The following is a 72,089-nucleotide window of genomic DNA, read 5'->3' on the forward strand; positions in this document are numbered from 1 at the left end:
TTATTTTAATTTGCATCTCTTGACTGATTAGTGACTTTGAGCATTTTTTTCATATGTTTCTTGATGTTTCTTGGCCTTCTGTATGTCGATTTTCAAAAAGTGTCTATTTAGATCCTTTTCCCATTTTTTATTGGATTATCTTCCTTTTGTTTGAGTTTTCTATAAATTTTGGAGATAAAACCCTTATTAGATGTAACATTGGCAAATATGTTCTCTCATGAAGTGGGATTCCTTATTATTTTTGTTGATGGTTTTTTTTGTTGTTGTTGTTGTGCAGAAGCTTTTTATTTTGATGTAGTCCCATTTGTTTATTTTGTCCTTAGTTTCCATTATCCTAGAACAGTGGTTCTCAACCCTTCTAATGCTGTGACCCTTTAATAGAGTTCTTCATGTTGTGGTGACCCTCAATGATAAAATTATTTTTGTTGCTACTTCATAACTATAATTTTTCTACTGTTATGAGTTGTAATATAAATATCTGTGTTTTTCAATGCTCTTAGGTGACCCTGCTAGGGGTTCTCAACCTGTGGGTCGTGACCCACAGGTTGAGAACCACTGCTGTAGAGCCTAAGACCATGGGAAAACACAATAGATATTTACATTAAGATTCATAACAGTAGCAAAATTACAGTTATGAAGTAGCAACGAAAATAATTTTGTGGTTGGGGGTCACCACAACATGAGGAACTGTATTAAAGGGTCACAGCATTAGAAAGGTTGAGAACCACTGTCCTAGAAGATGTGTTGGTAAACATATTCCTATGACATATGTCTGATATTTTGCTGCTTGTGGATTCCTCTAGTATTTTTATGGTTTCCCATCATACATTTAAATCGTTTAACCATTTTGAGTTTATTTTTGTGTATGGTGTAAGTTTGTGGTCTAGTTTCATTTTATTGCATGTATCTGTCCAATTTTCCCAACACCATTTATTGAAGATACTGTCTTGACTCCATTGTATGCTCTTGCCTCCTTTCTCAAATATTAATTAAGCATAATGGCTTGGGTCAATTTCTGGGTTCTCTGTTCTGTTTTATATGTCTACTAAAGGCCGGGTGCATGAAATTTTTGCATGGGAGGTGGGTCCCTCAGCCTGACCTGCACCCTCTCCAATCTGGAAGCCCTCAGGGTAACCTTCTCCAATCTGGGAGTTTTTGTCTGTCTTTGCAATTATATGAGCAAATTATCTTAGACCCCAACCCAGTTTTATTTGGTGCTCACAGAAAAATGGAGGTCTTTTTTTTTCCCTTTGCTCCATTGGTGGAGATTTCCTAGAAGTCGCATGACATCTTCCTTTTAATTTTTCCATGAAAACTCTGACTTTACTTATTTCTCTCACCTTTGCTTTCCCTCTATCCCCTACCCACAACAGTAACTTGCTCCAGGATCACTTTGCTTTAGTGTCTAGGAGATCCAGCAACACTTTTGCCACCATAACTACGATTCCCAACATTGCTGATGCTCCCCATGCTCTGCTTTTCTGCTACTGGTCCACGGGCTGCAGAAACCAAAAGTACTTGGAATGCCAGCTGCCCCCAGGCCAGGGTTAACAGGACTGGAGACTCCAGTGGCATCCCTGGGACCCTGGCCATTCAGCACCAGTGTGTGCAAACGCTGGCCACAGGCTTGGAGCAGGCGGGGTCCCAGGGAGGCCAGCCGCATTGCCCCAGCTACGTGGCGGGCAGGCAGGTGTCCCACACAGTCCCTGCCTCTCGGTGCCTGTGCACATAGGCCCGAAGCAACCAGGGTGCGGGAATGCCCATTGAGTCACCATGGCGAAGTAGCGGGCGTCCCGCCCCGACCCTGGCAGCTCACCACCTGTGAGTGTGTGCGCTGCCCACAGACCCTCCATCTGTCGGGTTAATTTGCATACTCACTTCTGATTGGCTGTGGGTGTCACTGAGGTATGGTCAATTTACATATTTATCTATTATTAATATTAATTCTTGTGCCAGAACCAGGCCATTTTGAGAACAGTGGCTTTCTAATACAGCTTGATATCTGTCACTGTGATCCCTCCAATTTTTTTTGCTCTTTCTCATGATTGCTGTGGCTATTCAGGGATTTTCTCATTGCATTTAAATTTTTGGAGAGTTTGTTCTAGTTCTGTGAAATATGCTGTTGGTATTTTAATGGGGACAGCATTGAGTCTATAGATTGCTTTGTGTAGTATGGACATTTTAATGATGTTGATTCTACCAATCCAGGAATAATGTATATTCTTCCACTTATTAATATCTTCCTATATCAATTTTTTCAATGTCCTGTAGTTTTCTGAGTACAGGTCTTTTTCCTCCTTGGTTAAGTTTATTCCAAGGTATCTTAATTTTTTGGTTGCAATGGTAAATGTCATTGATTTTTTGTTTCTCTTTCTGTGAGTTCATTATTGGTGTATAAAAATGCCATAGATTTCTGGGTGTTAATTTTGTATCCTGCTACATTGCCTAATTCATTACTTAAAATCTAGTAGTTTTTTATTGGAGTCTTTAGGATTTCCTATATACAATATCATGTCATCTGTGAATAATGACAGTTTTAGTATTTCTTTTCAGTTTGTATGCATTTTATTTCTTCTTCTTGTCTGATGGCTCTGGCTAGCACTTCCAATAATATGCCAAACAGAAGTGGTAAAAGTCTGCATCCCTATCTTGGTACAGTTTTTAGGGGAAATGGTTTAATTTTTTATTTTATTTATTTTTTTATTGTTTAAAGTATTACATATAGCAGTACATATATCTCCTCCCCCCGCATTGTCTTTCCCCCAGCCTCCCCTACCCCCTGTCACATGCCCTCATCCCAGCCCCCTCTTTGTGTCTTATGTCCATTGGTTGTGCTTACATGCATGCATACAAGTCTTTAGGTTAATCTCTTTCCCCCCTACCCAACATTCCCCAGTCTTCCCGCTATAATTTGAAAGTCTGTTTGATGCTTTACTGCCTCTGTAACTATCTTTTTGTTCATCAGGTTATAATGTTCTTTATTTTCCATAAATGAGTGAGACCACGTGGTATTTTTCTTTCATTGCCAGGGTTATTTCACTTAGTATAATGCTCTCCAGTTCCATCCATGCTCCTGCAAATGGTAATAATTCCTTCCCTCTCAAGACTGCTTTTGCTGTGTCCCATAATTTTTGGATTGTTGTGTTTTCATTGTTGTTTGTTGCCATGATCTTTTTTATTTCTTCTTTGATCTCTCTGGTAACCCAGTCATTGTTTAATAGCATGCTATTTAGTCTCCATGTGTCTGATTTTTTGGGATTGTTTTTATTGTAGTTGATTTACAGTTTTATGCCATTGTGATCTGAGAAGATGCTTGATACAATTTCTATCTTCTTGAATTCGAAGAGACTTTGCCTGTGACCCAATATGTGGTCTATCTTTGAAAAATACCCATGTGCACTTGAGAAGAATGTATATTCTGTGGCTTTGGGGTGAAGTGTTCTGAAGATTTCAATTAATTCCATCTGGTCTAGTGAGTCATTTAGGATTGATGTTTCTTTGCTGATTTTTTGTTCAGAGGATTGGTTCAATGATAGTGGGGTATTAAAGTCCCCTACTGTGATTGTATTTCTGTCAATCTCTCCCTTGATATTCTCCTGGAGGTTTTTTATGTATTTGAGTGCTTCTGTATTGGGTGTGTATATGTTTACCAGAGTTATTTCTTTTTGTTGGATTGCTCCCTTTAGTATTAAGAACTGGCCTTCCTTATCTCTTTTTATGTCTTTCATTTTGAGATCTAATTTGTCAGATATAAGTATTGCTACCCCAGCTTCTTTTTCATTTCCATTCACCTGAAAAACCTTTTTCCATCCCTTCATCATCAGTCTGTGTGCATCTTTTTTTCTGAGTTGGATTTCCTATAGACAGCAGATATATGGGTCATGTTTTCTTATCCACTCAGTTAACCTGTTTTTTCATTGGGGCATTTAATCCATTTACATTTAAAGTTATTATGTAAGCTCCTGATTTCACCCTCAATTTTGATTGATAGCCTTGCTGTCAGAATTCTGGGTACAGAATTCTTGGATTCAGACCCTTCCTTTGCATGACTTTGTATATTTCATTCCATTCCCTTCTTGTCTGATGAGTTTCTGTTGACAAATCAGTCACTAGTCTGATGGGGGACCCTTTGTAGATAACTTTCTGTCTCTCTCTGGCTGCTTTTAAGATTCTTACTTTTTTGTTGGTGTTTGCCAATTTAACTATAATGTGCCTTGGTGTCAGTCTTTTGGGGTTCATTTTGTTTGGGACTCTGTGAGCTTCTGGGATTTGTGTGGGTTTTTACTTACCTATATCAGGGCAGTTTTCTGTCATTATTTCTTCAAACATGTTTTCTATCCCCTGCTCAGTTTCTTCTCTTTCTGGTACCCCTATTATGTGGATATTGTTTCATTTCATGTTTTCCCAAAGTTCCCTTAGGCTCTCCTCATGCTTTTTTTTCCCCCTCGAACCTGCTCTGCTTGGGTATTTTTTCCTACCTTGTCTTCTAGCTCACTGATGTGGTCCTCTGCTTCTTCTAGTCTACTGTTGATGCTTTCTATTCAGTTCTTTATAGCAGTGATTTCATTTTTCATTTCTTCTTATTTCTTCTTAATTTCCTCTTGGTTCTTACACATATTGTTGAATTTCTCATTCCTTCTTTTCATCCATCTTATGACCATTTCTCTGAATTCTTTCTCTGACCGGTTGCTTGCCTCCATTTTGTTTACTTCTTTTTCTGGTGATGCCTGCTTTTCTTTCATACACGGGATGTTTCTTTGTCTCCCCGTGATCTCTCTTCTATGGGTGTCTGGTTATGTAGTTCCCTCTCTCCTGCATTGATTTAAAGGCACAGAATACAACACAACAAGGCGCAAAGCCCAAGGCACTGAAAGCAAATTTTTTCAAGATACTAATAACCCCAAATAAAGGTGACCACCAGAGAAAAGAAAATTAGAGGATCAGAAATAAAGAAAAAGAGAAAAATAAAGGAATGCAAATATGACATTGGGAAAAGGAAACAAAAAGAAAGAGAATAAGAATGAAGAGGAGAAAAAACTATTTATATGGGGAGAAAACTCCAATAAAACAGCCACTTATCCCAACAAATGCCAGCAACAAATACCAAGAGATGAATGCAAACTACAAACAACAACTGATATCAAGTGAGGCAAGGGAAAGCAGAAGCAAAAAACAAACAAAAACAAAACAAAACAAAAAAAGTGAAACAATCTCATAAGCATTAAAAAAACCAATATAATCAACAATCAAGCAAACAACAACAAAAGGACAGAGAGGAAAAAGTTGGATAATGAAGAAAGAGAAGAGAGAGGTGTGTATGGACTTGGAGCAGGGGATTGGAAATTAGATATATAAGGAGGGTAAAATTTTAACAAGGGGTAAAAAGAAGGAATAGGGAAAATCTAAAGCAGGAATAAGGTAAGAGAAACAGGACAACAAAAGGGGAGAAGTGAGGAAGAGAGTATTGTCATAAAGGTAAAGTTGAGATAGAGTAAAATGTTGCTAAAGGAAAGATGAAAATAGAATGTAGAACATCCCAAAGTAAAATAGAGAGAATATAAAATGACACTTTTTTAAAAAAATGTAAAATAGTGGTAGTAATAATTCAGATTAAAAATAAAAATGTAATAATTAAAAGTGTAAAATAAAGTGAGGAAAAAAGAAAAAAAAATAGTTTCTTAAGTAAAAGATGAAAAAAATATAAAAATAAAAATGTGCAGTTGTGAAGGTCATTCATTTCCTCTACTGTTCTATTTTGCATGCCTGTTTCCTAGTCAGGACAGTATTGAAGTTCCCTGTGTTCCACTGCTCCTCAGTGCTGTAGGCCACAGTCCTGATTTTCAAGCAGGCAGTACATCTTTTTTTCTTATACTCCTTTATTTGTGTTTACACAAGTGTCAATTTGTGATTCTACCCCTGGGTGGCAGTGTTTCTGGATTGACCTCCAGGTCTATAGGTCCTCTCTAGTTAGTGTTTAGATTTTGTTTTTCCTGTGGCACTTAATACCAGTTTGGGGGAATGGGCTTCCCCAGAGCTGGTTCTCTGATCATTATTCCCCACTCTGATGCCCAGGTTCCACAAAAACAACTTTCCCCTCTAGTCCCTTAGAGTGTCCCCAATTGGGTGATTCTATGTATTGAGCTTAGTAATCAAAAGCAAGGATTTAAAGAGAAAACAAAAGAGAGAAAGAGAGCCAGAGTAAGTGTGCAAACTCTGGTGCTGCAGTGCAAGTCTGTGCAGTTTTTTTCCCCTTGGGTCTAAGCAGCTGGCACAATTTAAAAATTTTTAGGCTGTCTTTCTGCACCCAGTTCAGCTATGGGTTGCTTTGTAGAGTTCCCTTCTTTTAGCAGCCCTGTGCAGATCCCCTTCCCCATTCCTAGATCACGCCAGTCCCAAGGGCCATGAATTTTTCTGGGCGCAGACTTATCCGGGTCCTCCAGCTCCCGCAATACGCATTTCTCTCTCCTGCCCAGACCACAGACCTCACTTTATCCCAGGCAAAATCTGACCTTTCTGTGAGGAGGTGCATAGCTCCTCTGAGTCCGCATGTTCGCGCCACTTGGGGACTGGTGTTCTTGGGTTCGCAGCTGTTCGCTGGGTGCCATAGTTGTCGCTTCCTGGGATTTTTAGGCTTTCCATAACGTCCACTCTCCCCTTCAACATGGCGTGTTCTCCACGTCAGAGCCGGTCACTCAGGGAGAGATCCCAGCAGCATTGGAGGCTGTCCGGTCAGGGGAACCCTGTCTGGCAATTCCCCACCGCCCCTTGGAGTATAGCTGTCCCTCAACTCACCAACAAACACTCCCTGGGTGACCACACACTCTCCCTTTGTGCTCTCACTCACGCACTATCTTGTAGTTTGCCTTCCAGTCGGCAGCCATCTTCCTTCTCTCCAGGGCAAATGGTTTTTGTTTTTGCACATTGAGTATAAAGTTGGCTATAGGTTTGTCATGTAAGGTTATATTATGTTGCAGAATGATTCCTTTGTTCCCACTTTGCTAAGAGTTTTTATCCAATAAAAGGTGTTGGATTTTGTCAAATGTTTTTTTCTGCATCAGTTGATATGATCATGTGGTTTTTCCTTTCAATTTGTTTATGTGATGTATCATGTTTATTGATTTGTGGATATTGTACTAGCCTTGCATCCCTGTAATAAATACCCCTTGGTCATGGTGTATGATTTTTTGATGTCTTAGTGGATGTGATTTGCTAATATTTTGTTGAGGATTTTAGCATCTATGTTCATCAGGGATATTGGCCTGTAATTCTCTTTCTTTGTAGCATCTTCTTGCGGTTTTGGGATTAGGTTAATGGTGGTTTCATTGAAGGAGCTTGGAAGTGTTCCTTCCTCTTGAATTTTTTTGGATTATTCTGAAGAGGGTAGGTTTTACTTCTTCCTTGAATGTTTAATCTGGAAGCCATCCAGACCATAGCTTTTGTTTGCTGGAAGTTTTGTGATCACTGCTTCAACTTCCTTTGTAGTTGTCGGCCTATTCAGATTTTCTGATTCTTCCTGATTGAATTTTGGAAGATTGTATTTTTCTGTGAATATGTCCATTTTGTCTAGGTTGTACAGTTTGTTGATATATAGTTTTTCATGGTATTTTTGTACAATCTTTGTATTTCTGTGGGATCGGATGTTACTTCACCTCTTTCATTTCTGATTTTTTTTATTTGGATCCTCTCTGCTTCTTGGTGAACCTGGTTACAGGTTCATTAACCTTGTTTATCTTTTCAAATAAACAGCTCTTGGTTCTATTAATCTTTTGTATTTTTTGTTGGTCTCTACATAATTTATTTCCCTTCTGCTCTTTATTATTTCCTTCCTTCTACTTATTAAGGGATTTTCTTATTGTTCTCATTCTAATTTTTAAAGTTGTAGAGTTAGATAATTTATTACCAGTTTTTCTTGCTTTTTGGGGTAGGACTGTAGAGCTATAAACTTACCTTTCAGATCTACTTTCCCTGTGTCCCATAGATTTTGGATTGTTGGTTTTTCATTGTTATATACTTCCAGGATGTTTTATATTTCTTCTTTGACCTCTTTGGTAACCCCATCATTGTTTTTTTTTTTTTAATATATTTTATTGATATTTTACAGAGAGGAAGGGAGAGGGATAGAGAGCTAGAAACATCGATGAGAGAGAAACATCGATCAGCTGCCTCCTGCACACCTCCCACTGGGGATGTGGCTGCAACCAAGGTACATGCCCTTGACCAGAATCGAATCCGGGACCCTTCAGTCCGCAGGCCGACGCTCTATCCACTGAGCCAAACCGGTTTTGGCACCCCATCATTGTTTAATAGCATGCTATTTAGCCTTCAATTGTTTGGTTTTTTTATTGTAGTTGTTTTGTAATTTTTATGCCATTGTCATGTGAGAAGATGCTTGAAATGTTTTCAATCTTCTTGAATTTGGAGAGACTCGGTTTGTGTCCTAATATGTGACCTAACTTTGAAAATGTCCCATGTGTACTTGAGAATAATGGATATTCCATTGCTTTCAGGTGAAATATTCTGAAGTTGTCAATTAGTTCCATCTGATCTAGTGAGTCATTTAGGATTACTGTTTATTTGTTGATTTTTTGTCTAGAAGATATATCCAGTGATGTCAATTGGGTATTAACGTCACCTACTATGATTGCTTTGTTGTCAATCTCTCCCTTGGTATCTTCCAGAAGATTTTTTATGCATTTAGGTGCTCTTTTTTGAATATATATATATATATATATATATATATATATATAATTTTAACCAGAGTTATATTCTTTTTTTTGTATGGATCCATTTAGTATTATGAACTGGCCTTCCTTATCTCTTGTCACAGCCTTCAGTTTGAGGTCTGTTTTGTCTCATTTCAGTATTCAGCTTTTTTTTTTTTTTTTTAATTTCTCTTTGCCTGCACTTTTTTCCATCCCTTCACTTTCAGTCTGTGTGAGTCCCTTTTTCTGAGGTGGGTTTCTTGTAGACAGCATATATATGGGTCATGTTTTGTTATTCATTCAGCCACTAGATGTCTTTTGATTGGAGCATTAAGTCCATTTATGTTTAAAGTTATTATTGAAAGGTACTTTTTTGTAGCCATTTTTATTTTTTGTGCCTGTGTTCCTTCTTACTTTTTTATTCCTTCTTTTTACACCAGTCTCTTTTGCATTTCTTCCATTGCTGGCTTGGTGATGATAAACCCCCTTAGCCTTTTTTTGTCTGCGAAGCTCCTTATTTCCCCTTCAGTTTTTGAATGATAGCCTTGCTGGATAGAGTATTCTTGGATTCAGTCCCTTGCTTTGCATCACTTTGTAAATTTCCTTTCATTCTTTTCTGGCCTGATGTGTTTCTGTTGAGAAATCATTTGATAATCTAATGGGAGATCCCTTGTATGTAACTTTCTGACTCTCTCTTGCAGCCTTTAAGATTCTCTCTTTGTCCTGAACATTTGATATTATAATTATGGGGTGTTTCGGTCTGGGTGATGGCTCCTCAGTTGGGCACTAGTTGAAGCAGTATTGGCTCCTCTGGCTGGTTGGGGCAGGCTGCTTGTATAGCTGCTGCTCCTCGGATGGGGGTGGGTGCTGTGTGCAGTTGCTGCTCCTTGGACAGGGTTGGGATGCTCACACAATTGCTGCTCCTTGTATTGGGATGGACTGCTTGCGAGGCTGCTGCTCCTCATATGGGGTCAGGCTGCTCGTGTGGCTGATGCTCTTTGGATGGGGGTGGGGTGCTCACATAGTTGCTGCTCCACGGATGGGGGATGGTTGCCTGGAGGACTGATGTTCCTCAGACAGGGGTGGGTAGCTCATACAGCTGCTGCCTCTACGATGGGGGCATGATTCTTGTGGGGCTGCTGCTCTTTGGACAAGGGTGGGCTGCTGGCGGGGCTGCTGATCCTTGGACAAGGGTGGGCTGCTCACATGACTGCTGCTCCTCGGATAGGGGCAGGCCACATTAGGTTGCTGATCCTCAAACTGGATGGGCTGGTCATGGGGCTGCTGCTCCTCAGGTGGGATGGGCTGCTCATGTGGTTGGTGCTCATGTGCCCTGGCCTAAAGCATTGGCTCGGCCAGAGGGGAACATGCTTCAGAACTCACAGGAGCCCATGGCTGGGGTGGCTGAAATCTTGGCTTCCATGGAACCGCAGCTGAGACAGCAGGTCCCTGGTGGGGGTGGCTGTAGAGTCTCGGGTATTATATGAGGGCACCCTGGGTGGAGGTGAGACTGGGCTCCCAGTCACAGCAGCTCTCCTCTTCAATAAGGCACAGCCTCTGCAGAAGAGCTGGCCACTCCAGGACTGTTTGCAATGGTAGCAGAGGCTGCCTGGTTAGGTGAGCCCGGTCAGCCTGCCCCAAAGGTACTGCAGGATCTAACTGTGCAACACACACACACACACACACACACACACACACACACACACCACACGTCTACACACTCCTCTTTTGCTCCCTCCCTCACTCACAATCTCTCCCTCACTGCTGCCTTCCTCCTGCCTCTGTTGTTGGGTCTGGACTGTTATTGACCCGTTCATGGATGTAGTCTCCTCTCCGGGTTTCTGGTTATGTGGCTCACTCTACTACATTGGCTAAACAGTATAAAATTCACCTCCATAAGACATGACACAAAGGGAAGAAAACACGAATGTGCTCATGACACCAATAACCCCAATATAAGTTATCACCAGAGTAAAGAGAATTAGGGGAGAGAAAAGAGAGCACAAATGATATTGAAGAGATAAAAAATGGTATGAGAGAAAAGAAAAAGGAAGAAAAGGAAAAAAATATATATGGGGAGAAAACACCAGAGAACAAACAGATAAACCAAACCATACAAACACCAAATACCCAGTAAAGAGGGTGGGGACAGAATCTTATATACAAAAAGTAATGTTAAGGAATTGGATGAATATGGGGAGGACCTCAGTTCAGTATAGAGGAATCAGAAAGAGGATGAGTGGATAACAAGAAAGAGAAAGAGAAGGAAATAAAAATAGTAATAATAATTAATTAAAAATAATAGGGTTAAATAAAAATAGTTGATGAAAAATAATGCAAAAAGAAATATATATAAATAAAAATGTAAATGTTCATTTGTTCAAAATCTTAAATCTCCAAAAGTTCTTCACTGATTGCTTTGAAATTTTGACACAATGTTTCATTTAAATAAGCGCATGTTTTTATGTACCTTATACCTACTATTATATCGATGTCACACCTGTGACAGGTAAAAACCTGCTTTTTTTGAAAAACAGCTCCATCTGTTGGATGTAAAAGCAAAACACGCTATACTAAATATTTTACGATTCCATTTCAATGTTTCCAATTGCATTGTTAAATTGAATTTTCATAGATTTCGATTTATTTTCATTTAGATTTAATTATTTCGTGTGACATTGTGTTGGAATTGAGCTGTGTCGTTTACCATAGCGTTCATTTCATGAGTATAGTTCAATCTGCTTTAGTTCATCCAAATAATGCCTAGCAGAAGATCAAACCTAGGTCGTCGTACTCGTGGAGCGGAAGCAGTGCAACGAGTAATTGCAAATCAAACTGAGGAAGAACGGGCATCAGCGAACGAGTGAAACAGACAAATAATGGCTCAAATACGTGCGGAGGAAGCAGCAGAGCGACGTGCAGCCAGACTTGAGGATGCACGGTTGCGAGCACGGCAATGGCATTCTGCAACTTCAGATCTGCTTCGTTCTCAACAGAATGAACATGACAGGCTGAGAGTGGCTGAAAGACGTCAATGATGAACAGCAGATCAGTGTCAAGCAGGACTCTGTGCTCAGCAATCATGCTATTACAATCGCCTTGCATTCCAGTACAACCCAGCTGATGATTATAGTTTGAGCCAGCATGTTCTCATTGGCACTATGACTGAAGTGTGTCCTTGTTGCAAGGCTCTGAAATTTAATGGAGAAACGAAATGAATGTGTTGCGCTGCCAGAAAAATTAAACTACCTCAACTTGGAGAACCGCCAGAGCCATTAAAAACTTTGTTTGCCGCATATACCGCGGAATCAAAGCATTTCCTATCTAATATCAGGAAATACACATCAATTGCTGGAAATTGGGAATGGAAAGGTGCCAGTTGATCTGACCTCAGGACGAATTTCATTGCCTCATTCATAACTTCTGAAATTTAGTGACATCAAAAGAATTGGTTGAAAAAGTATTTCCCAATATTCAAACCAATTATAAGAACCACGATTGGCTGAGTGAATGAGCTATTCTTGCGGCCAAGAACAAAGACGTCTATGAACTTAACAATATTATTCAGTCTAACATTCAAAGCGAGGCAGTCACATACAAGTCCGTCAACACTGTTGTGGAAGCAGATGAAGCGGTTAATTATCCAACAGAATTTTTGGATTCACTCGATCTGCCAGGGATGCCACCGCATGTACTGCAATTGAAAATCGGCGTGCCAGTTATCATGTTGCGAAATATCAACCAGCCAAAGCTTTGCAACGGCACGCAGCTTGCAGTAAAAAAATTAATGAGCAACGTCGTAGAAGCAACAATCTTGACAGGACCTTTCAAAGGTGAAGATGTCCTCATTCCTCACATTCCTATGATTCCAACGGATATGCCATTTCAATTTAAGAGATTGCAATTGCCAATTTGATTGGCATTTGCACTCACCATCAACAAAGCTGAGGGCCAATCTTTAGAATTGTGCGGTTTAGATCTAGACATGGATTGCTTCTCACATGGACAATTATATGTTGCGTGTTCTAGAGTCAGCAAACCAGACAATCTCTATATCTGCACAGACAATGGAACAACAAAAAATATTGTATACCCACAAGCATTGTGAAATTAAACATATTAGAAACGCGCGCGTTCTCTTTTCTTTCTTTTCCATTTAATCAGACTGAGCCACAGCAACAAGTGGCCGGGTACAGCTAGTAGAAAATAAAGAAACAAAGGAAAAAAAATAAAGAAAAAATAAAAACAAGATAACACAATAATTAAAATAAAATAAAATAAAATAAAATAAAATAGAAAAAGTGAGTGACTTTCCTTTCTGCCAATTTTTAATTCCCCGTGAAGGCTGGTTTAAGATCCCACTCTTCTGTACTGTCTGCCATTTCTCAGTTTCCTGTTGCTAGGACTGAAGGCTCTCTTTAGGCCATTCCCTGAGGGCTCTCAGGAACTATTCAGATTTATTTTGTATCCTTTATGCCACTCAGGGTGTATTATGGGTGTGGCTGTACTGGTTGGCTAGAGACTGCAGAGAGGGGCTATCTCTTCAGGAGAAAATGGCTGCCTAGGTCCAGCACATTAGGTATGACTCAGCATCACACTTATTTCCACCTCTCCCCAACCTCTCCTCTCCCCAACCTCTCCCCAGAATTCACAAATCCACACTTCCACCTTGACCTTAGCCACAGGTGAGTGTCTGTATTTGAAAGGTCCTATTAATTATGTTCAGCAAAAAAACAAAAAAACAAAAAGAAACAAACAAAAAAACAAAACACAAAAAACAAAAAACAAACAAACAAAAAAAAACAAAGACCAAAAAGAGGAAAAGAGCTGTGCCACTGTGAGCCCCTATCCCCCCAGCATGGTGAAGCCTGGGCAGCCATCCAGGCTGCCCTGTCTGGGCTCAGTCTCTCATGGCTGTGGACACAGATCTAATATCCCCTGCACCAAGCAGTCATGCAGTCCTCCTTTCCACAGGCAGACTCTGTGCCTGTCCCAAGGGATGCAGCCTTGGTGCCGTGTGGTTTCCCTCTTACCCTCTGGGCTTGGAGGTCTTGCAGTTCTCCCCAGCCCAGATCCCTGATTTTACCATTCTCCAGGTGTCCTCTGCCCTTCATGGCTGTGAATTGTCTCATCAGCTGGGTCTACTTCGCAAATTTGGGGTGGATGTTATTTGATTTAGTTGCTTATTCTATCTTCTCCAGGACAAGGCTTGGGACATGTCCATCTATTCCATCTTCATTTTGTCTCCCCTAGACCTCTTTCTTCTGATTGGAGCATTTAATCCATTTACATTTACAGTTATTATGGACTAGTGGCCCGGTGCACAAAATTCGTGCACATTGAAAGGAAATTAATTAGAGGAAATATTTTAATATTGCTATTTGCCCTTTCTCTATAATAAAAGTGTGACAGATAAAAGGAAATGAGTATAATGTATATGAAGATAATACATAATTTATTAATAAACAATAACAAAATGATATAACAACAAACTCATGATATAAAAACAACATTGATGCAAATAATGACTGATAAAGTGATTAAACTTATTCTAATATCTCCCTGTGCACCACATTAAGAGTGAAAATACTTTCAGAGTGCTTGGCTAATTTCCCTTGGGATAAAGTATTTACAACTTTAACTTTAATGTCATATGCTCTTCAAACTCGAGAGAAAGCAACATATAACTAACCATGTGTGAAAATGGGTTCAGGTAGGAATATTCCTACTCTGTCTAGAGTTTGTCCTTGTGATTTATTAGTAGTCATTGCAAATGCTGGCATCACAGGAAACTGTTGTCTAATTAATTTAAATTGGATGCCAGTGTCAGATAGGGACAAATCAATTCTTGGAATCAGAACAACCTCTCCCTCTGCAGATCCTGCTAATACTTTAGCTTTGATAATGATAGGTTGTAATCTTTTGATAATAAATCTAGTACCATTACAAAGACCCCCTTTCCTATTAAGATTTCAGAATAGCATGATGATTGCACTCATTTTCAATTTTAATTTGTGATATGGCATTCCTGAAGGGTAATACTATTAAGAAATTTGATGGGAAAATTTTCCTTTTCAGCATCATCTGTAGAGTCAATGGAATCATCACTCAAATATCTGTGAAAATCTCCATCAAGTATATCCAAAATTTCTTCATTAAATTTTTGAACATGGTCATTTTTTGGACAAAGAATCAAACGTTTATATATATTTGTAATATTATCTATAGATATACTATCTCCAAAGGTAGCTTCAATAATAGATCTGTTACAAATCATTTCATGGGGGATTTCAATAATATCTATTCCTAAATTAAAACTGCTATCAAGTTTGCCATCTCCAAGTTTTACTAACCATTCACTATAAGTAGAATCATCTGATCTCATATTTGTTTTAAGAGACACCTTTCTGAAACATCCCCAAACATCACATTACTTTAAACTCGTTTGTACTATGGCCAATCGCATAGCATGCGGTACAATACTGAGACATTGTTGAAAATCCCCTCTGAGAAGGAGAACTTTCCCACAAAATGCAACATTCAAATTCATTATTTCTCTTAGTAATCTGTCTATGGTGTTTACAGCATGATGGGATGCCATGGTGTACTCATCAATAACAAGAAGTTGGGCCTTTTTAATGGTTTTAGCAACTTTGCTCTTTGTATCGAGTCTAGAAATTGAAGTTTCATTTAATGGAATTGGGAATTTATATTGGGAATGAAAGGTTCTTCCACCAAGAAGTAAATTTTCAGCAATTCCTGTAGATGCTGTGGGTAAAAAAGTACCACCATGACCTCTAATATAATGCATTAAAACTTCATACAGATATGTTTTTCCACTACCACCTGGACTATCCAAGAAAAAGCACTTGGGGTGTACAGTTTGATCTTCGATGGCTGAAGTTATAGTCTGAAAGGCTGCCAACTGTTCATCATTCAGAGAATTTATCAAAACCTCTGCTTGTTGTTGCTCGTATGATTCATCACATGTATTTGCATTCATTAATAAAGGATAGTCTGGAAGTTTGAAATGTGAACATTTCATTCCATGCAATGTGAATACCTCCTGAATTTCATAAAGGGTATGTATTTCACAGTTTACACAGGCACCTTCTCTTCGGTGTAATTTCCAACAGAAATCTTCAATAAAATGAGATTTATTCTCATCCTATAATTTGTCTGCAGCAGAAGGACATCCAAACACACATATGTATGCAAAAAGTTGCCATAGTTGTTTGGGCATATTAAGGATGAATGCATCGTCAATCGTATCTTTCCAGATAGTATCATCAAGTAATAATCCTCGGTGTTTAGCAGCTTCATGAAATGTATCATAAGTTACAGCTCCTACAGTTTGCAGATCCTCAACACTTATCGCATCCTTTACATGCAGAAGCAAAAGTCTAAGGTAATATCGTTTTGGTTCTCTAAAGATCACAGTGAACAGTCTACCTATTACTTTATTCCTACCCTTTTGGCGTTTTGTCCACAAAGAATTATTAAACACATAATGCTGTGGAATCTCCCAATAATAATAATTATGTGCATCAGAGTCTTCTCTATTCAATAAGAACCAAGCCATCAAAGTTGAGTTATGTCTTGTAGCCCTATCTAAAACTTCAGAAAAATCATTGGCGTGAAAATACAAATTTTGATCATTTGGCAATTGAATAGCTAATCTTGTGATTGCATGAGATTGGTCATGCATTCGCATTCAAAAAAGTCTCCAAACAGCCTCAGGAGTGCTCACATACCTGGAGTCAATGAAGTCCTGTACTTTGTCATGATTGATAATATTTTTTTCAGAAATTTGAATATTTGCACAATCATGCCCTTTATATAAGTATTTAAATAGATATTTGACACTTCTAATTGATGCACAGACTTAAACATTTATATGACAGTTATATTTGAGGCACAAATATGGGTTATAAGGGACAATCCAAGTATCATCGACAATTTTATTTCCAATAGAAATGGTACTACCAGATATTAGTTTGTATTTGAGATATCCATCAATATTTCCAATGGTCGCATTTTAAAATTCTTTTGGGTATCCCTTTGAACATTTTCCATTTTCCATACATGGACTATTTGGATTTTGTATTCCACGTGGTCCATGTACCATATTTGATTTTACAATTTGAAGAAGTCGAGGACACTGGTCCTCATCTGGAATTTCTGTCTTAAGTATATAGTCAATGCCATTTTCTGAATGTAATTTGGACTCACTATCTAATATCAATAATATGTGAGCGTGAGGCAGTCCACATTTCTGAAATTCAATGATATGAATCTTAGCTATTACTTTGCCAAATAAATGGAATTTACATATATCATTTTAAAGAGTATTCAGCTTAATATTAAAAACTCTTGCTACCAAGTCAGGTCTGTTTTCAAGTTTTTGCCAGTACTGTAAATTATTTGTAATATCTGCCCATTTGGGGTTGCATGTCATGGTTATAATAAATAAATCGGGCTTGCCATACTTCGTTACAATTGCCATAGCATCCTGATATCGCTGCTGCATATTTCTGAGACTAACCTCAAAAGATGATGGAAGTATTATAATTTTACCAATTGGCACATTGTCATTTTCAGATCTAGATTTGAGATAATCCATCAAACTACTATATTTTTCAACTCTCAACTTAGATTGGTTTGCTTTAATGAAATTTATCCAATTAGCTTCCATTTTTGAATATGAACCCACAATAAACTATTGAGTTAATTTTCCTGGATTTAAAATAGGATTGAACGTGTCCCTCAAGAGAGATGAAATCCATAATACTGCATTTGTGGGACTGGTGTCCTTACATTTCGTCTAGTATTATTGTCGGTTACACTGTTGTCTCTGAGTCTTAATGCAACATCTGTTCCCCAGCCTTTTTCACCATGTGGAAAAAGAATAGGATATATCATTGCATCTAATGTAGGAAACAGGATACTGATTTGTTTCATTTTAGTGGCACTTGGATTATTGGGATCTGGTTTACAATGAATGAGCAAGTCCCTTTCAAAAGGAGGTTCTCCATCTTCATTTCTGAATATGACAGCAACCTCAGTTACACAGGGAGAATTATAACTGCCTGGGTCACTGTTATGATAGTATTTGATTTTCATAGTTACTTCTGTGGGAGCAATACCTTTTGCTGTTGCTTCAGATTGGGCTTCCTTTTCTACCTCATGTAACATTTTGTACGATTTTGTTAATTCATTTATTTCATGCATGAGGTTGTTGATGTTGATCATGAGTCTTTCTGAGCGGCCCTGGTTTTCTAGCATTGCTAATCTTTTACTTGTAGCTTCGGCTGTATCCAAAATATAGATTTGAGCAAACTTCCAAGAAACACCATCCGAAGGATGTAAAGTTCCAGTACGGTGACCAACTTGTTCATGTATTCTAAAACAGTATGGCCCATACCCTGATGGCGATGCAATATTTGCACCCATGGAAGCAAAAGCAAAAGAACTATTTATAGATGGAATATTTTCCATGAAATTTTTACTATCAGAATCTTCGTTTGTCATTAATCTTTTTAAATATGCTGGATAATCTGGAAAATGTATATCATTTGAACAGACTTTCCCTTTGCTATAACATCGAGTAAATTTCCCATCGGATGGTTTTTCATCAGAGAAATTTAGTGATAGTCAAAATTCACATATAACAGTCATTCCACCACAATTATGTTCGAGAATTTCATTCTCATGTACTCCATTTTTGCTAAGAAGGCAGTTCCTACAAGTATTGGTAGTACTTGTTGATGACTATTCTCTAGACATATTTTGTCTTTGCCACTGCCTTCTTTCAACTTCAAAGGCATGTTGGTTTTTAGACATATTCTGTCAATGATGCCGGTATTTTTTTGGCTTCAGAGAGACATTTTCCCAATAGCTGCTCTTTAGATACATTCTGTCACAGGCGCCACCATCTTTCAAGATCAGACGTTCGTTGCTCTTCAGACATTTTCTGTAGATAACGTCAGCATCTTTCTGCTGCAGAGCTACGTTGTGTCAACAGTTTTTCTTTGGACATAGTCCCACCTCTCTACTGCCACAGTCTGAGATACAGGTGAATGAGAGTCCTGGCTGTCAGGCCATTTGAGAGCCGTGTGACCAATGGCTGATTCTGTGGGGGTGGGACTTCCTCCTACCTATTGTCAGTTTCCACAGCTTGGATGAGGAAGATGGGGCTCCAGAGGGAGCGATGCCCTCTAAGCCACCAGCTTTCTCGCTCTGCTGGACCCCAAGGGCGGGCGTTGGCAGGGGCTGCCTGTCCTGCCTGCCTGGGTCCCCAATTAGGGCCCGGACCCCACAGGTGGCATCTGGAGCCACCCTCCCCGCCTGCATATGCAAATTTACCCTCCATCTTTATTTGTTGGTTTAATTTGCATATCACTTCTGATTGGCTGGTGGGCATAGCGGAGGTACAGTTAATTAGCTTCTTTCTCTTTTATTAGTGTAGATAGGTGCTTGTTTGTAGCCATTTTTATTCTTTATGCCTATGTTCCTTCTTCCTGTAACAACACTCCCTTTAGCATTTCTTGCATTATTGGCTTGGTGGTAATAAACTCCCTTGGCCTTTTTTTGTCTGTGAAGCTCCTGATTTCACCTTCAATTTTGAATGATAGCCTTGCTGGTTAGAATATTCTTGGATTCAGTCCCTTACTTGGCATCACTGTATACTTTATTCCATTCCCGTTGGACCTAATGTGTTTCTGTTGATAAATCAGATCATAGTCTAATGGGAGATCCCTTGTAGGTAACATTCTGTCTCTCTCTTGCAGCCCTTAAGATACTTTCTTTGTCATTAACATTTGCCATTGTAATTACGTGTCTATGTGTAGGTCTTTTGGGGTTTATCTTGTTTTGGACTCTCTGTGCTTCTGTGACTTTTTTCATACCCTAGTCATGGGAAGTTTTCTGTCATTATTTTTTCAAATAGGTTTTTTATTCTTTGCTATTTTTCTTGATCTTCTTGCACCCCTGTTTTGTGGATGTTGCTTCATTTTTTGTTGTCCCAAAGCTTTCTTAAACTCTCCTCCTACTTTTTTAATTTTTTTCTCCAATTGCTGTTCAGATTGGGTGTGTTTTACATCTTCTAACTCAATGATTTGTTCCTCCACTTCTTCTAGTAGAAACTTTCCATTGTGTTTTTTTATTGCCACTATATCATTCTTCATTTCCTCTTGATTCTTACATATGTTGTTGATTTTCCCATCCAGCCAGTTTTGAAACTTTATGACCCTTCTGAATTCTTTCTCTGTCATATTGCTCGTCTCCATTTTATTTAGTTCTTTTTCTGGCTATTCCTTCTTTTCTTTCCTTTGGAGTTTGTTTGTGTACCCATTTTTGCCATCTCCTTCTGGCCCTGGGCACCCTGCTTGGTGTTTGTGAAGTTGAAGACCCTATCAGGCCAATGTTTTCTTGAAATCATTAGCCCAGAGGCTGGGTTTGCCCTGAGTCTCATGCCTTTATTAACTCTGCTCTGAGTTGTATCCACTTCTCCCACAGTTCTGGTCCCTCGGTCATCTGCTTCAGATGCCTGAGGTGGTGTGAGTGTGTGCACAGTTCCTCTGGTGTGCGACTCCCTGTGAGGACCCAGACCCTTCTACCATGCAGTTCTCTGTGTGACACTGGTACCCATGGCAGGGTGGCACTGTAGGTACCTCTGGTAATGCACTTGCAGTGTGGTCCTGAGGCCCCTGGCTGGGAACACCCGATTGCTCCAGGTTGCCCTAGCAGCACTCTCCTGTGGCTCAGAATAGGGTACACACTGGGCCATGGTGAAGTGCATTTGCTCTGGGTTGCACATTCAGAACTCTCCTGTGGCCTGGAGTTGAGTGCATGCTGGGTTATTTCTGGTCTCCACAGCAGCAAGCCCTTGGGCCCATGGTGGAGCATATGCAGCTTGCTCTGGTCACACAATCCTTGCTTTCCTGTGGCCCAGAGTGAGGCACACACTGGGTTGCTCCAGGTCACCCTAGGAGGATTGTCCTGGGACCTGAGGTGGAGTGGATGTCACTTGCTCTGGGCTGCACATTCAGAGCTCTCTTGTGGGCCTGATTGAGGTATATGCTGGGGATCTCTGGGTTGCCGCTCCTGGGGCTTTGGATGAAGCAGGTGCAGGTTGCTTTGGGTTGCACAGTCCATGCTTCCCTGTGGCCCAGAGTGGGTCGACCACTAGGTTGCTTCGGATTGCCATAGCAGTGGGTTCAGCTGCTAGCAGTTGAGCAGGTGCCTTGTGGCTCTGGGTAAGACTGGAAGCACCAATATGGGGCCTGGGGTGGGGTTGGTACACAGGGGTCCCCCTGGCTTTCACTTACTGTGGGTTCCTGAAGTTGGATCCTGGGACACTGGGTCCTGGCAGGCTAGTGAGGATGCCTTTTGCAGGAATCATTCTGGTGAGTGCTCACTGCAGACATCTGGGAGCCTGCCCAGAGGTACTGTGCCACTCACTGACAGGGCATGGTGGTGGTTCCATGTGGGTTATGGCTGGCAAATGGCTTTCTCTAGGAGTCCTCTGCCCTTCCTTATTGAAAATTGTCTCCTCAGCTGTGTCTAATTTGTTAATTCTGGGTGGATGTTCTCTGATTTAGTTGCTTTTCTGGCCAGGCCCCAAGAGGAGGTGCCATACTTTCTTTTATATAAAACATATATTATGTCTGTTGCACAAACCTTCTGAACATTCTCCTAAAATAATGGTTAATAAAGTGTTCTGGACTATTGTAGAGAGTAATTGTGACCTGATGTTGTTGGTACCTTTTAATGAATCATATCAAAGCAGTTCTTTTTTCAGGTAAAGCACATAGAAAAATTACTGAATAATGGCTATTTCTTCATTATCTTTTTATTTTTATTTTATCCTTTTCTTTTAGGACAAAAGTAGAAACCATATTGTTAAAATATCAATTATATTACTCAAATAGAATATACATATAAAAAGACTCAAAAGAAGCAAGATCTGATAGAATTTTCTTATTTTGTTTACATTGAAACTTTCATTTAATTGTCTCTTATTCAGGATTAAACCTTTGTTTTTCTCTTATAGCTCAATTGCCTAAGCTGTTTTACTATATGGCAGAAACCTTTTTTGTGTGCACATTTTTCCTTCTAATTAACCATTGATTTATGTGGATTTTCAATTTATAGTTTGAAACTTGAAACAATAGATTTTACACGTGTCTGGTTGCATTGGGGGTTAATAAATTTAATCACTCAGTTATAATTCAGCTTTATCAGTGTTTAAATTTCTATGGTATTTTCTCCTGGTGTTTATCTGCCTCTTCCCACTTAAGAATAATATCAATTTTATCTTTGTTCCACGTATGATTCAACAGAACTAAAATTTAGGCAAGGACAAATAACCATATTGACATAACAATTTGTGCTATTCTTTAAGAATATTTATTCATAAAGGAAAATGTATAACACTTCTGCCTTTTATTTCTAGCTTGCTTGTAGTTCCTCATTTATTTTCCACAACTTTGTTTGAAAGCAGAACATACAGATATTAAATGTTTATTGTAAACATCACTGAATTTAAAATTTTAATGTTTTCCATTTCTTTGTGTATTATTTGTAAGATGTAATCTATATATATATAAAAGGCTAATATGCTAAGTGTGGGACCATCCGACTGGTCACTATGACATGCACTGACCACCAGGGGGCAGACCCTCAATGCAGGAACTGCTGTGACAGGCACTGCGGACCTGGTGCCCACAAAGCAACACTCGGTTTTCCCCAAGTGGGACATAGGCCCCACTACCACCCCAGAGCAACAGCCCACAAAATTGCAGCCAATGCTGCCAAGAACCCACATAACAAAATGGGGCCCACAGCCCAGCCCAACCCAGAAACAGTCGTTGTGGGCACCAGGTAATGATGTCACGTACCAATGCCTGGCTTCCAGTCCCTAGAGCAGCCTTGGGCAAACTACGGCCCGCGGGCTGGATCCGGCTGTTCTATCCGGTTCTCTTGCTCTCCCCTCTGCTCCTTTGCTTTGAATTTATATTAGTTCACACAAACACTCCATCCATGCTTTTGTTCCGGCCCTCCGGTCCAGTTTAAGAACCCATTGTGGCCCTCGAGTCAAAAAGTTTGCCCACCCCTGCCCTAGAGTCAGGACTTTTAACAATAAATGGCACTATGGACCTGGTGCCCACAAAGCAATACTCAGTTACCCCCAAGTGGAATACAGGCCTTGCCACCACCCTACAGTGACATCCCACCAAATTAAAGCCAACGCTGCCAAGACTCCATGGTGCAAAATGCCACCCACAGCCCAGCCCAGCCCAGAAATAGTGGCTGTGGGTGCCGGTAATGACGTCACATTTTTGTTGACATTCTGAAGCTGAAATTGTTGACAGAATATGTCTGAAGACCAACTATTGCCACAATGTACCTCTGAGGCTGAAAGAAAGCAGAGTCTTCAACAGAATATGTCTGAAGAACAGTCATCGAGAAGTACCACCAATACTGATAGGAACTGCCTTTATAGTGAAAATGAGGTAAATGAGGATGCAATTATTGAACACAGTTGTGGTGGAATGACTGTTACATGACAATTTTGCTTATTTCTAAATTTCTCTGATGAAAAACTATCTGATGAAAAATTTACTCGATGTTGTAGCAAAGGCAAAGTTTCTCCAAATGATATAAATCTTCACACAAAATCATTATTATGGGTTTCATCTCTCCATCCAGGACACGTTCAATCCTATTTTAAATGCAAGAAAATTAACTCATCAGTATATTGTCAATTCATATTTAAAAATGGAAGCCAATCAGATAAATTTCACTAAAGCAAACCAATCTAAGTTGAGAGTTGAAAAATATAGCGGTTTGATGGATTATCTCACATCTAGATCTGAAAATGACAATGCACCGATTGATAAAATGATAATACTTCCATCATCTTTTGAGGTTAGTCCCAGAAATATGCAGCAGCGATATCAGGATGCTATGGCAATTGTAATGAAGCATGGTAAGCCCAATTCATTCATAACCATGACATGAAACTCCAAAAGGGCTGATGTTACAAACATTTTACAATGCTGGCAAAAAGTTGAAAACAGACCTGACTTGGTAGCCAGGATTTTAATATTAAGCTGAATGCTCTTTTAAATGACACATGTAAATTTGATTTATTTGACAAAGTTACAGCAAAAATTCATGTCATCAAATTTCAGAAACACAAACTGACTTATGCTCACATATCATTGATATTAGATAGTGAATCCAAATCATGAACAGAAGATGACATTGACCATATAGTTAAGGCATAAATTCTGGCTGAAGACCAGTGTCCTCAACTTTTTCAAATTGTAAAATCAAATATGGTACATGGACCACGTGGAATACAAAATCCAGATAGTCCATGTATGGAAAATGGAAAATGTTCAAAGGGATATCTGAAAGAATTTCAAAATCCAACCATCTACACTAATAAAAGAGAAAGATGCAAATTGACTGTACCTCTGCAACACCTACCAGCTAAACAGGAGTGAGTGTGCAAATTAACCTGACAAAGATGGAGGGTTAATTTGCATACACAGGCACCCAGTGGCCTGGATCCCGGGAACAGACTCAGGACCCAGGCCGCTCAGAGCCTGTAGGCCCACATGTAGGCCCTGAGAGGCCGGGGTCCCAGAACACCCCTGGCCACTCCTGGCCTACAGGCCTTGGCGCCAAATGGCCAGGGGGCAGGGCAGCAAAGGCTTGAGCAGGATCTGAGCGAAGCGGGGGTGCGGGGGGGCCCTGCCCAAGCCATGGTAGAGGATTGAGCAGAGCTGGGAGGCCCTGCCCAAACCATGGCAGAGGCTTGAGCAGAGCTGGGCTGGGGGAAAGGGCTGCCCAAGCTGTGGTGGAGGGTTGAGCAGGCCCAGAGACGGGGGTTGTGCCAGCCTTGGCTTGCCAGCAGTCCTGCCTCTGTGTGTGACCTGCAGAGGAAACACCTTTTCTGACCACTTATTGGCTAAGCTCCCTATATGCCACTGGTAATGTTCTTGGTAACTTGGGTAATAAGAATCCAAAAAGGTGATCTAGGGTTTTTCCACCACACTCCCAGAGGAAAAAAAACAAAGGTCTGCTGCTGGAGGGCTAAGAAATGTCATATCCTGCCCTACCCAGTTTGGCTCAGTGGATAATGCCTTGGCATGCCAACCACAGGGTCTGGGTTCGATTCCGATCAAGGGCATGTACCTAGGTTGCAGGTTCCTCCCTGGCCGGGGCCCAGGTCAGAGCTCATGCAGGAGGCAACCAATCAAAGTGTCCCTCTCACATTGATGTTTCTCTCTGTCTCTCCCTCTCTCTTCCACACTCTCTAAAAATCAATGGAAACATATCCTCAGGTGAGGAGAAAGAAAGAAAGAAAGAAAGAAAGAAAGAAAGAAAGAAAGAAAGAAAGAAAGAAAGAAAGAAAGAAAGAAAGAAAGAAAGAAAGAAAGAAAGAAATGTCATATCCTATGAAAGACACATCTTGAAAATGCCTAAAAAAATTCTCATTTTTTCATGGTGAAGGGACTGGAGTCCATGTTGATGAAAACAACTTGGCGGTTGCAGTGGCCAGCAATGGCTGTAGCAGCGGGGTGATGGGGCTGGCTGGCACCTTCCCCTGATCAACCTGGTCGCCTCCCATCAGTAGGACATCCCATGAGGGTTGCCAGTCTGTGAGAGGGGGCAGGCTGGGATGAGTGACTCCCCCGCCCAGTGCACAAATTTTGTAGTTGTAAATATTGATGGATATCCCAAATATAAACAAAGATCTGGTAGCACCATGTCTATTGGAAATAAAGTTGTCAATAACACTTGGATTGCCCCTTATAACTGTATTTGTGCCTTAAATATAACAAGCATATAAACGTTGAAGTCTGCGCATTGATTAAAAGTGACAAATATTTATTTAAATACGTCTATAAGGGGCACTATTGTGAAATATTCAAATTTCTGAAAAAAAATATTATCAATCATGAGGAAGTACAGGACTTCATTGACTCCAGGTATGTGAGTATTCCTGAGGCTGTTTGGAACTTTGCAATGTGACTGCATGACCAATCTCATGCAATCACAAAATTAGCTATTCATTTGCCAAATGATCAGAATTTGTGTTTTCATACCCATGATTTTGCTGAGGTTATAGATAGGGCTAAAAGACATAACTCAACTTTGATGGCTTGGTTCTTATTGAATAGAGAAGATTCCAATGTGTGTAATTATTATTATTGAGAGAATCCACAACATTATGTGTTTAATAATTCTTTGTGGAGAAAATGCTAAAAGGGTGGGAATAAGGTATTAGGTAGACTGTACACTGTGAGCTTTAGAGAACCAGGATTATATTACCTTGGACTTTTGCTTCAGTATGTAAAAGGTGCAATAAGTTTTGCTGACCTGCAAACTCTAGGAGGTGTGATTTATAATACATTTCATGAAGCCGCTAAACACCGAGGATTATTACCTGACGACCCTATCTGGAAAGATATGATTGACGATGCAATCATCTTTAATATGCCCAAACAACTATGGCATACATATGTGTGTTTGGATGTCCTTCTGATGCAGACAAATTATGGTATGAGAATAAATCTCATTTTATTGAAGATTTTTTGTTGGAAATTACACCGAAGAGAAGGTGCCTGTGTGAACTGTGAAATACATGCCCTTAACAAAATTCAAGGAGTATTTACATTGCATGGAATGAAATGTTCAAATTTCAAACTTCTGGACTATCCTTTATTAACAAATACAGATACATGTGATGAACAGACAGAGGTTTTGGTAAATTCTCTGAACAATAAATAGTTGGCAGCCTTTCAGACTGTAACTTCAGCCATCGAAGATCAAACTGTACACCCCAAATGGTTTTTCTTGGATGTATTAAAACTTCATACAGATATGTTTTTCTTAGTGGAAAAACATATCTGTATAAAGTTTTAATACATTATATTAGAGGTCATGGTGGTACTGTTTTAACCCATAGCATCTATAAGAATTGCTGCAAATTTACTTCTCAGTGGAAGAACTTTTCATTCCCAATATAAATTCCCAATTCCATTAAATGAAACTTCAATTTCTAGACTTGATACAAAGAGTGAAGTTGCTAAAACCATTAAAAAGGCCCAACTTCTTGTTATTGATGAATGCACCATGGCATCCAGTCATGCTATAAATGCCATGGATATATTACTAAGAGGAATAATGAATTTGAATGTTGCATTTTGTGGGAAAGTTTTCCTTCTCAGAGGGGATTTTCAACAATGTCTCAGTGTTATGCCCCATGCTATATGATTGGTCATAGTACAAATGAGTTTAAAGTACTGTAGTGTTTGGGGATGTTTCAGACAGTTATTTCTTAAAACAAATATGAGATCTAGTTGCTTATAGAGAACTAGAGGCCTGGTGCACAAAATTCATGCATGGAGGGTGTCCCTCAACCCAGCCTGCACTCTCTCAAATCTGGGCCCCTTTGGGGGATGCCTGATTGCCAGGATCAGGCCTAAACTGGCAGTTGGACATCCCCCAAGGGGTCCCAGACATCCCTCTCACAATCTGGGACTGCTGGCTTCTAACTGCTTGCCTACCTGCCATCCTGATCGCCCCCTAACCGATCACCTGCTGGCCTGATTGACACCTAACTGCTCCCCTGCTGGCCTAATCACCCCAAACTGCCCGCCCCTTCTGATCTGATGGCCCCCAACTGCCCTACCCTGCTGTCCTGATCGCCCACTACTGCCGCCTTCTGCCGACCATCTTTTTATGACCATCTTGTGGTGGCCAGCTTGTGACAACGTGGGGCAGGCCATCTTGTGATGACGTCACTCGATGCCACCTAGGTTTTTTTTTATTGACTTTTTACAGAGAGGAAGGGAGAGGGATAGAGAGTTAGAAACTTCAATGAGAGAGAAACATCGATCAGCTGTCTCCTGCACCCCTCTTACTGGGGATGTGCCCGCAACCAAGGTACATGCCCTTGACCAGAATCAAACCTGGGACCCCTCAGTCCACAGGCCTATGCTCTATCCACTGAGCCAAACCAGTCAGGGCTAGGCTTTTATTACATAGGAAGGTTAGTAAAACTTGGAGATGGCAAACTGGATAGTAGTTTTCATTTAGAATGGATATTATTGAAATCCCCCAGGAAATGATTTGCAATGGATCTATTATTGAAGCTACCTTTGGAAATAGTATATCTATAGATAATATTAAAAATATATCTAAACACGCAATTCTTTGTCCAAAAAAATAAGCACATTCATAAATTAAATGAAGACATTTTAGATATACTCAATGGAGATTTTCACATCTATCTGAGTGATGATTCCATCGATTCAATGGATGATACTCAAAAAGAAAAATTTCCCATTGAATTTCTTAATAGTATTACTCCTTCAGGAATGCCATATCATAAATTAAAATTGAAAGTGGGTGCAATCATCATACTATTGATAAATCTTAATAGTAAATGGGATCTTTGTAATGGCATTAGATTTATTATCACAAGATTGTGACCTAACATAACCAAAACTGAAGTATTAACAGGATCTGTGGAAGGAGAGGTTGTTCTGATTCCAAGAATTGATTTGTCCCTGTCTGACACTGGCCTCCCATTTAAATTAATTCAAAGACAGTTTCCCGTGATGCCAGCATTTGTGAGGACTGTTAGTAAATCACAAGGACAAACTCTATACAGAGTAGGAATATTCCTACCTGAACCCGTTTTTGGACATGGTCAGTTATATGTTGCTTTCTCTTGAGTTCAAAGAGCATGTGATGTTAAAGTTAAAGTTTTAAATACTTCATCACAAGGGAAATTAATCAAGCACTCTGAAAGTGTTTTTACTCTTAATGTGGCATACATGGAGATATTAGAATAAGTTAATTCAATGTATCAGTCATTGTTTGAATCAATGTTGTTTTTTATATCATGTTTTTGTTGTTTTTATATCATGTTTTTGTTGTTTATCATGTTATTTTTTATTTGTTAATAAATGTATATATTGTTTTCATATACATTTTACTAATTTTCTTTCATCTCTGACACTTGTATTATAGAGAAAGTGCAAATAGCAATATTAAAATATTTATTCTAATTAATTCCCTTTCAATATGCATGAATTTGTGCACTGGGCCACTATTATGTTTATATTTGCCTGATAGATTGATTGCTTTAAAATGAATTTTAACGAATTGTATAGACACATACAATTTGTCACCTTTATCATGTATAGGACATCATTTTTATTTAAGGATTGCAGTATGTTTGAAGTGGCAGGAAAAGTATGGCAGAGGAGTGTAAAAGAAGAATGTTAAGATGTTTCATTAAACTTGCTTAATATAGACTCTGAAAAGATTTTAATTTAGGTTTTTAAAATATAGAATGACAGACAATTTACTCTGATGCAATAGTGATCATATTCATTAGCAGCTGAAAACATCCTCCCAAATAAAATATTCTCATGTTGGGTTATTGTTTTGGTATTATCTTAATTTCTTTTGTGTGTGCAAAGAATTAAGGGAAGGTGAATAATAATGAAAGCATAGTGTGCACAATGATTTATGTAGCTGCTTAGAACCATATTCTTCTTCTTGTTTCATCAGAAATTATCAATTTCTCAGGACTTGTTTTGCAACATAAACCTTTTATATTTCAGGTAGTGCTTACCAGGTTTCACCTCTTCAGTGTGTGCACTTGAACATGTGTCTTCGTGTGTTTATTTGTATGTATTTGTGTGCATATGAGAGAGAGACAGAATTAATCAAATAAGAATAAAGAACAAAAAAGGTTATTTGCTTCTAAATTTCAGCAATCTGCCTTCTGAAAAACTTCTGGATTGAGCGGACAATAGCTATGCATGGAAAGAAATTCATTCATTGACTATCTACAATATGTTAAGCACTTGAAATAATAGATATATGAAAAAAATCTGTCTTCATTAAACATATATTCTTGTGGGAGAGGCAATAAATAATCTTATCTAATAAGAAGGGAATATGCAAATAGACCATCAAGCCATAACAAGATGGCTGTGCCCAGAGTGGAGGCAGGGATCCTGTAACACAAGGTGGCTGCACCCACAGCAGAGGCTGAGTTCCCATAACGAGCCTTAATGAGCAATCAGCAGGGACCTGAAGCTGCGTGGCGCTGGGCCAGGGTAGGGGACCTGAGGCCATGCCCCCCACCCCAGCACTGGGCCAGGGGACCTGTGGCTGTGCCCCCTGCCCAGAGGGGCTTTATGGGGGTGGGGCCGGCCGGGTCTGGATCTAGCCCAATGGGAGTGGGATTGGCCGGGTTTAGTTCTCACGTGATTTTGAGGTGCACATGGGTGGGTAGGGACTTGACTCTGGTTCCCATGGCACACCCCAGACTCTGACAGGAGAATGATTTTCATATATATTTTACTAATTTTCTTTCATCTCTGACACTTCTATTATAGAGAAAAGGCAAAGCAATATTAAAATATTTCCTCTAATTAACTCCCTTTTAATGTGCACAAATTTCATGCACTGGGTCACACATATATAATAAAGAATAAAAATGTAGTATGTTACAAATACATGCCTTGTTATGGTGAAAAACTCAGAAGTGAATGCAGTCTTCCAGGCAATATGAATGGGCCTTATTGAAAAGGTAACATTGAGCAAATACTTAAAAAGGTGGATGTGTAATCCTTGCAGATATTGTGGGGAGAAGAGAGTTCTAGGCAGAAGGAATGACTGGAACAAATTCCCTGAAGTGAGAGTAGGCATGGTATATCCAAAACAGCAATGGTATAGCTAAACTTAATATATAAAAAGCCAGGGTCCGTCATGACTGAAACAACCAAATAGATGACCAAACCGCAGCTTGCATAGGGCAACAAGGCCGGCAGGGGTTTAGTGAGGGATGACCAAACAACTGAATAGCAGGCTGCATAGGGCAACCCAGGCTGGCAAGGGATGCAGTTTGGGATGACAAGGCTGGCAGGAGGGCAGTTGGGGGTGGCAGGGGAGCAGTTGGGGGTGACCAGGACAGCAGGGGGGGCAGTGCAGAGCAACCAGGCCTGCAGGGGGGGGGCAGTTAGGGATGACCAGGCTGGCAGAGGGGGATAGTTGGGGGCAACCAGGCTGGCAGGGGTGCAGTTAGAGGTGATCAGGCCAGCAAGCAGAGGCAGTTAGGGGTGATAAGGCTGGCAGAGGGGGCAGTTAGATGCGATCAGGCAGGCATTCAGGTGAGCAATTAGCAGCCAGCAGTTGGACATCCCCCGAGGGGTCCTGGATTAGAGAGGGTGCAGGCTGGGCTGAGGGGACCCCCTCCTCCCATGCACGAATTTCATGCACTTGGCCTCTAGTCTATAATAATAAAAGTGTAATATGCTAATTAGTCTGGAAAGCCTTCCAGGACTGTTGCTGCAAGGGCCAGGGCAGCGGCCAGGGCTGCTGCTGTGAGGGCCAGGCCGACAGCCAGGGTGGCAGTCGGGGCTGCAGCTGCAAGGGCTACTGCCCCGGCCCTCAGAGCCCCTTGTACAAATTTTGTGCATTGGGTCTCTAGTAGAGAATAAAATAAGAGAAGCCTTGTAGGAGTTGAGGTCCCAGGATTTCATAGGGGAGGAAAGTAGATTAGATTTTGTAATCTATTATAAGAAATTTGGAATTTTTTTTTGAATGGAGGAGAACCACTGGCAGATTCTGAGAAGAAAAGTTATAGGGCCCCTCATTAATATTTTGAAAGTAGCACTCCGTTTGCAGTATTGGGAACAATGACAGGATGATAGACTATTGTAGTAAATCAGTTGAACGATGATGGTGGTTTGTACCATGGTGATAGCAAAGGTTATGGTGGAAAGTAAGAAGGTTCTGAAATGCTTTAAAAAGAGCATAGAGTTTTCTAATGGATTTGATATAGAATGTGAATAAAGAGACATTTTAAAGGTCTCAAGGTATGAAAGGGTGGACTTTCCATCAACTAAAACCGGAATGATTGTGGGAGGAAAGCAAGTTTTAGAGGAAAGTTTGGAAGTTTATTTTTGGACACAGCAAGATGTCTATAAGATATCCAAGTGGAGATGCCCAGTAGGCAATTGGATATATGAGTGTGGATATTTAAATTAGGTAATTGGTGGCATAGAGATGAATACATATGTAAAATCTAACAGTCTGAATGAGACCATAGAGAATGAGAGTATAGACTGAAGAGGATGAATGACTGAGCTCTGGAACAAAATTAAGAGATAGAGGTAAAAAAAAATAACCAATGTCCAGGTAAAAACTAGAAACCACTTAAGTATTTTTAATAGATCTATAATATGGAAATGATATTATATATATATTTGAAAGAATGAAAAAAGGAGGAAGGCACTCTTTCCCAAAGATTAGGTACTGCAGAAAGACATTAAAGCCTCCACAATAGCAAGAGCTTGTCTGAGCCACAGTACCCACTGAAGCTGCATCAGAAATGTCATCATCTGTTCGATATTACCCTAAAGGCACCATACTAACAACAACTCTCACTGCCCAAACTCCAGAACTATTGGAAAACCCTACCATAGCATTCAGTCATCCAGAGTCACCCATTGCTATCACTAACTCATCTACATTTGGAACTCTGTCACAACTGCTGGAAAGAACTCTGCTGTTGCAAGACTCTGCAGTCAATTACCGACCACTGACAAAATAGAATGGTTTCTACCTGCTGATTTTCTTACCTGGTGCTGGGTCTCAATTAGCAGAAGACAGCCAGAACATACTTGGCAAGAGAGTATGTGGAATGTAACTTGCAGGCTTCGGCCTGATGGTACAAAGAAAAGGACAGAAGAGAGAAGTGTATGATAGGACTGAGTGTCAACTACTAATATCTGGAACTGCCAACCCTTTGATTACTCAGCATCCATACACTATCTTACCATGTTAAACTTCTAAATAGAAACAATAATGCAACACCAATTTCTACTAACATGTTTCAGGTAGCCCTCATATAAATGATGACACTTTTATTCTCACCACCACCTCAAAAGTAGAAAAATAATCTTATAGGCTATTGTAACTCTTTTGGAGAATGTGCATTCCTCTTCTAGTTCAGTCACAATTTTATCCACAACACTATTTAAAATAAGAAGCAGAAAAGGAGAAAAATAAAATAGTTATACACACACACACACACACACACACAGTGAGGAAAATAATTGAGCACAAGGTGGCCTTTGATATTTATGATATCCTGCTTCCATTAACCATTTTATTAACCTCATCTGGCCTGAATTTTCTGTGTTAGGATGACCTAACAACCTAATGTTTGTTTATCAAGGTCTTTATTTACATCTAGTCTTCTATTTATTTTTATCATTCATTATTGAAATACAAAGGGAGATTCCAAATAATCCTTGGGTTCTACACATAGAGATATCTCTCCCCTTAATAACTGTCACCTATAACAACAGAGTATAGTATCCTCTTTTATGGTTTATGGCATGAGGATTCCCAAAAAATCAGCTATCACAACTTCCAGCTCCAAAAATCATATCTTGTCCCTTATTAAAATTATTTCTCCCACCCTAGCTGGTTTGCTCAGTGGTTAGAGCATCTACCTGTGGACTGAAGGTCCCTGGGCTTGATTCCTGTCAGGGCACATACCTTGGTTGCAAGCTTAATTCCCAGCCCTGGTCATCAGGAGTGTGCAGGAGACAACCAATCAATGTGTCTCTTTTACATTGATGTTTCTCTCTCACCCTCAGTGTATCTCTTTTACATTTATGTTTCTCTCTCTATGTCTCTCCCCTTCCTTTCACTCTCTCTAAAAATCAATGGGAAAATATCCTTGGGATTAACAAAACAAACAAACAAGCAAAATTATTTCTTCCTTTTGAACTAAGACTTTTAAAGCCAAAGTTTTCAGACAGAAATTAGAAAATTTGCAAGTGAGATATTAAGGTTGTAAGAGAGAAAAAAAGACATTCAGACTTCCATTTTTTAATTACTAGACCTATATATACTGGATTTTCAAGATTGTTGGTTTAAAGCATATATTAACTTTTGTAAGATGTGCAATATTTTATTTTTCAGCTGTAAACCAGTCTTCAAAAAAAGTATTCCATTGTTCTACAAGGTCACCTGCTTCTCTAGTAGAGTATGTTATAAACAAAGAGGGGGGATATCATGAGTGTGAAGCCATTGCTTTTTTTACTAAATGAGTTCTTTAGTCAGGAACGACATTATCTGGAATACCATGATGTAGAATAATAAGGCCTTTCATAAGTACTTGGATGGCAGTGTTAGAAAAAGTAGAGCAGATAGAAAAAGAAAACAATTAGGTTGATTAAATATGCATATTTGTGAAGACTCCTCCCCCAAATAGAAGTATTTAAAATGTAATCACTTTGCCATTAGATTGCCAAGTATCCCCCCAGAATTCAGGTGTCATATCTGAAATTCAGCTTTGGCCTTTATTAATGGCTTTTTGGCTCCTCACCAAACAAGTTACCAAACAAGTCTTATGGAATTGGGATATGTGTTACTAAGCCCATTCATAGCTTCCTTTTATGCAGCAAAGTTTATTCTGTACATGAATTAATTCATCATATTCTGGATTACTAAGGAAACAAAGTTCAACTGACATCCACAGAATGATTCATTGTTTCAACCTGAAGAGTATTCTCTACAGTGGTTATTCTTTTGTGAATAAAATCATGAGAAACAAATACCAACAAACTTGTCCACATGTTTTCTCCCTCATTGTTAATCTTTCCATCTTGTTTTTTTTTTTTTTTTTTTAAAGTGAACCCAATTGGTTAAGCATGGGGAAACTCACGGCAGATGGCTGCTGACGCTTGCCCAGGGCTGGCCGCTGTGAGCGCAGAGGCTCAGACAAAGAGGGCCGGGCGAGGTTCAGTCAGCCTCACAGCCGGCAGTGGCAGCAGCAGCAGCGTGATGTGGGCATCCCCTTCCCCTGATCGCAGGGTTGCCTCCCTCAGAGAGAGGCCAGAGGCAGCAGCAGTGAGGGGGTGATGGGGTTGGTGCCTTCCCCTGATTGGCCGTTCTCCTCCCACAGAGGACATCCTCTGAGGGCTTCTGGACTGTGAGAAGGGGCAGGCCTGGCTGAGGGACACCCCCAGTGCATGAATTTCATGCACTGGGCCTCTAGTAGTAAATAATATACTAACTATGTATGGTGTCAGATGGGTATGAGATTTTTTGGGATGATCAGTTAGTAAGATATAATGTCTATTCACTGGTTTATACACATGAAACAAATATAATATTGTATGTCAACTGTAGTTAAAAATAAAAAAATAAGGTAAAAAGTAAAAAACAACAATAAATTAAATAAAAATAAAATAAAAAATCTTATCCATTTATGCTACTGCATCTGTGTGGAGGGGTATTGTCTTTAATTCTAAAATGAAAACTACTTAAAAATGTTGATTATGTAAATGTGAATTTTAGAAAAAGAGATTGTAAGAGGTATAAGTAGAAAGTGAGATGTTAATTTAAAGCACCTTTATAAATTCTTCTTTTATGGTAGTAAATTACAGGAACCAAATGATAATGGTCCATGGTTCTCCATGCTCAATGAGGTTTCCTTGTTCAGGGACCTATAGTCAGAAATACAACAAATGCTTCCATGAAAAGCCTTCTCTGTCACCTGTAGTGATGGTTTTAATGAGGTTTAATATCAGAAAAATCTAAAATATAAAATTTTTATACACAGCATAAACAAACACATACATATAACACATACAAAATGATTACATATTAAATTAAATTGTTTCATTTTTATCTTTATTTTATTTCATTTTTCTATCACCATTTATTTCCCCTACACATTCCTCCACCTCCATTCCATCCCCCATCCAGAACCGCTGTCCATGTCTATAAGTTATTTCTCTTATTTTGAATTTAAAAAAAGGCAGGTGAGGGAAAGTCCCTCAACACCACTCAGGTCATGGTCAGGAATTGGTGATAGAAAGCAGACAGACAGTTGTGGTGATGAATTGTTGGGGGAGGTCGAGGGGTTGAGAAAAAAATAAGTTGTTTCTTATCAGGAAAACTTTTCCTTCCTAACTTTGCTACAACATGAGGAAAATTTACTAGTCATAGAATAAATCTCTATGCATTAACACATCCAAAATTGAAAAAAAAAATTAAAGCATCTTGCTTTTCAATGGAATATCTGCACTATTACAATTAATCTATACTAATAAAAGGGTAATATGCTAATTAGACTGGGAGACCTTTGGAACATTCTCCCAGACAAAGTCATGGTGCCTGGTCCGAGGCAGAGGTGGTTAGGGGTGATCAGGCCATGAGGGGAGGGCAGATGGGGGTGATCAGGGTGAATGGGGCGGGGGAGTTGTGCATGAGCAAGTTGGCAGGGGGGGCAGTTGAGGGTGAGCAGGACAGCAGAGGGGGAAGTTGGGGGCGAGCAGACTGGCAGGGGGGGCAGTTGAGAGCAATAAGGCCAACAGGGGGCCAGTTAGGGGCGATCAGGCTGGGAGGGGAGGGCAGTTGGGGTGATCAGGATGGCTGGGGGGGGGCATTAAGGTGCAAGCAGGCTGGTGGGGGGCAATGGGGGTGATCAGGCCAGTAGGGGGGCAGTTGGGGGCTATCAGGCCAGCGGGGCCAGTTGGGGGCAAGCAGGCCGGCAGGGGATGGCTGTTGGGGGCAAGCAGGCTGGCAGGGGGGCACAAGTGGGGGCAATCAGGCCAGTGGGGTGGCAGTTTGGGGCGTTCAGGTTGGCAGGCAGAGTGGTTAGTGGTGATCAGGCAGGCAGGCAGGTGAGTGGTTAGGAACCAGCGGTTCTGGATTGTGAGAGGGATGTCTGACTGCAGGTTTAGTCCCAATCCCACAGTCAGACATCCTCCAGGGGGTCTTGGACTGGAGAGGGTGCAGGCAGGGCTGAGGGACCCCCCCCCCCCCCATACACGAATTTTGGTCACTGGGCCACTAGTGTTTTATAAGTAGAAAAAAGTATATATTTTAAATGCATGTAGTACAATAATTTTTTTTAGTGGAAAAATACACTATCCCAGCATATTACTCTCTGTTCCTTGTACAGAAGATGACCTATGTGTGGATGACACCTAATGCTGTCCATTTTCATTCACAGTGGGTGGAAACAGTTATCCTCTCCCTGGTATTCTTCGGGTGGTCCAGCTAGACTGTGCCATCACTGGTGGAGCTCTGAATATAATGTAAAGTCATCTCTCACATTGAACTGAGGTCAGGGAGGATTCTGAGTGTATGAGACATACTTAAAGTGCTTTGCACACACCAGGCTATAGAATCCATTTACAAATGTATTTTCATTGTACTTCTAGTCAGTGATAGAATTAACTCTCACAATTCGGGACTGCTGGCTCCCAACCGTTCGCCTGCCTGCCTGCCTGATTGCCCCTAACCGCTTCTGTTTGCTCTTTGATGCAGAGTTAAGAGGAAACCTCTTAATACTACTGACCTTTATTATGCACCCACAAAGTATCTGTATTTTTTTTAGAAAAGATACCAAGTATTTTCTAGTAATTTTGATTTGCTTACTTTAAAATAGACTATATATATATTTAAATGGTAATTCTCACCATGAAAATAGAATAATCTAAATTTTCTAATTAAATTTTTGAATGAATGGGAAGGCACAAATTTAGAAAAGACAGAGATCATATCATGTAAACCTCATCTTCTTCACTGGTACTATTCTAAACTTATCTCTATAGAGTACAGGATAGAGTGAAGTGCTAATGGAGGAGGCAAATGGAAATAAGCAACACAAAATATAATGTAAATAAGATTTTGAGAAAAAAATGTAAGATTATATTAATGGCTCCTACATTGGAAAGTCTTTGATTCAAGATTCAGGATACTGTTATCAGGATATTTTTCTCCATCTCTCTGCTCCACTTCCTCAATACATATTTTCCTCATTAGGAGTAACTCCAACTGTATTCCTTCAGGTTAATGTAAAGAGTAAAAAAGAACACCTTTCTCTTCAACCTAAATCATGCATTACCTCTGATTGGCTCTTATTGAGTCATGCAGCTATCCATGAACTATTTATTATGGCAGCAAAGCATTATGAGTGTGGCAGGTAGTGCTTCCCCAAAATGAATTCAGGATATGTTACCAAAACAAGAAGAAATCAATGGCTGGCAAACAAACATATAACAAATGTTCTTTACATCAAGAACAACTTTGATGGGTCCAAAATTAAAGGATGACATTACAAGTTCATAAATTGTGAGTTCAAAGGAAAGAAGATTCAAGTGTGTTTGAAAAATAGATGACAGATCATATTAGCTTGAAAACATAGAGGTTTATATAAACTATAAGAAAATTAGGTCTGAGCTACAAAAATTTGGTGAGCCACTAAGTTTGGGTTTTGATTCTATAATCTATGGGAAATCAAAACTAAGGATTTGAGGAACCAAAATGTTATTTTTCCTATCTCAGTGTATCTGCTATCTCATATGTACTCAATAAATAATATATTTTATAAAAATTAATGTGATAATAATTTACACTATGAATTTAAGTGATGGAATAATATAGTTATAATTTTGTTGAAATATCAGTAATAAAATTCAAAGAACCCATCAAATTCTGATAAGTCAAAGGTTCAATTTATACTGAATTAAAGTGTTCCAAGTTGGTTCAAAACTGTTAAGAGAGTTTTTTTTAATATTTAGACTAGAGGCCTGGTGCATGAAATTCGTGCACTGGGAGGGGTTGTCCCTCATCCCAACTTGCACCCTCTCCAATCTGGGACCTCTCAGGGGATTTCCAACTGCCGGTTTAGGCCTGATCCCTGTGGAGCTAAACTGGCAGTCAGACAATCCTCTCACAATCTGGGACTACTGGATCCCAACCACTCAGCTGCCTGCCTGCCTGCCTGATTGCCCCTAATCGTCTTTGTTTGCCAGCCTGATCACCCCCTAACCACTCCCCTGCCAGCCTGATAAACGCTTAACTGCTCCCCTGCCAGCCCGATCGCCCCTAACTGCATGCCCTGCTGGTCAGGTCAACCCTAACAGCCCTCCCCTGCCAGCCTGGATGCCCCTGACTGCCCTCCCCTGCAGGCCTGGTCCCCCCAACTGCCCACCTCTGGAGGCCTGGTTGCCCCCAACTAACCTCCACTGCAGGCCCAATCACCCCCAACTCCCCTGCCCTGCTGGCCTGATCACCCAAAACTGCCGGCCCCTGCAGGCCATCTTGTGGCAGCCATCTTGTGTCAACAATGGGGCAGCCATCTTGAGACTACATGGGGGCAACCATCTTGTAACCATATGGGGGTGCCCATCTTGTGACAACATGGGCACAGCCATCTTGTGAACACATGGGGGCGACCATCTTGTGACCACTTGGGGGCAGCCATTTTGCTACAACATGGGCGTGGCCATCATGTGACCACATGGGGGCAGCCATCTTGTGTGAGGGTCAATTTGCATATTGCTTCTTTTTTTCAACATTTTTATTGATTCAGGTATTACATATGTGTCCAAATTCCCCCATTGCCCCCCCACCCCACTCCCATACATGCGCTCAACCCTCAGTGTCTTGCATCCATTGGTTATGCTTATATGCATGTATACAAGTCCTTCGGTTGATCTCTTACCTCCCCACCACCCTCCCCAGCCTTCCCGCCATAATTTGACAGTCTGTTCGATGCTTCTCTGCCTCTGTATCTACCTTGTTCATCAGGTTATAATGTTCTTTATTATCCATAAATGAGTGAGATCATGTGGTATTTTTCTTAAAATGACTGGCTTATTTCACTTAGCATAATGCTCATCAGTTCCATCCATGCTGCTGCAAATGGTAAGAATTCCTTCTTTTTTTACCAGAGCATAGTATTCCATTATGTAGATGTACCATAGTTTTCTAACCCACTCATCAGCTGATGGGCACTTAGGCTGTTTCCAAATCTTAGCTATTGTAAATGGTGTTGCTATGAACATAGCGGTGCATATATCCTTTCTGATTGGTGTTTCTAATTTCTTGGGATGTATTCCTAGAAGTGGAATCACTGGGTCAAATGGGAGTTCCATTTTTAGTTTTTTGAGGAAACTCCATACTGTTCTCCATAGTGGCTGCACCAGTCTGCATTCCCACCAGCAGTGCATGAGGGTTCCTTTTCCTCCGCATCCTAGCCAGCACTTGTTATTTGTTGATTTGTTGATGATTGCCATTCTGACAGGTGTGAATTGGTACCTCATTGTCGTTTTGATTTGCATCTCTTGGATGATTAGTGACTTTGAGCATTTTTTCATTGCTTATTGGACTTCCTTATGTACTCTTTCAAAAAGTATCTATTTAGGTCAGTTGCCCATTTTTTGATTGGGTTGTTTATCTTTCTTGTGTTAAGTTGCATGAGTTCCCTGTAAACGTTGGTGATTAAACCCTTATTGGAGATAACACTGGCAAATATTTTCTCCAATGCACTGGGCTTTCTTGTTGTTTTGTTGATGGTTTCTTTTGCTGTGCAGAAGCTTTTTATTTTCATTTAGTCCCATTTGTTTATTTTCTCTTTAGTTTCTATTGCCCTTGGAGCTGTTTCAGTGAAGATATTGCTTCAGCATATGTCTGAGATTTTGCTGCCTATGGATTCCTCTAATATTTTTATGGTTTCCCATTTTACATTCAAGTCTTTTAGCCATTTTGAGTTTATTTTTGTGTATGGTGTAAGATGGTGTTCTATTTTCATTTTTTGCATGTATCTGTCCAATTTTCCCAACACCATTTATTGAAGAGACTCCCTTGACTCCATTGTATGCTCTTGCCTCATTTGTCAAATATTAATTGAGCATAGTGGTTTGGGTCAATTTCTGGGTTATCTATTCTATTCCATTGGTCTATATGTCTGTTCTTATGCCAGTACCAGGCAGTTTTGAGAACCTTGGCTTTGTAATACAGCTTGAAATCTGGTATTGAGATCCCTCTTACATTGCTCTTCCTTCTCAGGATTGCTGCAGCTATTTGAGGTCATTTTTTATTCCAGATGAATTTTTGGAGTGTTTGTTCTAGATCTGTGAAATATGCAGTTGGTATTTTAATGGGGAGTGCATTAAATCTATAAACTACTTTGGGTGATATGGATATTTAAATAATGTTGATTCTACCAACGCATGAACACTGTATGTTCTTCCATCTATTTATGTCTTCCTCTATCTTTTTCAACATACTATAGTTTTCTGAGCAGAGGTCATTTACCTCCTTAGTTAATTTTATTCCTAGTTATCTTATTTTTTTTTTTTGGTGCTATGGTAAATGTTATTGTTTTCTTAGTCTCTCTTTCTGTAAGTTCACTGTTGGTGTATAGAAATGCCATAGATTTCTTGGTGTCAATTTTGTATCCTGCTACATTACCAAATTCATTTACTAAGTCTAATAATTTTTTGATGGAGTCTTTAGGTTTTTCTATGTACAGTATCACGTCATCTGTGAAAAATGACAATTTTACTTCTTCTTTTCCAATTTGGATGTCTTTTATTTCTTCTTCTGATCACTTTGGCTAGCACTTCTAGTACTATGTTGAACAGGAGTGGTGAAACTGGGCATCCCTGTCTTGTTCCTGTTCTTAGTGGAAATGGATTTAATTTTGCTTCTTGAGCAGAATATTGGCTGTAGGTTTGTAATATAAGGCTTTTATTATGTTGAGGTATGATCCCTGTATTCCTTCTGTGCTGGGCATTTTTATCAGGAAACAGTGTTGGATTTTGTCCAATACCTTTTCTGCATCAGTTGATATGAGATTATGTGGTTTTTGTCTCTCAGTTTGTTTATGTGATGTATCACATTTATTGATTTGCAAATATTGTACCGGCCTTGCATTCCTTGAGTAAATCCCACTTGTTCATGGTGTATGATCTTTCTCATGTAATGCTGGATCCAGTTTGCTAGAATTTTGTTGAGGATTTTAGCGACTATGTTCATCAGGGATATTGGCCTGTAATTCTCTTTCTTTGTGGTGACTTTATCTGGTTTTGGGATTAGGGTAATGCTGGCTTCATAGAAAGAGTTTGGAAGTGTGCCTTCCACTTGAATTTTTTGGAATAGTCTGAGAAGGATTGGTTTTAGTTCTTTGAATGTTCAGTAAAACTCCCATGTGAAGCTTCTAGTCCAGGGCTTTTGTTTGCTGGAACCTTTTTATTTTAAATTTCTTTATTGATTAAGGTATTACTATTGTTTCAATTTCATCAGTAGTTATTGTCCTATTCATGTTTTTTGAATCTTACTGATTGAGTTTTGGAAGCTTGTATTTTTCTAGGAATGTGTCCATTTCGTCGAGGTTGTCCAGTTTGTTGGAGTAGAGTTGTTCTTAGTATTTTTTTACAATCCTTTGTATATCTGTGGGGTCAGTTGTTACTTCACCTCTTTCATTTTTGATTTTGTTTATTTGGGTCCTCTCTCTTTGTTTTTAGGTGAGCCTGGCCAGAGGTTCATCAATTTTGATTATCCTTTCAAAGAACTAGCTCTTGGTTTCATTGATCTTATGGTTTTGTTTTGTTTTGTTTTGTTTCGTTTTGTTTTTGTTTGTTTGTTTGTTTGTTTCTTTGTCATTTATTTCTGCTCTGATCTTTATTATGTCCTTCCTTCTGGATACTGTGGGCTTTTCTTGTTGCTCTCTTTCTAATTCTTTAAATTGCAAGGTTATATAATTTATTACCATTTTTTCTCATTTTAGAGGTAGAGCTATGAACTTCCCTCTCAGGACTGCTTTCATTGTGTCCCATAGATTTTGGATTGTTGTGTTTTCTTGTCATTTGTTTCCAGGATGTTTTTAATTTCTTCTTTGATCTCTTTGATAACCCAATCATTGTTTAATAGCATGGTATTTAGCCTCAAAGTGTTTGATTTTTTTCATTGTTTTTTTTTATAGTTGATTTCTAGTTTTATGCAATTATGATCTGAGAAGATGCTTGTTATTATCTCTATCTTCTTGAATTTGAAGAGACTTTGCCTGAGTCTTAATACATGGTCTATCTTTGAAAATGTTCCATGTGCACTGGAGAAGAATGTATATTCTGTAGCTTTGGGGTGAAATGTTCTGAAGATGTCAATTAAGTCCATCTTACCTAATGAGTCATTTAGGATTGCTGTTTCTTTGCTGATTTTTTGTTTAGAGGATTTTTCAGTGGTGTCATTGGGGCGCTAAAGTCCCCTACTATGACTGTATTACTATTGATCTCTCCCTTGATATGTTCCAGATTTTTTTTTTTTTATGTATTTGGTTGCTTCTGTAGAGGGTGCATATATCTTTACCAGAGTTATATACTCTTGTTGGATTGCGCCCTTTAGTATTATGAAGTGGCCTTCCTTATCTCTTGTTATGGCCTTTAGTTTGAGATCTATTTTGTCAGATATAAGTATTGCAACCCCAGTTTTTTTCTCATTTCCATTTGCCTGATTTTTTTTTTTCCCATTCCTTCACTATCAGTTTGTGTGAATACCTTGTTCTTAGGTGTGTCTCTTGCAGACAGCATATATATGGGTCATGTTTTCTTATCCATTCAGCTACCCTATGTCTTTTTATTGGAGCATTTAGTCCATTTATGTTTAATGATATTATTGGTAAGTACTTCTTTGTCGTCATTTTTATCCTTAATGTTTGTGTTCCTTCTTGCCCTTCTGTTTCTTCTTTTTACAGCAGTCCCTTTAGCATTCCTTGCATTGCTGGCTTGGTGGTAATAAACTCTCTTAGTCATTTTTTTTTTTTTTTGTCTGTGAAGCTTCTGTTACCACCTTCAGTTTTAAATCATAGCCTTGCTGGATAGAGTATTCTTGGATTCAGTCCCTTGCTTTGTATCACTGTGTATATATTTCATACCATTCCCTTCTGGCCTGATGTGTTTCTGTTGAGCAATCCATTGATATTCTAATGGGAGTTCCCTTGTAGGTAACTTTCTGTCTCTTTCTAGCAGCCTTTAAGATTCTTACTTTGTTGTTGTTGTTACTTTAATTATTATGTGTCTTGTGTTGGTCTTTTTAGGTTCATCTTGTTGGGGTCTCTATGTGCTTCTTGGATTTGCGTGTTTTGTTTTTTGTTTTTCTTGCCAATAACAGGAAAGTTTTCTGCCATTATTTCTTCAAACAGGCTTTCTATTCCTTGCTCAATTTCCTCTCCTTCTGGTACCCCTATTATGAGGATGTTGTTTCTGTTTGTGTTGTCCCAAAGTTCCCTTAGGCTCTCCTCTTGCTTTTTAAGTTTTCTTTCCAGTTGTTGCTGTGTTTATGTGTTTTTTCCTACCTTGTCTTCTAATTCACTGATCTGGTCCTCAGCCTCTTCTAGTCTACTGTTTAAGCTTTCCATTGTGTTCTTTATTGCAGCTACATCATTCTTCATTTCCTTTTGGTTCATTTTCATGTTGGTTACATTCTCATTCAGCTCATTATAATTCTCACTGAATTGCGTGTATTTGTCATCCAGCTGTTTGAGCATCCTTGTAACCATTACTCTGAATTCTTTCTATGACATGTTGTTTGCCTCCATTTCATTTAATTCCCTTTCTGGTGATTCCTCCTTTTCTTTGGGGATTGTTTTTTGTCTCCCCATTTTTTGCTGTAACATTTTAATTATTTCTGTTTCTTATATCCAACTGCTTCTTTGGGGGGTGGTGCTATACGTGTGATCTCTCAGGTCTCCTGGGCTTGGTGATCCAGTGGAGCTCCCTACTTGATCTATTTGTGTTCTCTTGGTGTAGTTGGATCGTGAATGTTATTTTCTTACTTGTGGTTGAATTCTCATCTCAGGTTGGCAATGTGACTCACCCCCAGCTTCATTATGCACACTATTTTGGATGTGATTGTGGTTCTGGCTCTTGTGGAAAAGGTTTTCTGAGGTCTTGCTGGTATGTTCTCACTGTGGGTTTCCAGAGTCCACGGCCTGGGAGGAAGGAGTCTAGGGGCCTGAGGCTCAGGTACTGTGACTTTGGCTAGTGTGGTGTGACTCTTGTTGGATTAGCATCACTCTGCAACTCACTATGAGGGGCCTTGTGCCTGTGACAGTGGTGGGTGGGTGTCTTGTAGTTTCTGGTTGAAGCAGTGGGACTCTGGCCAAAGTGATTTCCCTCTCTGAATCATGAGAGGGTTCAGGATCTGGCAGCTGTGGGTGTGGAAATCTCAGGGTCTGTGGCTGAAATAATGTGACCTTGTCCAGGGAGGCAAGTCTTCAGTAATTCACTGAGATGTCCAGAGGTAGGCAGCCAGGAGAGGGAGGTCATGGATCCTACTGAGGGAGCCGTGCTCCCCTGGTTGGAGAGGCACATGTCCAGTGGCACCACACTTAGTGGCCCAGGCACCTTCTGCTGGAGGTGTCAGATCATGAGGCCCACACACTGGATCGGAGCAATTGTGGTGTGCCACCAGCCCCGTGGAAGAAGAAGTCCCAGTTTATGCTTCAGGGGATGTGCACCCTTGGTTGGATATGCACACGCAATGGCTGCTTACAGAGGTGCCCAGGAGCCGTCTGGTACAGTGGGCTCAGGAGGCCCTTGTGCTGGATTGGCACTACTGTGGGGACTGGATGCCAATGGCCAGGGTTATGCCTTGTGACAGTTCTGAGAAGCACCTGGGGGCCACCTGCCAGTGCAGTTGGCTCAGGGGGCTTGCACACTCAATCACTGCGACTGCAGTGACCGTAGGTCAGCAGCTGAGGAGTAGAAAGTCCGAGTTTCTCCTGTGAGGCCTTGAGGCCTTGGTTAGATACAAGTGAACCTAGTGGCAGCTTACAGAGGCACCCAGAAGTCGCCTGCTGGGGCAGTGTCCTCTGCCTAAACCATGCTGTGGGTAGGCAGCCTGGAAGGAGGAAGTCCAAATTTCTACTGCTGTGTCTGTGCACCCTTGTTTGGATATGAGTGGGCTGAGCTGGGGCTCAAGGAGGCACCCAGGAGCTGCCTGTAGGAGCAGCAGGCTCAGTAGGCCTGCATGCTGGAAAAGTGCAACTGCGGTGTCCAGAGGTCAGCAGCCGGGGAAGGGGAGTCCCAATTTTTGCTGCCTTGTGCCCTTGGGTGAAATCACATGTGGCCAGTGAAGGCTCACAGAGGCACCCAGGAGCCATCTGTCAGGGTGGTGGGGCTCAGGAGGTCTGTGCACTGGAAAGGCCTGACTATGGTGTCCTGTTGGCAGCTGTAGAGTGGGAAGACTCAGTTTTTTCTGGTGAGGCCTTGTGTCCTTGGTTGTATTCATGTGCGCACCCAGGGGTGGCTCACAGAAGCACCCGGGAGCTGTTTCCCAGGGCAGCACACTCAGTCTGGCCCTTGCGTTGAAGCCGCATGGCTGAAGTGTCTATGGGCAGGCAGCCAGAAGAGGGGGGGGGGGTCCAAATTTCTATTGCCAGGGCTGTTCACCCTTGTTTGGATACAAGTGCACCTCGTGAGGGCTCACAGAGGCACTGAAGAGCTGCCTTTGGGGTGGTGGGCTCAGGAGGCCTGCACGCTGAAAAAGTGCAACTGTGATGTCTGGAGGTCAGCAGCTGTGAATTGGATAGACTCAGTTTTTGCTGCTGTGTCCTTGGTTGAATTTGCATGTGCCCAGTGGTGGCTCATAGAGGTACCCTGGGGCTGTTTGCCAGGGTGGTGCTCTCACAGAGGCCCTTGTGCTGAAGCTGCATGACTGAGGTGTCTCTGAGTAAGCAGCCGGGAGTGGGGTAAGTCCGAATTTCTGCTACTGGGGGCCTTGTGCCCTTGGTTGGGTTTGTGTGCACCCAGTGGTGGCTCTCAGAGGCACCCAGGAGCCGTTTTCCAGGGCGGTGCACTCAGCGTGGCCCTCACGTTGAAGCCACGTGATTAAGGAGTCTGTGGGCAGGTATCCAGAAAGGGGGGGACTCAGAATTTCTATTGCTGGTTCAGTGAGCCCTTGTTTGGATAAGAGTGTGCCCAGAAGGGGATCACAGAGGCACCTAAGAGCTGCCTTTTTGGCCTTGGGCTCAGGAGGCCTGTGCGTTGGCAAAGTGTGGCTGTGGTGTCCCGAGGTGGACAGCTGTGAAGTGGGAAAACTCAGTTTTTGCTGCTGTGCCCTTGGTTGAATTCGGGCGCACCTAGTAGTGACTAACAGGGGTAACCCGAGGCTGATTGCCAGTGCGGTGCACTCAGATAGGCCCTTGTGCTGAAGCCGTGTGACTGAGGTGTCTGTGGACAGGCAGCCAGGCGTTGGGGAAGTCTGAATTTTTACTGCTGGGTGCCTTATGCCTTTGGTTGGGTTTGTGCACACCCAGTGGCAGTGCGCTCAGGCACCCAGAGGAGCCCTGGGGCTGAATCTGTGTGACCCAGGTGGCTACAGGAAGGGATCGAGGAAGAGGGAATCCAGAATTTGTACTGCCAGGGCAGTGGGCCCTTGTTTGGGTAAGAGTGTGCCCCACGGTGGCACCCACTAGCAGCCTGTGGAGTGGTGGGCTCAGGCAGCCTGTGTGCTTGAAAAGTGCAACTATGGTGTTGGAGAAGCCCGACTGTGGTGTCAGGAGTTTAGCTGCTCAGGATTGGGAAATTGCACTTACTGCTGTGGAAACTTGTACCCTTGGAGGTGGAGGTCCCAGGGTCTGCAGGTCTGCAGGTCTGTGGGTGCAGCAGCAGGATTTTGGCTGGAGTGGCTGCTGGGTTGCAGGCAGTGTCCAAGGCCTGTCTGGGTGGTGGTTTTGATGAGTTCCTAGAAGAGGCCACTCTCCCCTTCAAGATGGCATGATCTCTGTGGCAGAGCCACCACTCCTGGAGAGATTTCAGTGGTAGTAGAACTTTCCCGGCCAGAGGAGCCTGGTCCACCAGTCCCCAACAGTCCCATGGGATATAGCTGTCGCTCACTGACAAATATAGACACTCCCCGCATGTCCAAACACTCTTCTTTCACTCTCTCATTCACACACTATCTTGTAGTCTGCTGTCCCATTGGCCACCATCTTGGCTCTCTGTTTCTTCATTTTTTAAAATGCTTTTTGAAGACTATTTTACATATTATAAAAATAACATTTCAAGTATATAATTCAGTGATTTTTGTATTTTACTTTACTGAATGGCACAACAACAATTATAACTCAGTTTTAGAACATTTTTGCACCCTTAATAAGATTCCTCATAAGCATTTACATTTAATGTTGATTTCCACTCCCCAAGTCCTAGCTAATACTAATCTACTTTTTCATCCTATATTTGTCCTTTATGGGCATTTCATATAAAGGCAATCATACTCTATGTGGTCTCTTGTGTCTGACTCATTTCACTTAATGTAAGGTTTTAAGGATCTTTCATAATGTAGCATGCATCAATAGCTCACTACTTTTCATTACTGAACAATATTCCATTGCATGGACATACCACATGTTTATTAGTTATCCTATTATATTATTTTGCTATTATGAATAATGCTGCTATGAAAATTCACATGCAATTCTTTGTCTTAATTTCTATAGCTAATGAGTATGAAATGGTATATCATTGTGGTTTTAATTTGTAGTTCCCTAATGATTTATAATGCTGAACATCTTTTTTATGCACTTATTAACCATTTATATATGTTATTTGCTAAAATGCTTGTTCATATCTTTTGCTCTTTTTTTATTGAGTTGTTTGTCTTCTTACTGTTGAGTTCTAAGAGGACTTTGCAGATTTTGGATACAAGTCCTTAATCAAATATGTATTTTGCAAATATTTCCTTCTAGTCTGTTGCTGGTCTTTTCATTTTTTTTTAATGAGGTATTTTTAAGTGCAAAATTTTGAATTTTTATGATAACTAATTTATCAATATTTTTTCTTTTATGGACTGTGCTTTTTTATTTCATATAAAAACCTTCCAAAGTCTTAAGGACTTTATATGTTTATTTCTAAAATTTAAAGTTTTTAGCTCTTGCATTTAAGTCTATTATCCATTTGAGTTAATTTTTAGGTATAATATATGGTGACATCTAGATTTATCTTTTTGCATGTGGATATTCAATTGTCCTAAATCCAGGCATTTCTGATACCATTGTCAAAGCCATTCCACTATGCTAATTAGAGTAGATAAATATGACTGACTGATTTCTAACAATAATATATAGCAGATAGGTGGAAGTGGAGACCTGGTAACAAGAAGCTAGAATTGACTTGAGTGAATAACAGTTCTCAAATATGATTAATTCAGTTAGTTAATGTTTAAATATAGCCTCTTGTTCTTTTATCTACTACTAGTGGCCCGGTGCATGAAATTCATGTTGGGGGGGAAGGGTGTCCCTCATCCCAGCCTGCACCCTCTCCAATCTGGGACCCCTCAGGGGATAACCGGTAGTCAGACATCCCTCTCACAATCCAGAACTGCTAGCTCCTAACTGCTCACCTGCCTGCCTGATTGCCCCTAACTGCTTCTGCCTGCCAGCCTGATTATCCCTAACTGCTCCCCTGCTGGCTTCATTGCCCCTAACCACCTCTACCTCAGGCCCGCACCCAAGACCCAGGATTCCTCCTCCAGCCGACCACAGGCACCCGGGATCTGGGCTTCCTTCCCTCTGGTCAGCCATAGGTGCCAGGGTCAGCTGCAGCCCCAGGGGATGGTGGACAGGTGGCTTCACCTGGGCAGAAGCTGAAAGTGCTGGTGCCTGGGACCACAGAATGGACAGCTTCTCTGTCTCCCTGGCCACAGCCAGCCACAGGTACTGGTGCCTGGGACTGCGGGGTGGGTGGCTTCTCTGTCTACCAGGCTATAGCCAACCTCAGGAGCTGGCACCCGGTTTCTCTGTCTCCCTCAGGATGTGGGGCAGGTGGACTTGAGGCTTCTACAGCTGGCTGAGGCGTGGGATCATGGGGCAGGTGGTTTCTTCTTCTCCCAGGCTGCAGCCAGCCTCAGGCTGGCACCCGACTTCTCTGACTTCCACAGGCCCAGAGCGGCTGGGGGGCGGGTTGCTGCCATCTTCATCAGGTTAATTTGGATACTCACTCCTGATTGGCTGGTGGGGGTAGCGGAGGTACGGTCAATTTGCATCTTTCTCTTTTATTAATGTAGATCAAGGCTAATTACTTGTTTTCTTATTCAGCCAAATCTGAATGTAAAGGTTCTAATAGATGTCCACAAAAATTGCACAATAAATTATGTAATAGCCTTAACCAGACTAATCAAAACAAGGAACAGCTGAGATGTTCAACAGGTGACTGGATAAAAAATTATGTATGTTCATACAATAAAATACTACTCAGTAATGGAAAGGAGAGAATTACTGATTCACATGGCAATGTGAATGAATCCCCCAAACATTAATCCAAGTAAAGAAACAAAACAAAAAAGTAATCTCGTTTGACTTCATTTATATGTAACTGCAGAAAAACTAATCTCTGATGATAGAAATCATAATAGTAGTTGTCTGGTAGATGTAGGGAAAATTGATTGGAACAGCCAGTCAAGTTTTTCTCATACCACATCAATGGGACATTGACTCTTTGGCCTCCCTCTTCCTTATTTAAGGGCTCTAACATAAATAATACCTACTTTAAAGGCAGCTGATTAGCAATATTAGTTCTATCTTTAAACTTAGTTCCCCTTTAGTATATGAAGTAACATATTCACAAGTTCCAGGGATTAGGATGTAAACATCTTTGGGAGGGATCAAGAATGGAGTATTATTCTTATTACCAAAGCTAGAAATCAAACCATCATACCTAATGTTGTTTCTATGAGAAAATAAAATATATTGAATAATCTGAGCTAACCTCATGACATCTACTAGATGCTTACTATTACAAGATTCAAGAAGAATCCACAGATAACACACTCTCATGGCCTACTGGTATTCTACAATATTCTCAGATCTGCTATAAGCATTGAAGATTACTGAATAGGCCTTAATGTGTTGTCATGAACCTATTGTTTTCTGAATACTCTGCTGCATAGTATAGAAATTTATATTTCTGTATTGAATAAAAATAAACTTTCCATTATAGAAAATATTGGGGCCTCAGATGTTTATCTCAAAGACCCACTTGGATATTAAAATTAATCATCATTATGAATGGCTGAAAAGCAATAAAACAGATAGCCCTGCCTGGTAGGTATCATACTGAACCAAAAGGTGAAAAGCTATGTGTGAAATTTTCTGACAATGGCCATCTCACCCATGCCATCAATTAACAAAATGGTGGGACCAGCTCATACTTAATAGGTGAAGATATTTATTCCAAGATGTATATTGTTGTTTCTTTGATATATGTTTTAAGTCATAGTCTTGAGATCTTTTCTATCTCATAGTTTTGAGGTCTAACTTTATGTAAACACTATCACCATTATCTTTAGAACTATATCAATAGGTTTGATTTGACAGAGAAGAACAAAGTGGATTGTATGGTTATGTTTTTAGTTAAGAACTATCATTTTTTTAAGTCTTGAGCATAGTTTCTTGACTTATTATAAAAAATGCAGAAGCTTATCATATTTATCCTAGAGGTAGTGGCTCTCAGTCTTGAATCATGCTCCAAAAATTCTGATTTAATTGATCTGGGGTCCAAACTGCACATCAGTGTTTAAAAAGTTCCCAAGTGATTCTAATATTCCTCTAGTATTGAGATCCACTGTTTTAATGTCTGAGTTAAGAACTACAGAAGGAGAGTAATAGCAGGGGTGATTTTGGTCAAATGAAAATAAGTTTACAAATCCAAGTGCTCCTTATTTACAGCCTGAGCAGATGATACATTCTGCATGGTAAATTATGTATCCATGGATAATTCCTAATAGTAATTCCTAAATATTTGTAAAATTTAATAATCCAATCATGGCTGAGAAGATATCTTAATAAGTACTTATTGAATCAATTAATATTAAAACAACATCACCAGTATTTTATTCTTCAGTCATCAAAGTATGATTAAAGATATATTAAGGATTTCAAAACAATTAAATTTTTCCCACATACTTTCGATTTTTTGAATGTTTAAAAGTTTTAAAAATAAAACAGAATCTACATTTTCAGAAATTTATAGCTGAAACAATGTGCCAATGTTTGCTATCATTTTTAAGTTTGGAGGATATGAAAGGAACATTTTATAATGTTGTTTTCAAATTTCTGTCATTCTTCTTGATCCAGTGTTAAGCCTGGGATTTCTATAATTTTTACCAGATACAAATACAGTTATAAATGTCTTTAATGCTAAACATGAGTAACATTTATGGACAATAATCTTTCCAAAAAATATTTTATAACTCTGTATTTTTTTTGAATTCTATTATTAAAAAAAGTTTGTGACCTCCAGTAGTAAAATAATCCAAAGATTGTTATGAGTCAGAAAACAGTTTGATTATAAGACCTACACACATTGATTGCCTCCTGCATAAGCCCCAACTGGGGGCAAGGATCGAACCTGCAACCCAGGTACATGCCTTTGACTGGGAATCAAAACCTCGACCATCCATTGTGCAGGTTGACTTCCAAACCACTAAGACGTGTGGGCCAGGACTAGACCCCTTTTATTTTTTTAATATATATTTTATTGATTTTCTTTTTTTTTAATATATTTTATTGATTTTTTACAGAGAGGAAGGGAGAGGGATAGAGAGCTAGAAACATCGATGAGAGAGAAACATCGATCAGCTGCCTCCTGCACACCTCCCAATGGGGATGTGCCCGCAACCAAGGTACATGCCCTTGACCGGAATCGAACCCGGGACCCTTCATTCCGCAGGCCGACGCTCTATCCACTGAGCCAAACCAGTTTCGGCAATTTTATTGATTTTCTTACAGAGAGGAAGGAAGAGGGATAGAGAGTTTGAAACATCGATGAGAGAGAAACATCGATCAGCTGCCTCCTGCACATCCCCTCCTAAGGATGTGCCCACAACCAAGGTACATGTCCTTGCCTGGAATCGAACCTGGGACCTTTGAATCTGCAAGCTGACGCTCTATCCATTGAGCCAAACCAGTTAGGGCTAGACCCCTTTTAATCCACAAAATGGACTTGTCTTTGATACATATAATGTAACCCTTTCCTTAACCTTAGCCAGAGCAACTATGGGTTTTACTTAGGTAACTCTGTGCTGGCAAAAGAAAACAAATCATAATTTTCTTGGACTGGCTCTAAAAAAAACAAAACACTATTCATGGGCATCCAGACCAAAACTTGCAATAATATTAAGGACCTATGGAGAGTCATGTGATAAATGAAATTCAAAATTATGTTGATCTCTCAGTCAGTTAGTTCTCTGTGGCCTAGACTCCATTCAATATATATTTCCACATTTGCTTTGTTCATAGCCTGAACTAATATCACAGCTTTGAGGAATATCACAGCTTTAAGGAACACCACACTGCTTCCTGATCCTTAGAGTAAGCTTTGTTATGTAGGAAATAAAAACAGATACCACTGGGTCTCAATATCCCTGTCACAACAATAAGTCAAACCCTATAACACACCTCTGAGAGCACTTAAGTGGTATTGTTACCATTATAGCCTTCAAAGATGGAAATACGTTCCTTCACACTTCCGAATGCTATTCTGGCTAATTACAAAGAATAGTGGTCTGTGGAGAAAGACGATAGATTATTAAACTTGCTCAGGTCATGACTCTAATGCTACTGCTGTTCCTAGTGGGGCTTCTTACTAAAGATAGTTAAAGTGTCCCTGGTACTTGATGTGCATTAAAATAGCAAGTAAATCTTAATTCTTCCCACACAGAAAATTAAAAAAAAATTTAAAGGGCTAGCAGTACATATGTAATATTTTGCCTAAGGACAGAAGAACATTCCAGCTAAATACTTCAACTCCTCCACCATTCCATAGGATATCACACTGATCCACTATACTTCATGGTGATTTTTGAAGAGTTGGAAGTAGTTAAGTGAGTGTAGTGCATTGGAAATAAATGAAAAATAACTTCAGGGAAAATGGAAAAGACCACATCATAGAGTTTTCTGGGGTTGAGTGGCATTGAACATATCAACTAACCCTTTCCTCTAGTGAAAAATAAGTCATTTCTCCTGCTTGAGTGAAAGAAGTCATTGTACCTTGTATTCTAAATCACCAAGAGGTAAGCACAATGTCTGGTGGGTTACCCAGATTTTGATGGCAGACATAAACATATAGGTGTCCTCCTTCAATTGCTTTACCAAGTTATCCAAAATTAAGTAAAGCTCAGAGGAAGTATGCAACCACTGGTCCAGACCAGAGTTTGAGCAGGTTAACCACTGTTCCTTTGATTTAATGAGTCAATACTGCTACAAGAATTTTGAGGAGCACCTCCCATCCTCCTGGATCCACGTGTAAAACCCTGATAGACTTGTTACAGCAAAGGATTTGACAGGTTGTGGCTCTGGTTAGACAGAGCTTGGGAGATCAACTGACCAACCTACTCGAGATGTTCATCTTGAATTAGGGACTGTGAGATTTAATTATCCATAAAATGAGAGTTCTTGCCTGATTAGCTCTGCAATCCTATATAATAAAGAGGTAATATGCACATTGACCATCACTCTAACACACAAGATGGCTGCCCCCAGGTGGTCAAAGATGGCTGCCCGCATGTGGACACAAGATGGCCACCAGAAGATGGCCAACAGGGGAGGGCAGTTGAGAGGGACCCATGCCTGCAGGGGAGGGCAGTTGGGGGGGCGGGAACCAGGCCTGCAGGGGAGGACAGTTGGGGGCAATCAGGCCAGCAGGGGAGGGCAGTTGAGAGGGACCCAGGCCTACAGGGGAAAGCATTTGGGGGTGACCAGGCCTGCAGGGGAGGGCAGTTGGGGGCAACCAGGCTGGCAGGGGAGGGCAGTTAAGGGTGACCAGGCCAGCAGGGGAGGGCAGTTAGGGGCAATCGGGCCAGAAGGGGAGCAGTTAGGCATTGATCAGGCTGGCAGGGGAGGGGTTAGGGGGTGATCAGGCTGTCAGGCAGAAGCGGTTAGGTGAAATCAGGCAGGCAGGCAGGCAAGCGGTTGGGAGCCAGCAGTCCTGGATTGTGAGAGGGATGTCCCAGATTGTAGAGGGTGCAGGCTGGGCTGAGGGACAACCCGCCCCGCCCCCTCCATGCACAAATTTTGTGCACCCAGCCTCTAGTATCTAGATAAGTCCTTTAGGAATCTGTGGATTAGATTTGGGGCAAAATTTCTCTATTGCAGTCTGTACTTTTAAAAGCCTCTTTTCCATTTTTCTGTACCGGTATCTTTATTATTATTTATTTTTTTATTGTTAACACTATTACAGCTGTCCCCATTTTCTTCCCCTTTGCCCATTTCCACCCAGCTTCAACCTCTCATTCCCTTTAGCTATCATCACACTGTTATCTGTGTCTATGAGTTATGCCTCTATGTTCTTTGGCTAATCCCTTCACTTTCTTTCATCCAGTTTCCCCTCCTTCCCTCAGAGAGTTGTCAGTTTGTTCCATGAATCCATGCCTCTGTTTCTATTTTGTTCATCAGTTTATTTTGTTATTTTGTCCTATGTTATTTGTCTCTAACTGGCTTATTTCTCTTAGCATAATAAACTCCTGGTCCTTCCTTTTACTGCATTGTATTTTTTTAATTTTTTAAAATAATTTTTATTGATTTCAGAGATGAAGGGAGAGAGAAACGTCAATGATGAGAATCATTGATCAGCTGCCTCCTGCATGCCCCCTACTGGAGATTGAGCCTGCAACCTGGGCATGTGCCCTTGACTGGAACCAAACCTGGGACCCTTCAGTCCATAGTCTGACACTCTATCCACTGAACCAAATCAGCTAGGGCACATTGTTTGTTTTTGTTGTTCTTGAGTTGTATGAGTTTTTGATATTTTTGGATATTAATCCCTTATTGTAGGTGTTGTTTGCAAATATCTTCTCCCATTTAGTGGATTGCCTTTTTTTATTGTTGTTGACAGATTCTTTTACCATGCAGAATCTTCTTAGTTTGATACAGTGCCATTCATTTATTTTTGCTTTTACTTCTCTCCTTTTGAGGTCAAATTAATAAAATCATTTCTAAAATCAAGGTCCATAAGTTTAGTACCTATGTTTTCTTCTATGTAATTTGTTGTTTCTGAACTTATATTTAGGTCTTCACTAGCTATTAGGAAAATACAAATCAAACTACAATGAGATACCACCACTCAACTGTCTCACTTGTTAGTATGGCTATTATCAATAAGACAAATAATAACAAGTGTTGGAAAGGTTGTGGAGAAAAAGGAACCTTTATTTACTGATGGTGGAAATATAAACTGGTACACCCACTATGGACAACAGGTCATCAAAAATTTAAGAATAGAGTTACCAAAAACAACAACAACAACAACAACAACAACAAGTAGAGAGTTACATATGACCCAGCAATCCTTCTCCTGAAACATTTGGAAACATTTATTTACAAAGGTATATGCACATTTATGTTCATTGCAGCATTATTCATAGTGGCCAATACATGGAAACAATTGACATTTCCTTCAATATAGGATTGTATAAAGAAGATGTGATATATATATATATATATATATATATATATATATATATATATGATAAAATACTGCTCAGCCATAAGAAAAGATGAAATATTGCCATTTGCAACAATGTGAATGATCCTGAGAATACCATGCTAAGCAAATTAAGTCAGACAAAAAAAGCCAATAACCGTGTGATTTCACTTATATGTGAGATATGACACTGAAAATAACAAATGAACAAATAAAACAAACAAAAACTCACAGTCACAGACAACAATGGTGGTTACCAGAGGGAAGGAGGTGTGGAAGTAGTAAAGGGTAAAGGGAGGCAAATATATGGTGATGGAAAGAGGTTTAACTTTGGATGGTAAACACATTGTGATATACAGATAATGCATTATAGAATTGTACACTTGAAACCCCCATAATCTTATTAGCCGATGTCACCCCAACAAATCTACAATAATAAAAGCGTAATATGCTAATTAGACCAGACAGCTGAACGACCTTCTGGATGTCCTTCCAGATGTAGCCGCAGCAGTGGGGGCTGAGGCAGAGGTGGTTAGGGGCAATCATGCAGGCAGGTCAGCAGCTAGGGGCAATAAGGCAGTCAGGTGAGTGGTTGGGGTGATCAGGCAGGCAGGCAGAGGAGTTAGGAACGATCAGGCAGGTAGGCAGGCAGAAGTGGTTAGGGGCGATCAGGCAGGCAGGCAAGCAGATAGGAGCAATGAGGCAGGCAGGCAGAGTGTTTAAGTGTAATCAGACAGGCAGGCCAGCAGTTAGGAATCAGCAGTCTTGGATTGCAAGAGGGTGCAGGCCGGGCTGAGGGACCCCCTCCCTCCCAGACATGAATTTCGTGCACTGGGCCTCTAGTTAAATTTATTAAAGCCTCTTTTTCTCCTTTTTTATTTTAATTTCCAGCAATTATGGGCAGTGTTTTAGTTATCTCCTGGGGTATTTACATTTCAAAAACGTAAGAATTACAATTTCAAGACATAGAAAAAGAATGCATGCTTTCTGCTAGGAGTTTTAGGGCACATTTCTCTATCATCAGAACTCTAGAATAATTACTACTTAAAATTTAACATTGTATTAAGGGCCAGATAGCATGGGACACTGTCCTTTTCATTGTCAATCACCTCCCCTTTGCTCTCCTCATTTTCAGAGGGATTCTAGCTCCTAGCATCCTAATCAGGCTTTGTCAAAAGTGCTCAGATCTTAAACCATGGCAGCTTGAGCTCTGCAATCTTTTCAAAATAATATTTAAGGTCTCTCTGTTTTCCCAACTTGTCTGTCACCCCAAAGCTAGCAGAGTAGTACACAATCGCATGTGACTCTCCAACCTCAGCTCTTTTTTCAACTTTCTAACTGAGCTTTATTCTCTAGTTGGGCATTAGTGGCCCACCAAACTGCCCAGAGCAGAGTACAGCTCATGAAGCAACCATATGTTTCTTTTCTTTGATGCAATGCATTATGTATAGTTTCTCAAACAAGCATATTATACCAGCCAGCATTTTCAGGGCATCATCATACTTATGTGGCAGTCTAAACATACCTAAATACTAGTGGCCCAGTGCACGGATTCATGTACATTGAAAGGAAATTAATTAGAAGAAATATTTTAATATCGCTGTTTTCCCTTTCTCTATTATAGAAGTGTCAACCAAATTCATGAAGGACAATGACAGATTGAAACACATTATGTGATTGGCGCCAGTGAGAGCTTTATATGTATCATGCGTGCATGAGTCAACTTAGCCTTTTATATATATAGAATGAACTTGCTTAATTAGACCTGCTTTCTGATGTAGCTAAACTTTTTCCAACCCAGTGAAGCACCCCAAGTTCTTTTTCAGATAATTGTCAGAAACACAGCAGTAAATATCAACATGAAGTAGATTATTATTGTAGATCATGCAGGGAGAACAAAGAATGAAATATTTAACTGGAGCAATGTTTGACTATATTCTGCACAGTGAGAAAACCTGAAGTCATTTTCAAGTTCCACCATTTCTTACTTCTTTTCACTCGGGTCAAGTTTCTAAACTTTCTTAATCTCCATTTTCTGGCTAATGAAAAGAAAATAGAATTCTACTGAGTCTCCTATCTATCTACTCCAGGACTTCTGTGAGGATCAAATGAGATGAGGCATGGGAAAATGCTTCACAAACATTTGGTTAAAGTTTAAAATGTTGGCACCTGGCTATAAAGCAAGTCATGTTCCTGGGCTGAAGAAACACCAAGGAGACTAATCACTAGGGAGAGGAAGCTGGACGTTGCTACGTCACATCATTACCCGGCACCCACAGCAATCATTTCTGGGCTGGGCTGGGCTGTGGGCCACATTTTGTGCCATGGGGTCTCAGCAGCATTGGCTGCAATTTGGTGGGGTGATTGCTCTGGAGTGTCTGTGGGGCCTGTGTCCCACTTGGGGAAGCCGAGTGTTGGCACTAGGTCCTTAGTGCCGTTTATTTCTAAATGGTCTGTCATTAGGAAGAGGAAGCTGGGCATTGCTACATGATGTCATTACTCGGCACCCACAGCCACTGTTTCTGGGCTGGGCTGGGCTATGGGCTGCATTTCACGCCATGGGGTCTTGGCATCATTGGCTGAGATTTGGTGGGCTGTTGCTCTGGGGTAGTGGGGGGGCCTGTGTCCCACTTGGGGGAAGCTGAGTGTTGCTTTGTCAGTGCCAGGTCCTTGGTGCTGTTTCTTTGTAAACAGCCAGTGGGCATCGCAGCAGCTCCTGTGTTGAGCATCTGCCCCCTGGTTGTCAGTGCGCATCATAGCAACTGGTTGGATGGTCAGAGGGACACTTAGCATATTAGCCTTTTATATATATATATATATATATATATATATATATATATATATATATATATATATGGACTAGAGGGACCCGGTGCACAAAATTCGTGCATGGGGGTGTGTGTGCCTCAGCCCAGCCTGCACCCTCTCCAATCAGGGACCCCTCAAGGGATGTCCAACTGCCCGTTTAGGCCTGATCCTACCAGACATCCCTCTCACAATCCAGGACTGCTGGCTCCCAACTGCTCACCTGCCTGCCTTCCTGATTGCCCCTAACCGCTTCTGCCTGCCAGCCTGATCACCCCCTAACTACTCCCCTGACAGCCTGATTGATGCCTAACTGCTCCCCTGCCAGCCTGTTTGCCCCTAACTGCCCCCCTCCCCTGCAGGCCTGGTCACCCCTAACTGCCCTCTCCTACAGGCCTGGGTCCCTCCCAACTGCCCTTCCCTGTAGGCCCGGTCACCCCCAACTTCCCTCCTCTGACAGCATGGTCACCCCTAACTGTCCTCCCTTGCAGGCTTGATTGCCCCCAACTGCCCTCCCTTGCAAGCCTGATCCCTCCCAGCTGCCCTCCCCTGCTGGCCATCTTGTGGCTGCCATCTTGTGTCCACATGGGGGCAGCCATCTTGTGTGTTGGAGTGATGGTCAATTTGCATATTACTCTTTTATTAGATAGGATGAGCTAACCCTCCCCACATAGAGGTTGAAAGCTAACTCAATTTCCTCTGTGAATGACTTTCAAAGACCCATTCCTTTCATCTTGCTAGCTCATCAATTGCTGGTTTACTCATGGATCCAATTCACAGGAGCATGGGGAAACAGAAGAAAAAAAAAAAGAGACCACTGCATATTGCTAGGTGTTTTAATAAGTAAAGGAACTTTCTTAAAAAGCTTGTCTTGGAGTTGAGGCCAGACAAATAGATCTTCCTACCCACTTGTCAGAATCTTAAACCATTATACAGAGGACTTTATTGGGCTCTATCGCCTATACCAGTGGTTGGCAAACTGTGGCTCACAGACCGCAGTTTGCCGCTCTGTTGACTAATGAGTTTGCCGACCACTGACCTAGACTCTCGATTACAATAATTGCAGGCTGTTGTTGTTCCTTGTGATTAAGCCCCTATATCAGTGGTTGGCAAACTTATTTGTCAACAGGGCGGCAAACCACAGCTCTGTGATTAAGCCCCTATCCCAGTGGTTGGCAAACTCATTAGTTAATAGAGTGGCAAACCGCGGCTCTGTGATTAAGCCCCTATCCCAGTGGTTGGCAAACTCATTAGTCAACAGAGTGGCAAACCGCGAGCCGCAGTTTGATGACCACTGGCCTATACCATCCAGATGATCTCATCAACACCATATCCTCTCAAGGCTATGTCCCTGGAACAGTACCTACTTTGGGAACAAAGGGGAGAATGCATATTCTAACGAGAGGAGAGGAAAAGAGGAGCCTCTGCTTGCCTGGGTACAGCTCAAGGATCAACCTTTGGTAGTTTTTTCTCAATAACCTCCTCTAACAACTACATATGCCTCAATGCCTAGGATGAAATATAGGGTCCAAGTGTGAATGTCCAGAACAGTTGCTTACTGCATGTGGCTATGCAACTGAGCAGCCTGAAAAGTAATTCCAGAGATGCACTTAGCTCATTTCTGAATTATGATATTAGTTATATTAAAAAACTCTCCAGGTCATTTATGTGAAAGGGTGAAGGCATGGGGAGGGGCAAGAGTGGGGAGGAATGGGATCAATAGGGGGAAAAATGGATGTCTGCAATAAGTTCAACAATAAAGATACATTTTAAAATAATAATAAAGAATGTTTTGGAAAAAAAAGTGTGGACTCAGGATAAAGTCAGAGTAAGACACTGACTTCCAAATTCTTGAGTTTGAAATCCTGTTTGTAGCTATCACAAACAACTGAGGGACCTGGAATAATATTTTTAAAATTCTGTCTTACCTTTCTAAAGGCAGACTGATATTTTAATACTAAAATTATTTAATAAGTAAGTGTTTTTTGAAAATTAAATTAGATAATACAAATTAGCACTTAAGGTGTGACTGGCACATAGACAATATTCAGCAGATGTTAACTAATAATTATATTTAACTAGAGGCCCACTGCATGAATTTGTGGATAGGTGGGGTCCCTTGGGATGGCCTGTGGGGATCGGGTCGAAACCTACAGTCCAATGCCACCTGCAGCTCCTACCTGCCACTCCTGCTCATCCTGGCCCCACTGCACCTGCTGCGGGCTTGCGCTCAATCAATCCCGAATGGGAGAGGTTCATGCCACCACAGCAGCACTCACCAGCCATGAGCCCTGCGTTTGGCACCCTCCCAAGGCGAGGTGCCTGTGGGATTGGGCTGAACCCGGCTCTCCAACATCCCCCGAGGGGTCCCAGATTGTGAGAGGGTGCAGGCCAGGCTGAGGTACCCCACCGGTGCACGATTGGGGCTGGGGAGGGACTGTGGGAGGGCTCCAGGGTGTGTCCAACCGATCTCACTCAGTCCCAATTGGCTGGACCCCAGCAGCAAGCTAACCTACTGGTCAGAGCATCTGCCCCTTGGTGGTCAGTGCACATCATAGCGTCTGGTCGACCAGTTGACTGTCTTCCCCTGGTGGTCAGTGCATGTCATAGCGAGTGGTTGAGTGGCCTTAGCATATCATTAGCATATTACACTTCGATTGGTTGATCAGTCAACCAGTCACCAGACAACTGGACGCTTAGCATATTAAGCTTTTATTACATAGGATATTTTTTAAATAGATGATAGAGAATTTTTAATTAAACATTATAGATTTATCAAATGTTTGCTTTGATAAAAATATTTCATGTTTAAAGAAATATAAAATTTGTTTTTTACAATACAGGAGCTTCCAATTATTTTGGGAAAGCTGGAATAAAACATGAAAATTTAAATGATAATGTAGGTGATAAATAGAAAGTCAATGGGGTGAGACAAAAAAAATCTCACAGTTTTACACAATTAGTGCCAGATGAATATTTTTGGTTAAAAAAAAAAAAAGAAAGTGTTGTATTTTTCCTAATTACCTTCTTTTATCAAATTACTCTTTTGGATTATTGTATTAAAATAGTTAAACTCATTTCTACATGTATCTTATTTTTGTTTATGCTCTTCTTATATCAGGGATCAGTCAAATTTAAATAGTTGCAGAACTTCACACTTGGGGTTTTAACATTTATTTTTTATTTCCTAAGCCAAGAACATGATCTTTAAAACCTGTAAGACAATACAGCAATCCTAGTGGAAAATTGTTTAAAAGCTCTTTATTGTTGGCAATAACGCTTTATTAATGGCAACTGTTCTCACATGATGGATGAGGTATTGCCATAATACCTATAGGTTTATACTGCTACTATTAGTATTTCCTAAGTAACTATGTGTAATTTAATACACTTAGTAAATTTCAATGAGAAAAAGTCATTGAATCAAATGTAAATTACTTTTTTGAAAATATTTTAACTACAGATATAGCACACTTCTAAAAATGTGATTTTGCAGGACAATCGTTTAAAATATTTTAATTAAATTATCTTTCCTATTGATTTACATTACTATATTAGAGAACTTTTCCATAGAAAGAAATTTGATCCAAGATCAATAAATATCACCTCAGAAATGCACATTATTTTAGATCAAATATTCAGAGGTAAATCATTTCACTAAACTAATACATAAAATTTATTTGCAAAATGTTCTACACTCCTATATATAAGTTATGAATATAGTAATAACCGATCATATTGTCAGAATAAATTAAATATGACTTTAAATGCTATAAATTCTGTATACTGTAAAATGTCTTTATTATCATCCCCTGCACAATGTGGCTGGTCTGTAGTTCACCTTGCTTGCTCTGTAGATGCTTATATGACCACCTAGTATAAAGTGGTTCTAAAAATAATTACTATTTCTCTTTTTCCCCAAATTATTTTACTACTTTTTAAAAATATTTTCATGTATTGAAAATCACAGCTATTTTGTTTAATTTTTCCATTAATAATTAGCCTCCAACACTATCTGAGCTTTCTATTCCTTACATTTAGTTTGCATCATAGCAGATAAGTCCCTCCTTCAAATAAAGCAGAAGAAGGAATTTTGGTAATTTTTCCTGGAGTGCTCAACAACAAAGAACAGATCAATGTAGTTTTAAAATGGGAAAAGTGACTGAAATGTTGAGTAGACCCCTCTTTTCTTTATTACTATGGTTTATCTTATGATTCCAATTAAATTATTATACCAAATTTGGAGTCTGTTGGTACTCCAATCACATGAGAAATTTTGCTGAAATATGCACTTAATTCTCACATTCCTTAATTTTTATTTATTTACTAGAGGCCCAGTGAATGAAATTCGTGCACTGGGGAGGGGGTGTCCCTCAGCCCAGCCTGCACCCTCTCCAATCTGGGACCCCTCAGGGGATGTTCAACTGTTCGGCAGTTTGATATCCCTGTCAAAATCCGGGATTGCTGGCTCTCAACCACTCGCCTGCCTGCCTGATTGTCCCTAACCGCTTCTGACTGTCAGCCTGATCACACCCTAACCACTCCCCTGCCAGCCTGATCGATGCCTACCTGCTCCCCTGCTTGTCCAATTGCCCCCAACTGCCCTCCCCTGCTGGCCTGGTTGCCCCCAAATGCCCTCTCCTGCAGGCCTGGTTCCCCCAAACTGCCCTCCCTCCCCTGCAGGCTTGGTCGCCCACAACTGCCTTTCTCTGCCAGCCTGGTCGGCCCTAACTGTCCTCCCCTGCTGGCCTAATTGCCGACAACTACCCTCCCCTGCTGGGCATCTTTGGTCACATGGGGGCGGCCATCTTGTGCGAGGGCATGAGTGTCAATTTGCATATTACCTCTTTATTATATAGGATTTTTTAAGTTTTATTTTATTGTTTAAAGTATTACATATGTCTCCTTTTTCCTCTATTGACCTCCCGCTAGTCACCCCAACCCCCCAGCACATCCCCTCATCCCCCTAGTGTCTGTGCCCATTGGTTATGCTTATATGCATGCATACAAGTCCTTTGGTTGATCTCTTTTTCTCACCCTCCACCCCTCCCCCGCCTTCCCACTAAAATTTGACAGTTTGTTTGTTGCTTCTTTGTCTCTGTATCTAGTTTTGTTCATTAGTTTATAATGTTTATTATATTCCACAAATGAGTGAAAAATATCTCACATTCTTTTAAACCCACTCCAAAGTATTTTTCCTTTCTACCCTGTCTTCTGCATTATACCCCTATGAATTGAGTTCAGGTGGACTTTTCCCCTGAACTATATATTCCAATGATTTAATATAACTACAAAGAGTATCAATCATTTCATAGCACCAGTGATCTCCAAGCATCTACTCTTCTCACCCCCTGACCTTCCCAATTACTGACAAATTATATTCTTGAACATAATTCCAATCACCTTCCCACATAAGCAACAATGGCACTTCATTATTTATGGTATAAAATCTAAACTCTTAAGCCTACAAGAGAAAGCCTACCATAATATTAGATATATATACCAGAGGCCTGGTGCCCAAAATTTGTGCACTCAGCCAGGGGGTCCCTTAGCCTAGTCTGTGCCCTCTGGCAGTCTGGTAGCCATTGGGGGATGTCTGACTGCCAGCTTAGGCAAGGTCTTGCGGGGAGCAGACCTAAGCTGGCAGTCAGACATCCATAGCGCTGCTGCTGAGGAAGGAGAGGCTCCTGCCACCACTGCTGCACTTGCCATCTGTGAGCAGTGAGCCTGGCTTTGAATGGTGCTCCCAGAGTGATTACCAGAGGGCAGCTCCTGCATTGGGCATCTGCCTTCTGGTGGTCAGAGTGCATCATAGCAACCAGTCATTTCACCGTTCGGTTGATTTGAATATTAGCCTTTTGTTATATAGGATTTTATTTCAGAGATAGAGAAAAAGAGAGGGAGAGATATAAACATCAATGATGAGAGAGAATCATTAGTTGGCTGCCTCCTGCATACCCTTTCCTGGGGATCGAGCCCACAGCCCAGATATGTGCCTTAATTGGGAATCGAACTGGTGACCTCTTGTTTCATAGGTTGATGCTCAACCACTGAGTAACACTAGCTGGGAAAGACTACCATAATCTGATTTTATTTCTCATCCATCTCCATTTCCCCCTGACATGCCAAACCAGTGCATTCACTCTTCCTTTGCACACCCTCTGAGTATTCCATCCTTCATTCTTTCTCTTGTGCCTTCATCTCCTCAACACATGTTCTCCAAAACCCCCATTTCCCTACCAAATAGAAGCTCATCTGTGAATATAAAAATATTTCCTTTTTAATGTTCATGTGCACTGTTTATTTCTGGCTTAAATTATTTGAGGTTTAGATTTTTCACTAGTGGAATACAGAGGTTGAATTTAGATAATCTCTAAATTTCCTAAAGATCCACAATTTTATTTTAGGCACTCAAAATAGCATGACAAGATGTGAATATTTCTATAGATAACAGTGCTACATTGAAGATTCTGTTTGAGATATATTTGTCAATACTTCCTATTATTGATTGCTTTAATGCTTGGAAAGGACATTAGATATAAGTGTCCTTAGTTTTCTAACATATTGTGATTTCTTATTTCCCCACTCTACCGAGGACAGTGCCTTGCTTTTATTAAACACAATAGCAAGCAGTAACAGTTTAATAACTCATTTTTTTAAAAAAAATCTACTTCTCATTTGGGGACTAGTTTATCCTGAAAACAATACTCTGTTCAGGTCATAAGTAAATATTTTGCAAACTATAAAATATTTATGGAACTCAGAGTGGGAAATGTTGCACCAAAAAATAGTTCACACATCTTTGGGAAGCTGGTTTCTTTTAGGTTTGATAGTAAGACTTCAGACAGTCCCATAAGGGGTAATTCAGAATTTATAAATTGATAAACATAGTTGTTTTCAAAGGAGAATTCCACTTATTCATAACTTCTCAACTAGAGTTCTAAAATTAAGAGAAAGAGGCTATTTCTAATCCATTTTATAGAGTTTAATTTTAATTAAACTGGAATACTTTAAAGACATTTAAAACATTTGACAGTACTTGATGGATTTCAGGAGGGAGATTTGAATCCTTAGGGTAGTCTACATGAGCAAGAAAGATGAACTGAAAGTAGTATAATGTCTTCAAATGAATTTTCACCATCTTTACAGCTGTTCAGAAGATAGAAATAGTTTTGTGCCCTTCATTAAAGTACTCATTCAACCAGCAAATATTATTGAAAACCTACTGTGTGCCAAGCACTGTTTGGAATAAGGTGCTACAATAGCAAACAAGTAGGCAGAAATTCCTGTTTCATGGAGTTTACATCCCAGTAGGAGGACACAGATACAATTAGTAATAAAATATGTACACTAGGTTAGAAGGTGATACATACTGTAAGAAAGTAAAAGACTGAGATCTTGGTAATTATTGTGGTACTAGAGGCCCGGTGCAAAAAATTCATCCCTCAGCCCAGCCTGCACCCTCTCCAATCTGGGACCCCTCAAGGGATGTCCAATTGCCCATTTAGGCCCAATCCCAGAGGTGAGATCAGGCCTAAACGGGCAGTCGGACATCCCTCTCACAATCCAGGACTGCTGGCTCCTAATTGCTTGCCTGATTGCCTTCCTGATTGCCCTTAACTGCTTCTGCCTGCCAGCCTGATCCCCCCTAACCACTCCCCTGCCAGCCTGATTGATGCCTCACTGCTCCCTTGCCATGCCAATTGCCCCTAACTGCCCTCTCCTGCCAGCCTGGTCACCTCCAACTGCCCTTCCCTGCAGGCCTGGTTGCCCCAAACTTGCCTCCTCTGCTGGCCTGGTCACCCCTAACTGCCCTCCCCTGCAGGCTTGATCCCCCAAACTGCCCTCCATTGCAGTCCTGGTCCCCCCCCCAACTGCTCTCTGCTGCATGCATGGGTCCCCCCCAACTGCCCCCGCACTGTCCTGATCACTCACAACTGACCCCCGCTGATGGCTTGCTCACTCCCAACTGGCCCCCCTGCTGGTCTGCATACCCCCAAGGGCCCCTGCCATCACATCCTGGCCTGATCAGCCACCAGCGACCCAAGGTCCCAGCCCCTTCTTTTTTTCTTTTTCTTTTTTTTTTTTTTTCAGTGCCTCCTTGAGCAGAGGCTAGGGCTGGCTGGAAGCAAGTATCTAGAATTTATTTATCTTTTATATTTGAAACTTTGTAGCCTTGAGTGGAAGCCAGGGCCGGCCAGGGCAGGAAGCTTGGCTTCCTCCATTCCCGGGGAAACCCAAGCCTCCTGCTTGCTCCGTGGCCACAGCCATCTTGGTTGGGTTAATTTGCATACTCGTTCCTGATTGTTTGGTGGGTGTGGCTTGTGGGCATAGCTGAGGTACAGTCAAATTGCATGTTTCTCTTTTATTAGTGTAGGTAACATACACTAATAAAAGAGAAAAATGCAAATAAACCATCACTCTGCTATACCCACCAGCCAATCAGGAGGGAATATGCAAATTAGAAGGCCAAAGATGGCAGCCGCCCAGCTGCTTCAGGCATGGAGTGGCTGGGTGGGGCAGGATGAGGACACCTGCTATGAGAGGGATGGCGGGGGCGGCGGGCATGAAGGGATCTACAGGAGCAGCACTCCAGCCTCAGCAAAGACGAAGACAGCAGACTCCAGCCTGAGTCTGCAGCGTAGATGGCAGACTCTGGCCGCAGCAAAGGACTGGGTCCAGGGTGCCAGAGGAAAACTGGTGCGGGAAGCCAAGGGAAGGAATGCCTATTGCCCGAATCTCTTCGTGCAATGGGCCTCTAGTTTTAAATAAAATAATAGGGGAAGCTCTCACTAGTAAAGCAGCTTCACTCATAATATTTGTTGGACATCTCTTAAAAATGACAGGGCACTTATGAAGGGATGCCAGTTTCAGATAAGTTTGCCCTAGGCTTGTTGAACTATTTGCTTTGTTGAAGCTGGGGTTCAGCATAAAAAAGAACAAAACAGGCACCTCTAAAGAGCAGACAGAGGGTAAGAGAAGTCCATTTCCATGTTTAGTAGTCTTTCTGGCCACAGACCTACAGAATGTATGAGAGTGAGAGAGTGCAGGTCTGGGGAAAGAACATATCAGGCTGAGGGAACTACAAAGGTTTTGTGACCGAGATTGCCTGGAACTGAGGCATGGTAAGTTGGGGGAGAGCAGGTCAGGGGAGATGTGGTCAGAATGTAATAATGGAGGGACAGGGCATCAGGATTCTGCCAGGGCATTATAAAGTCAGGTTTTTAATCTGAGTGAATTGAACAGGGGATGGGGGGAGTTGCTGCTGCATCAGAGGACTGTCATGATCAGTTTTATTTTGTAAAATAAAAATGACAAAAAACAGATACAAAAGAAGAGCTAGCAGACACCCTTAAATATTTTATTTTACTTGGATTCTTATCATCTCTAGAAACCACATCTTATTTATGTAAATACATCTGTGGGCTGGTAAAGAAGTTCTTATTCTAGTGCCAAGTAGATGCATGCTTTTGAAAAAGTATTTTGATCTTGATCTCACTGGGCTTTTTGTTTTTTTCTTATAAAATTAACCTGATAGGCTAACTGGCCAAATATCATAACTTGATGGAAAAATTATTTGAAATATATCCTAAGAACCTTCTTGAATTATTTTGATTTTTAACATTTTTTCATCTAATATTAGGTCTTATTTTATTCTGACAATTAGTATTTTATTCTGAAAAAAGTTTAACAGTTTCTTCTGATATTAATAAAATTATTGCACTACTTAAAATGGAAAATATTCTTGTTGCCTATTGCAGATGGAAATCCTTCTTTTAGTCTTTCCCTGTGAACTATAAATGAAATTTATTAATAAACACATAACATAAGCAGTTATTTGAAGAAAAAGTATGTAATTCACTTAAAATAAGAATAGTGTACAGCTTATATCACTTTTCTATCAGAAATATATTAAGCAGAGATATATTACTGAGATATTTTTACATTTATAAGCATCATACAGAATGATGTATAAATCTTTGATCACAGAGCAACTCATAAAAGAAAATCTACAGACTTTAGGATATGATCAATTCTACAACCTTGCTTTGAAACATGAAATAGGTTCTTTAACTAGATTACATTTTTTAAATGATTTAGTGGTCTATTATGATGAGTCACATCAGTCAGAAATGCAACCTAGATGTTCACACAGTCAGAAATATAATATAGATATTAAGAGTATTGCCTGCATCTTGGAACACGCTTTTGGGAAGAGCATATCTTTTATTTTCTCATCTGAGTGTACACTCCAACCTTTCTTAGTTTACTGTTTGGCCACCATTTTTAAGCACATAACTGGTCTGTAACTTGTACATGAATAACAACTTCAGAAGAGAGCCCTATTCATTGAACAAGTTGTTGAATAAAATTTAGAGAAAATAAAAGCTCTCAAGTACTGATCAACATTTTACTTGGCATCCTATTAGTCTCATGCTATACTTGCTTGACATTAAGGCTACATAATTATCTTACAACTAGAGGCCCAGTGCAAGAATTTGTGCACGGGTGGGCTCTGGCTGGCCTGGCCCCAATTGGGCTGGATCAGGGTTGTGCCTGATTGGAGGAGGAGATGGTGGGAGGTTGGCCAGTTGGCTTGCCCTGATTGGGGCCAATCAGGGCTGTACAGGCTGGGAGGAGGGGCCACGGGTGATTAGCTGGTAGGCCCTGCCCCTGATTGTGTTTGTGGTGGGGAGGGTTGATCGAGGATCAGTGGCCAAGGGAGGAGCTGTGGGAGGTTGGCTATCCAGCCCCACCCCCAATTGGTGTGTGGGGACTCATTGGGGGCAGAGCCAGCTGCGGGGAGAGGCTGCAGGCAGTTGGCCAGCTGGCCCTGACCCTGATCAGGGTGAGGGGCTGATCTGGAGTAGAGCTGGGTCGGGGGAGAGGCTGCAGGAGGTTGGCTGGCCGGCCCCATCCCCTATTAGGGTAGGGAGAGTGATCAGGGGCAGGGCCAGCCAGGGGAGGGGATGTAGGACTATTGGGGTAGGAATGCTGATTAGGGGTGGGGCAGCTGGGAGGAGGTGCTGCCGGATTTTGGCAGGCCGTTCTCACCCCCAGATCTGACCAGTTTGCTGGCCACAGTGGGCGTCATAGAGACCAGTCATTCTGGTCATTACAGTGTTTCAGTTGCTGGATTTTTATATATATTGATTAGAGCTTCAAGATTTTAACCTGAATGCATTTGTTGGGTCCCACTTCCGTTATTTTTGCCATGTGACATACTAATGAATGTTTTGTTGTGGTAATTCTTAGCCAATTCTTTCTCATGAGACTGAGAAGTCAAAATAATATCTAATCTACAGAATAATAAGAAATTATAGTTTGATAGTTTCTTTTTTGTATTTTTTTTCTTTTTAATGACTGAATGGCTACTAGACTTTACTTGTTTAAGCTGAACTAAGCTAGATTTTTAAAATTGCTGGATAGAGTATTCTTGGATTCAGTAATTTGCTTTGCATCATTTTGTATACATCCTTTCATTCCCTTCTAGCTTGGTGTATTTCTGTTGAGAAATCATGTGATAATCTGATGGGGGATACTTTGTAGGTAACTTTGTCTCTCTCTTGCAGCCTTTAATATTCTCTCTTTGTCATTAACATTTGCCATTGTAATTATGATGTGTCTTGGTGTGGATCTTTTGGGATTGATCTTGCTTGGAACTCTGTCCTTGTGTGATATTTTTCTTCCCCATGTCAGGGAAGTTTTTTGTCATTATTTCTTCAAATAGATTCTCTTATCCTTGCTGCTCTTCTTGTCCTTCTTGCACCCCTATTATACATATGTTACTTTGTTTCATGTTTTCCCAGAGCTCCCTTAGGCTGTCCTCTTGATTTTTAATTTTTTTCTTCAGTTGTGTTCAGCTTGAACTTCTTTCTCTACCTTACTTCTAACTCACTAATTCAGTCCTCTGCTTCTTCTAGTCTATTGTTGAAACCTTTGATAGTGTTTTTGATTGTAGTTATATCACTTTTGTTTTCTTCCTGATTTTTGCATAGGTTGTTGATTTTCTCATCCATCCGGTTTATAAATTGTATGACCATTATTCTGAGTTCTTTTTCTGTCATATTGCAGTTTTACTTATTTCCTTTCTTGGCGATTCCTCTTTTTCTTTCCTCTGGGGATTGTTTTGTTATCTCCACATTCTATCACCAGAAGGTCCAAACGCTGAGTTGTGGGGGCTGAAGCTGTGTGCAGTGGAAGCATCGTGCCTCCCAAGTGTCACTGAAGAGCTCTGACACTGAGACAGTGTGGCTGCTGTGGGTCGGTGGGAGCCAGGCACGCCAAGAATCAGAGTCACCAGTGCTCAGTGCAGCCTCATATGCACACATAGAATCAGGGACCTCACATGCACTGCACTGAAAAAAAAGTCCCCACAGGCTTACACCAAAAATCAGAGTCCCCTAGCTCATGCCACTAATCAGTGACCCCGTGTGCATGTGCCAAGAATCTAGTATCAGAGTCTCTGTCACTGGTGTGGCCTTGTGCAATGAATCAGGGTCCCTCTGTGGGCATGCACCAAGAATTGAAGTCACAGGCACTAAGTGTGCATGCACTGAGAATCACGAATCCTGTGCTCACACAATAAGAAACAGTGTCCCTATGTGTGTGCGCCAAGAGTCAAGTCACTGGTTCTCAGTGTTGCCATTCACATGAAGAATCAGGGTTCCTGATCTGCTTTTTTTTTTGGGGGGGGGGTGTTGCACAGCCACCCTGTGTCCACAGGAGGCCCACTCCTGCACCCTGGGAAACAGATTCCCTGAGTTTGTACGCCCAGAGTCAAAGTTAAGTCGCACAGCCACCCTGTGTTGGCAGGAAGCCTGCTTGTGCTGAGTGGGTCTGTCAGGTCCTATCCTTCTGCAGTGGCTGGTGGGAAGGGGGATGGGCTCCATGACTTACAGTAATCTGCAGCCAAGATGTCTGCAGTCTTGGTGTCCATGGGCCTGCAGGTCTTTGTCCTGAGTGGTTGTAGGATCCCTGCTTGCGTCTGAGAGCAGATTGGGTGGTAGAGAGGCTAGGATCCTAGTCACAAGCAGTCCTATTTTTCAAGATGGTGTGGTCTCTGTACCAGCACTGGCCACCCCGGAGTGTCTGTGGTCTCTTTCTAGTTCTTTATGCTGTAGGATTAAATACTTTATAGCTGATTTCTCTTGTTTTATGTTTTGTTTTTTGAGGTAGGCCTGTAGTGCTATGAACTTCCCTTTCAGGACTGCTTTTGTTATGTCCCAGAAATTTTGGG

This window comes from Plecotus auritus (assembly GCF_963455305.1).
Source record: "Plecotus auritus genome assembly, chromosome: 2".
NCBI classification, from domain to species: domain Eukaryota; kingdom Metazoa; phylum Chordata; class Mammalia; order Chiroptera; family Vespertilionidae; genus Plecotus; species Plecotus auritus.